This window comes from Pseudophryne corroboree, chromosome 6, assembly GCF_028390025.1.
Source record: "Pseudophryne corroboree isolate aPseCor3 chromosome 6, aPseCor3.hap2, whole genome shotgun sequence".
In the NCBI taxonomy this organism is placed as follows: Eukaryota; Metazoa; Chordata; class Amphibia; order Anura; family Myobatrachidae; genus Pseudophryne; species Pseudophryne corroboree.
Genome location: NC_086449.1, coordinates 30,399,641 through 30,471,729, shown reverse-complemented (window position 1 = coordinate 30,471,729; position 72,089 = coordinate 30,399,641). Strand labels below are relative to the sequence as shown.

General features: G+C 45.6%; 1 protein-coding gene across 4 annotated transcripts; it reads right to left on the bottom strand.

The window, feature by feature from the left end:
• Window positions 1–12,377: 12,377 nt before the first annotated feature.
• Window positions 12,378–63,783, bottom strand: LOC134934784 (extracellular calcium-sensing receptor-like). Of its 4 annotated transcripts, none has more exons than XM_063930141.1 (6): window positions 63,636–63,783; window positions 54,107–54,398; window positions 28,795–29,619; window positions 17,795–18,022; window positions 16,199–16,322; window positions 12,378–13,347 (listed from the first exon to the last, which is right to left on the bottom strand). In XM_063930141.1, the coding sequence occupies exons 1-6, from the start codon at window positions 63,701–63,703 to the stop codon at window positions 12,422–12,424; spliced, it is 2,463 nt and encodes an 820-aa protein (XP_063786211.1). In that variant the 5' UTR covers window positions 63,704–63,783; the 3' UTR covers window positions 12,378–12,421. The 4 variants fall into 4 exon arrangements, with proteins under 4 accessions (XP_063786211.1, XP_063786212.1, XP_063786213.1 ...); XM_063930142.1 differs by having other exon boundaries at window positions 63,674–63,755; XM_063930143.1 differs by lacking the exons at window positions 54,107–54,398; window positions 63,636–63,783 and adding an exon at window positions 52,488–52,576.
• Between the last annotated feature and the right edge of the window lie 8,306 nt (window positions 63,784–72,089).

Below are 72,089 nucleotides of genomic sequence, written 5' to 3'. Positions count from 1 at the left end.
AATCTTTTTTTTTTGGGGGGGGGGGAGGGGGGGGGGGGCTGTCTATTTTGTCAGTCCCGGGCCCCACAATTTCTGATGGCAGCCCTGGCCATTACTGTGGATAAAGAGGTTGTACAATGTTTCATTTAATTCTTCATAATTATGTGGTCATCTTGTGCTGCCCATTTTATTTTATTCATCTTAGATTACAGCCAGGGTTGGACTGGCCCACAGGGGTACAGGGGAAACCACCGGTGGGCCCTACTGCCTGGGGCCCCACCCTCTCCTCTATGGATCAGGTTCCAGACTGTGCTGTTACTAATCTAGTACATTATCATGCATGCACTACAGTATTTACTGTTTATATTTATGTAGGGGATCAACCCATGCAAAATGGTTAGGCAAACCAATGTGGCGTCTGGGCACACCACCTCTAGAGACTGGCCACACCCCGAAACATGGGCCTCTACGACTGTATTCCCCCGGTGGGCCCTACATGCCCCAGTCCGACCCTGATCACAGCATAAAACAACAAAAAGTTGTGGAACAAAAGTTCTGTGTTAATATGTTAAACAATATCAATTGTATCATGTATGTCGTCAGCGCCAACGTTACTACTGCACAGTACTGTATGTCCTTGTTTAAATGTTTGATATACAAAATACTTATGACAATGACACAAAATATCAGGGTCTCCTATCTGATCACAGGCAGAATAAATGCCACCTCAAAATGTATTTACATGGGATTCTACACAGTCGAGTCACATTATTATGACCACCTCCTACATTTGGCGTCGGCAACGCATAGCCCATGAAGAACGTCATGTGCTGTGCGCTGGCTTGGTGGGTATATGGTGTGATAGGCCACATGCACACATATCACTCGTTGCTGTCATGGGTAATAAGGGCCTATCTGAGTTGCAAAAAGGGATGATTATCGTCTTTCAGGCCCAGGGTGGCAGTATCTCTGACACAGCGCAGTGTGTGACCTGTCCGCGTGCTGCTGCGGTGACGGTGTATAGGGACTGGACAAATGGCACCATTGCCAATAACCGACGTGGAAACTGCGGAGCACCACGTGCCATTGATGTGAGAGTTGGACGTCGGCTACGAAGGTGCGTGAGGTCCGACCGACACGCTACAGTGAAGCAGCTCACCGGCACAATGAACCTGGGGGCTACCAGACGTGTGTCTAAAATGACAGTTCAGTGAACCCTGCTGTGTGTGGGACTCCGAAGCAAACAGGTGGTCACTGCACATATGCTAACCAAGACATGTAGACATAACATCCCCGGTGGCCCAGCGATAATTTACCTGGTCCTGGATGGAGGATCTGTGGCACGGTGGTAGAAGTGAGAGGGGCATTCCTGGACTGTGATTGGGAGATAATAAGACGCACAGATATGCTGCCCCTTATAGGAGTGTTAGAGACATGTCACGGGAGTGTCGTAGAATATGGTTCCGGACAGAGCCGGCGCAAGCCGCTCAGCAAAGGGATGCAGTGCAGGGAGGCGCCAGGAATGGAGAGGCGTTCTCCCTGCTCTGCATCCCTGTGCTGAGCTGATGTCCCCCTGCTGCTGCTGCTGCTGCTGTGTCTGTCACACTCTGTGACAGGCAGCAGGGCCAGCGCAAGCAGCAGCATGAAGCCTCCTCTCCCCCTCCCCTGTGTCAGTGCAGTGTGCTGACCTAAAAGGGGGCAGAGCTACACGGAACTGGGGGCGGAGCTACACAGGACCAGGCTGAACAGGAGGATGATCTGCTCCAGCTGCGGCCTGCCAGACTTCCTTAGGATTGAAAGAGAGTGAGTGAAAGTGTGTGTGTGTGTGTGTGTGTGTGTGTATGTATGTATGTGTGACTGTGTATGCGCGTAATGTATGTACAGTATGTATGTGTGTGTGACTGTGCGGCATATTGTGTGTAAGCGTCACTGGTAAAGGGGGCGTTGCATGTTTGTAAGCGTCACTGCTACAGGGGGCGTTACGTGTGTAAGCGTCACTGGTACAGGGGGAATTACGTGTGTAAGCGTTACTGGTACTGGGGCGTTACGTGTATAAGCGTTACTGGTACTGGGGCGTTACGTGTGTAAGCGTCACTGGTACAGGGGGAGTTACGTGTATAAGCGTTACTGGTACTGGGGCGTTACGTGTATAAGCGTCACTGGTACAGGGGGAGTTACGTGTATAAGCGTTACTGGTACTGGGGCGTTACGTGTGTAAGCGTCACTGGTACAGGGGGAGTTACGTGTGTAAGCATAACTAATACGGGGGGTGTTACGTGTGTAAGCGTTACTGGTACTCGAATGTTACGTGTGTAAGCGCCACTGGTACAGGGGGAGTTACGTGTGTAAGCGTCACTGGTACAGGGGGGCGTTATGTGTGTAAGCGTCACTGGTACAGGGGGCGTTACGTGTGTAAGCGTCACTGGTACAGGGGGCGTTACGCGTGTAAGCGTCACTGGTACAGGGGGCGTTACGCGTATAAGTGGCACTGGTACAGGGGGCGTTACGTGTGTAAGCGTCACTGGTACAGGGGGGCGTTATGTGTATAAGCGTCACTGGTACAGGGGGCATTACGTGTGTAAGCGTCACTGGTACAGGGGGAGTTACGTGTATAAGCGTTACTGGTACTGGGGCGTTACGTGTGTAAGCGTCACTGGTACAGGGGGAGTTACGTGTGTAAGCATAACTAATACGGGGGGTGTTACGTGTGTAAGCGTTACTGGTACTCGAATGTTACGTGTGTAAGCGCCACTGGTACAGGGGGAGTTACGTGTGTAAGCGTCACTGGTACAGGGGGGCGTTATGTGTGTAAGCGTCACTGGTACAGGGGGCGTTACGTGTGTAAGCGTCACTGGTACAGGGGGCGTTACGCGTGTAAGCGTCACTGGTACAGGGGGCGTTACGCGTATAAGTGGCACTGGTACAGGGGGCGTTACGTGTGTAAGCGTCACTGGTACAGGGGGGCGTTATGTGTATAAGCGTCACTGGTACAGGGGGCGTTACGTGTGTAAGCGTCACTGGTACAGGGGGCGTTACGCGTGTAAGCGTCACTGGTACAGGGTGCGTTACGCGTATAAGCGGCACTGGTACAGGGGGTGTTACGTGTGTAAGCGTCACTGGTACAGGGGGCGTTACGTGTGTAAGCGTCACTGGTACAGGGGGGCATTACGTGTGTAGGCATTACGTCATTGGTACAGTGGGCATTACGTGTGTAAGCATCACTGGTACAGGGGGTGTTATGCGTGTAAGCGTCACTGGGACAGGGGGGCGTTACGTGTGTAGGCGTTACGTCATTGGTACAGTGGGCGTTACGTGTGTAAGCGGCACTGGTACAGGGGGCGTTACGTTTGTAAGCATCACTGGTACAGCGGGTGTTACGTGTGTAAGCGTCTCTACTACAGGCGGCGTTACGTGTGTAAGCGTCACTGGTACAGGGGGAGTTACGTGTGTAAGCGTCTCTACTACAGGGGGCGTTACGTGTGTAAGCGTCACTGGGACAGGGGGTCGTTACGTGTGTAGGCGTTACGTCATTGGTACAGTGGGCGTTACGTGTGTAAGCGGCACTGGTACAGGGGGCGTTACGTTTGTAAGCATCACTGGTACAGCGGGTGTTACGTGTGTAAGCGTCTCTACTACAGGCGGCGTTACGTGTGTAAGCATCACTGGTACAGGGGGAGTTACGTGTGTAAGCGTCTCTACTACAGGGGGCGTTACGTGTGTAAGCGTCACTGGTACAGTGGGCGTTACGTGTGTAAGCGTTACTGGTACTGGGGCGTTACGTGTGTAAGCGTCACTGGTACAGGGGGAGTTACGTGTGTAAGCGTCAGTGGTACAGGGGACATTACGTGTGTATGCTGTGTTACGTGTGTAAGCATAACTAATACGGGGGGTGTTACGTGTGTAAGCGTTACTTGTACTCGGATGTTACGTGCGTAAGTGTTACTGGTACGGGGGCGTTACGTGTGTAAGCGTCACTGGTACAAGGGGGCGTTACGTGTGTAGGCGTTATGTCATTGGTACAATGGGCGTTACGCGTGTAAGCATCACTGGTACAGGGCGCGTTACGCATGTAAGCCTCACTGGTACAGGGAGCATTACGTGTGTAAGCATCACTGGTACAGGGGGCGTAACGCGTGTAAGCGCCACTGGTACAGGGGGGCGTTACGTGTGTAGACGCTACGTCATTATTACAGTGGGCGTTACATGTGTAAGCGGCACTGGTACAGGGGGGGCGTTACGTGTGTAAGCGTCACTGGTACAGGGGGCGTTACGTGTGTAAGCGTCTCTAGTACAGGGGGCGTTACGTGTGTAAGCGTCACTAGTACAGGGGGCGTTACATGTGTAAGCGTCTCTACTACAGGGGACGTTACGTGTGTAAGCGTCACTGGTACAGGGGGAGTTACGTGTGTAAGCGTCAGTGGTACAGGGGACATTACGTGTGTATGCTGCAGTGCCGTAACTAGCCATTTTAGCGCTGTGTGCAAGAAACGACAGTGTCGCCCCCCCCATGGAAGAGAGGGGCAGTGCGCGCCGCAGGCGCGCGAAAAATTTATAGGGGCGTGACTTCACGGGGAAGGGGCGTGGCCACAAAATAACAGCAATTCATACTACGGTGCACAGTAGTCTACATTATTCAAATTACGCTGCACAGTAGCGCCACTACACCAGGTAGAGCCCCTTTTATACATTACAGCAGACAGCATCCCCCTTTTTACACATTACGGCAGCCAGTCCCCCTCTTTACACATTGCGGCAGCCAGGCCCCCTCTTTACACATTGCGGCAGCCAGGCACCCTTTTTACACATTGCGGCAGCCAGACCCCCTTTTTACACATTGTGGCAGCCAGTCCCCCTTTTTACACATTGCGGCAGCCAGGACCCCATTTTACACATTGCGGCAGCCAGGACCCCCCCTTTTTACACATTACGGCAGCCAGTCCCCCTCTTTACACATTGCGGCAGCCAGGCTCCCTCTTTACACATTGCGGCAGCCAGGCACCCTTTTTACACATTGCGGCAGCCAGGACCCCATTTTACACATTGCGGCAGCCAGTCCCCCTTTTTACACATTGCGGCAGCCAGGACCCCATTTTACACATTGCGGCAGCCAGGACCCCATTTTACACATTGCGGCAGCCAGTCCCCCTTTTTACACATTGCGGCAGCCAGGACCCCATTTTACACATTGCGGCAGCCAGTCCCCCTTTTTACACATTGCGGCAGCCAGGACCCCATTTTACACATTGCGGCAGCCAGTCCCCCTTTTTACACATTGCGGCAGCCAGGACCCCATTTTACACATTGCGGCAGCCAGGCCCCCTTTTTACACATTGCGGCAGCCAGACCCCCTTTTTATACATTGCGGCAGCCAGGACCCCATTTTACACATTGCGGCAGCCAGGCCCCCTTTTTACACATTGCGGCAGCCAGACCCCCTTTTTATACATTGCGGCAGCCAGGCCCCCTTTTTATACATTGCGGCAGCCAGGGCCCCTTTTTACACATTGCGGCAGACGGTGTCCCCCTGAGAGAGAGAGAGAGAGAGAGAAAGAGAAAGAGAGAGAGAGAGAGAGAGAGAAAGGGAGAGAGAGAGAGAGAGAGAGAGAGAGAGACATACTTACCTTCTCCCCGCTGACAGGCTCCTCGTGCAGCTCCCTCTCGGTGCAGGCTGTGTGAGGTGAGAAGGAGGAGGAGGGAGGGGGAGCAGTGAGCCGCAGCAGCGCTATTTGATTGGTAGTAAGCGCCGCTGCAGCATCCCCCTCTCCTTCTGTTTTGGTTGCCTGGCGCTGCTGTGGATGCTGGGATGAAGGAACCGCATCCCAGCATCCATAGCAGCGCCGGGCAGCCAATACAGAAGGAGAGGGGGATGCTGCAGCGGCGCTTACTACCAATCAAATAGCGCTGCTGCGGCTCCCTGCTCCCCCTCCCTCCTCCTCCTTGAACCCGGCGCTGGTCTCTCTCCTCCAGCGCGGCGCACACAGAGGCGGCATGTAATGAGTCAATTTGACTCATTACATGCCGCTGGCCGTTGCGCCCCCAGGGCAACTGCGCTGTGTGCCAAGCCCCCTTGGCACACACGTAGTTACGGCCCTGGTATGCTGTGTTACGTGTGTAAGCATAACTAATACGGGGGGTGTTACGTGTGTAAGCGTTACTGGTACTCGGATGTTACTGGTACAGGGGGAGTTACGTGTGTATTGTAAGCGTCAGTGGTACAGGGGACATTACGTGTGTATGCTGTGTTACGTGTGTAAGCATAACTAATACGGGGGGTGTTACGTGTGTAAGCGTTACTGGTACTCGGATGTTACGTGTGTAAGTGTTACTGGTACAGGGGGCATTACGTGTGTAAGCATCACTGGTACAGGGGGCGTAACGCGTGTAAGCGCCACTGGTACAGGGGGGCGTTACGTGTGTAGACGCTACGTCATTATTACAGTGGGCGTTACATGTGTAAGCGGCACTGGTACAGGGGGGCGTTACATGTGTAAGCGTCACTGGTACAGGCCCAAATTAAGTGATTTCAGCTTTCTTTCTTTTTTAAATAAATAAAAAATCCGTATCCAAATTCAAAACCAGTCACGGCGGTTTGGCAAATCCAAATACATAACCGGACGACGAATCAGCGCCAAATCCAGCATAAATGGTCCAGCACACACAGTAATTATGTTGTTCTCTTGGTGGATAGGGTAAGAACAGCCCAGCCTCAAAATACCTACAAGTACCCAGTCACTCAGCTCCCAGCTTTGTCCCATGAGGATTCACTATTAGAGCAAATAAATCCCATTCTTTCTCCCATTCTGTCCTGCCCTGATTAATTCAATAGGCTGCTAAGCCTACTGCTGCAGGTATTGCGATGATGCCAGATTTCCAGCTTAAGGGGGAGATGTACTAAGCGGTGATAAAGATAGAGAAGTGAGCCAGTGGAGAAGTTGCCCATGGCAACCAATCAGCATTGACGTAACATTTATAATTTGCATACTATAAACATATACAGAGCAGATGATTGGTTGCCAGGTACAACTTCTCCACTGGCTCACTTCTCCACTTTTATCACTGCTTAGTACATGTCACCCTTAGAGACCTACAGTATTCTTTATAACATGACTGCCTATAATTTGTGGCCCAGATTCATCAAGCTTCGGAGAGTGATAAAGTGGAAGGTGATAAACTACCAACCAATCAGCTACTAACTGTCATTTTTCAAACACATCCTTTAACATGGCAGTTAGTCACTGATTGGTTGGTACATTATCACTGTGCAACTTATCACTCTCCAAGGCTTGATAAATCTGTACTTTAGAGCTGGGTTAACACTAGGTGATATTTTTAATGCTATCACTCATTTTCACCCTTCTGAGCGATATCGTTTGTAATATCATCCAGTGTGTATGCACTAAGGGGGTTATTCAGGTCTGTTAGCAAAACAAAAAAGCAAGCAACTGGGCAAAACCATGTGCACTGCAGGTGGGGCAGATATACTGTAACATGTGCAGAGAGAGTTAGATTTGGGTGGGTTATATTGTTTCTGTGCAGGGTAAATACTGGCTGCTTTATTTGTACACTGCAATTACGATTGCAGTTTGAACACACCCCACCCAAACCTAACTCTCTCTGCACATGTTACATCTGCCCCACCTGCAGTGCAGCATAGTTTTGCCCAGTTGCTTGCATTTTTGGTTTGCTAACAAAGCTGAATAAGGTCTATATTGTTAACGATGTGCGCTCCCGCGGGTTGCTTGTAAGGTCTTCTGTCAATTTTGACTATATCGTTGATGATAAGGTGAATATTGTTCAGTGTGTAATCTACGAATGATGAACAATAAACATCATCACAGCCACTCCCTGGACACTCCCAGTCCTCCATTTTCTGTTTTGTATGAAGAGTTGCAGAAGCTCAACTGTACGAAGCTCCTAACCCTCTGAAAATCTGTAAGTATAATGCTGGCACCCATGTATCTCACACCACTGAGCACCAATGTTTACAGGCACTACACTGGGGGCATTGTGTGTATATATGGCTCTATGCTGGGGGCATTGTGTGTATATATGGCTCTATGCTGGGGGAATTGTGTGTATATATGGCACTATACTGGGGGCAATGTGTGTATATATGGCTCTATGCTGGGGGCATTGTGTGTATATATGGCACTATACTGGGGGCATTGTGTGTATATATGGCACTATACTGGGAGCATTGTTTGTATATATGGCTCTCTGCTGGGGGCATTGTGTGTATAATTGGCACTATACTGGTGGCAATGTGTGTATATATGGCACTATACTGGTGGCAATGTGTGTATATATGGCACTATACTGGGGGCATTGTTTGTGTATATGGCACTATACTGGGAGCATTGTTTGTATATATGGCTCTATGCTGGGGGCATTGTGTGTATATATGGCACTATACTGGGGGCAATGTGTGTATATATGGCACTATACTGGGGGCATTGTTTGTATATATGGCACTATACTGGGAGCATTGTTTGTATATATGGCTCTATACTGGGGGCATTGTGTGTATATATGGCACTATACTGGGGGCATTGTGTGTATATATGGTACTATACTGGGGACATTGTTTATAAATATAGAACTATACTGGGGGCTTTGTGTGTATATATGGCACTATGCTTTCCTCTCTCCCATCGCTCTCCTCTCTCTCCCATCTATTCCCTCTCTCTCTCCCCTCCTCTCTCTCTCCCTTTCCTTTTTCCCATCTCTCTCTCTTTTTTTTCTCTCCTCTCTCCCATCTCTCGCCTTTCTCTCTCCATCTTCTCTCTGTCTCTCTCTCTCTCTCTCTCTCTCTCTCTCTCTCTCTCTCTCTCTCCATCCCTTTCCTCTCTCACATCTCTCCCTTCTCTCTCTCTCCCTTATTATTATTATTATCCTTTATTTATATGGCGCCACAAGGGTTCCGCAGCGCCCAATTACAGAGTACATAAACAAATATTCAAACAAGAAAACAGCAACTTATAGTTGATGACAGTATAGGACAAGTACAGGGTAAATAAACATAGTTACATCAGCAGATGACACTGGAATAAGTATCAGGTGGCAGAAGACTGCTGGATTTGGTGCAGTTGAAGATTATTAAAGTAAGAAAGGATAAGCACATGAGGGAAGAGGGCCCTGCTCGTGAGAGCTTACATTCTAAAGGGGAGGGGTAGACAGACATGGGTGACACAGATGGGGTACATAGAGAGCGTGGAACAGAGGGTTAGGATGAGATTTGGCTGGGTTTGGTGAAGAAGTGGGTCTTGAGAGCCCGTTTGAAGTTTTGTAGAGAGGTGGAGAGTCTGAGGGGGAGAGGTAGGGAATTCCAGAGAAGTGGTGCAGCACGTGAAAAATCTTGGAGGTAGGAGTGGGAGGAAGTAATCAGTAGGCAGGAGAGTCGGCGTGCATTAGCAGAGCGAAGAGGACGGGTGGGAGTGTAAAGGGAGATAAGGTCAGAGATGTAGATGGGAGAGTAGTGTGAGAGGGCTTTGTATGCGAGTGTGAGAAGCTTGAAATGAATTCTGAAAGGGAAGGGGAGCCAGTGAAGGTCTAGTAAGAGAGGAGAGGTGGACGTAGTGCGTTTGGTGAGGAAGATGAGCCGGGCAGCAGCATTGAGGATAGATTGGAGTGGAGAGAGGTATTTGTCAGGAATGCCAGTCAGGAGCAGATTACAGTAGTCCGGTCTGGAGATGACCAGTGAGTGGATAAGAATCTTAGTAGCATCCTGGGTCAGAAAGGGTCTGATCCTGGAAATATTTTTTAGATGAAATTGGCAGGTTTGTGAGAGGTGCTGAATGTGTGTTTTGAAGGAGAGGGAGGAGTCAAGGATTACTCCAAGACAGCGCACTTGGGGGATAGAGGAGATAGTAGTGCCATCAATAGATAATGAGATTGTATGAGGTGAGGTTATGCGGGACGGAGGGAAGATGATCAGCTCGGTCTTAGACATGTTAAGTTTAAGAAAGCGCTGGGACATCCAGGAAGAGGTAGCAGAGAGACAGTTGGAGATACGAGTGAGGGGAGGTCTGGAGAGGAAAGATAGATTTGGGTGTCATCAGCATAGAGATGATATTGGAAACCAAAAGAACTAATGAGCTTACCTTGTGAGGACGTATAGAGAGAGAAGAGAAGAGGACCAAGGACAGAACCTTGGGGTACCCCTACAGTTAGTGGAAGTGAGGGGGAGGTGGAGTCATGAGAGGAGACAGAGAAAGAACGGTCAGAAAGGTAGGAGGACAGCCAAGAGAGGGCAGTGCCACGCAGACCAATGGAGTGAAGAATTTGCAGTAGGAGAGGATGGTCCACAGTGTCAAAAGCAGCAGAGAGATCAAGTAGAATAAGTATAGAGTAGTGTCCCTTAGATTTAGCAGCATGGAGGTCATTGCATACTTTTGTAAGGGCAGTTTCAGTGGAGTGGAGAGGACGGAAGCCAGATTGGAATCGGTCAAGCAGTGAGTATGAGGAAAGAAAGGAAGTAAGGCAGTTGTAGACAATACGCTCAAGGAGTTTGGAGGCAAAAGGGAGGAGAGAGATGGGTCGGTAGTTGGAGAGAGTGTTTGGATCAAGTGTAGGTTTTTTAAGAATAGGAGAGATGAGTGCATGCTTGAAGGCAGAGGGGACAGTGCCTGATGAGAGGGATAGATTGAGAAGGTGGGAAAGATGGGAACAAGCAGAAGGAGAGAGGTAGCAGAGGAGGCGGGAGGTGATAGGGTCAAGTGGGGAGGTGGTGAGGGGACAGGAATGAATGAGGGCCATGACTTCCTCTCCAGATGCATGAGAGAAAGATGTCAGAGTAGGTGCGAGGAATGGGGAGGGTTGGTAAGGGATGGGAGAAAGCTGGTTATTGATGGTATGGTGTGATGTGATGTCTTGACGCATGGAGTCAATTTTGGATGTGAAGTAAGTGGCAAAGTCAAGACCAGAGAGTGAGGAAGGGAAACGAGGTGGAGGTGGGCAGAGGAGTGAGTTGAGGGTGGCAAAGAGGCGCCAGGGGTTGGAAGACTGGGAGGAGATGAGGTTCTTGAAGTACTGTACCTGTATGACTGTTTAGCAAGAGAAAGGGCAGCACTGAAGGATGAGAGCATAAGTTTGAAATGGAGGAAGTCTGCTTTACAGCGAGATTTCCTCCACTGTCGCTTGGCAGTACGTGAGCATTTTTGCAGATATCTGGTGCATTTGGTGTGCCAGGGTTGAGATGTTAATTTGCGAGGGTGAATAGTGGTTGGTGGAGCAACAGAGTCAAGAGCAGAAGTAAGGGATGCATTGTATATGGAAGTGGCTTGTTCAGGCCTCTCTCCCACCTCTCTCTCCTTTCTTTCTCATTCCTCTCTCCCCTCTCTCTTTTCTTCTCTTTCTCATTTATTTTCTCTTTCCCATCACTCCTATCTCTCTCCCTCTCCTCTCTTCCATCTCACTCTCTCTCCCTTCAATATGTTGCTATGGGGCCCACAAAGTTTGCACTTGCATATACACAAGACATTGTAGAAACTACCCCATATTTAATATCTGGACCTTAGGAGACATATGAGTATACTTTGAAATTTAGCTAGTAAAGCAGTTTACATTAAGCTCGCATTCACAGTTAGAATGAAGATAAACTGTTTATGTAGTACTTTAAACTTTTTCCATTTCATGTGATATGTTGTGTGTTGTTGCAATTTTTTTGTTTTTAAGATACCATTAAAAGTTCTATTTTAATAACAAATCACACGAGTGCCCCAAAAATGAGTCGTCTTTCTTTTCCGATCTTGTGTATAGCACAGGAATCACAACAGACACCTCATGCTATAGGGCACAAAAGGGAAAGGTGTACAAGGACACTGTATCTCCTTTTGAAGAGAGTAAGGCATTAATATCTTTTCCATACTTAATCTTTGTACAGTCAAGGGGCAGTTTATGAGAGCAGGGAGCTTGTGTTCGGTCTTCATGCGGGCCCACTCCTCTCTGCAGTGCAGTAGACTCTGGCAGAGTCTACTGCACATGTGCAGGTCTCCCGGAACATGGCAGACACCAGGTTTCCATTGAAAAATCTCTACTGTGCATGCGAAAAATCACTAGGAAAATGGTCGCAACACCATTTCCCAGGTGATTTCTGCTGCTGCTGTAGTGTCGGCACCGTATTCCGGGAAGGTAACCAATTAAACATGTGTGCAGGGTGTGCGGTTTGGGCCCCACTGAACCCATTATAGATATGTAAATGGTTCAGTATATAGATGCATGTTACTGTCTCACACGTGGTAGTGTCCCCCCAAAAAATAATTCCATGTACAGTAGTAATAACAAAAGCTGCTATATAACTGACTGGACTTCTCTGTGCCCTTTGAATTTAGCCATACACAGCTGAAAGCATAAAACATATTTTACAGAAACACCATGATTTTTATTACATTGAAGCTTAGTAAGAAATATTACATTATAAATATGATTTTTGCATATGCTTTTATTAATTTAGTTTTCTCCTAGACTGATCTCTGTCTCTTCTCATGAGATGTTCCCGGGAGTTCATGTCTGGTCTGAACACTATGATGAAACATTTAGGCAGGAACATACAGATCACCAGAGCCCAACTGGAAGCCAAGATGGCAAATATTTCCATGGCCACCGTGTATTTACCCTGAGCACTGATGGAGGCTGGGATAAAGGACACCCAGACACTGAGGAAGGCCAGCATGCTGAAGGTAATAAACTGGGCCTCATTAAAGCTGTCAGGGAGTCTCCGAGCCAGAAAGGCAACAATGAAACTAATGGTGGCCAGAAGAAACAGATAACCCAGCATGGTCCAGAAGGCAATTGGTGATCCCTCATTACACTCAACAATGATGAGTCCAGGTTTGGAGTGAGTGTTGTACTGAGGGAAGGGAGGGGCAAATGACAGCCAAGTGACACACAAGAGGAACTGTAACAGGAAACAAGCAAAAACGATCATGTAGGACACTTGAGGTGTGGTCCATCTCCTCAGGCTACTGCCTGGTCTGGTGGCCATGAAAGCAAAGACCACCATGATAGTTTTTGACAAAATACAAGATATACAAAGGGCAAAAACTAAACCAAATGCAGCTTGGCGTAGTACACAGTTCTCAGGGTGGGGATAACCAATGAAAACTAAAGAGCAGAGGAAGCACAAAGACAAGGACACCAGCAGAAGGCAGCTTAGGAAATAATTGTTCGCTTTCACTATGGGCGTGTCCTTAGAGTAGATGAAAAGCATTAAAATAGAAACAGGAATGGTTGAGGACAGTATGCTTGAAGTTGACAGTGCTGCTCCCAATGGATCTTCATAGTTCAGGTACTCTATAGTCTTCTGTAGACATTCAGTTTTCCCGAGATTCGGCCACTGATCCCACGGACACTTCAGGCAATCCACCGAATCTGAGAGAATAGCTAAATTATTAGATGTTGCTAATATTTTTGTAAATAAAGACATTAAAAATTATTATTTTAGCAAAATACTTAGTACTTGGAAACATCTACATCCAGTAATTTTGAGAATGAGTATATATGATATAATGCTCCGCTCACTAATAATCGTACAAACTGACGTGGATTATATTACTGTCCATCAACATCTTCACTTCAAGTACTGTCTAACCAATTTATTTCTGGTTGTTTTCCAATACCACGATGGACAAATGATATAAAATTATAGCAGACATGCCCTTTCATGGCGGCTGTTGGGATCCCAGCGCTCAGCATACCGCGCTGTAATCCCGACAGCAAGCATACGACAGCTATTTTCCCTCTTGGGGTCTCAACGACACCCCTGGAGAGAGAATAAATGCGCGCATAGCGTGCCACTGTGCCTGCAGCGTGGCAAGAGCAGGTAGCCCGCAAGGGGCTCTTTTGCGCTCGCACTGTTGCCGGCATACCGGCGGTCGGGATCCCGGCGACGGGATGCCGAGGGCCGGCATACCGTAGTAAACCCCTTTCCATGATGGCTGTACCCTACATCGTATAGAATTTGCTGCATCTCACTGGTATTCTTTCTATGATATGTTTTTCTCTTACTTATTCATATTGTTTTCCAGAAGAAAATCTCCTATGGACTCAATGTGGTAAATTTACTAAGATGGGAGTTCTATTTAAGATGGGATGTTGCCCATAGCAGCCAATCAGATTCTACTTCTCATTTATCTAGCACCTTCTAGAAGATAATACCTGGAATCTGATTGGTTGCTATGGGCAACATACCATATTAAATAGAACTCCCATCTTAGTAAATTTACCCCAATATCTAAAATCTTAAAATTTCCTCTTTACTTTATTTTCTCATGGAATTTTCTTGTCAGGGGTTTCATGATGCCATTGCTGCCCGGCACTCTTGCGCTGTTCATGCCTGATAGGGTTTTAAATGTCCCTCCAAAAATAGCCACCATCTCAGAGGAGACAGTTCTGTAAGATGCTAGAGGATGGCTGCCACCTCCTCTAGCAACCTTCATAAGTGTCTCCTCTGAGGTGGTGGCCATTTTGGGTGTGGGCCATTTTCAACAGTATTATATGCGAACGGCCAGACCGCATAGAATACTGTCTGAAGCAGACAGTGGTCATGGCTGCAAGCGCCCCATGCGATTTCACTGCTCGCCCGGCCCTAGAAAGGGCACTGCACATGCACATATTATTATTGTAGGCAACATATTAAGCTACAGATGTGTTATCATATATCCAGCCTCAATACGCCAAGCAGAGTGAGAAGCCTGGTGTGAGTCAGCCGCCAGATCCCGTGCTACTCTACTAATGTCGGGAATATTTTTTGATGAAAATGCATCTTAGTCACAACACAACTGGGTCTGTATATGAGGCACAACAGAACTTAAACATAGAAACATAGAATTTGACGACAGATAAGAACCACTTGGCCCATTTAGTCTGCAGCTTTTTTTTACCATATTTTTATCTCTAACCTTATTTGATCCTTATTTCTTTGTAAGGATATCCTTATGTCTATCCCATGCAAGTTTAAATTGTTCTACTGTCTTAGCCTCTACCACCTCTGATGGGAGGCTATTCCACTTGTCCACTACCCTTTCTGTGAAGTAATTTTTCCTCAAATTTCCCCTGAACCTCCCCCCTCCAGTCTCAGTGCATGTCCTCGTGTCCTATTGCTTCTCTTCATTTGGAGAATGTTTCCCTCCTGGACTTTGTTAAAACCCTTGATATATTTGAAAGTATCTATCATGTCCCCCCTTTCCCTTCTCTGCTCCAAACTATACATATTGAGATTTCTTAGTCTTTCTGGGTATGTATTGTGATGTAGGTCATGCACCATTTTAGTTGCCCTTCTTTGTACAGTCAACTTGACATGGAAAAATGGCACGGTCACTGCATCCTAACACTTTGTGTACAGATTCAGAAACTCAGACACACACATATACAGTACAAGTTTTGTATACACAATTAATTAGAAAGGTCTCCTGGTACATCCTATATACATTGTATAGCGACAAAGATGTATTTTCTGGGGGGGGGGATACAAAACAGACGCCATCAGTGTCTCATGACGTATGACGACACATCTGTATGAAAGTTTAAATTGTCATACAACCCACAAGAACAGTGTCACAAGTGGACAAACGATCATGGGAAATGGTGGATAAACTGTTGCATTTTATCACTTTCAAATCAATTTTGGTATAAATAGAAAAATACTAAAATATTTCAAACATATACAGTACTATACAATTTTTAAATCTACTATACAAGTTGGAATGGGTTTGCCAAGATAAATCTTTGGCTCTATTACAGACAACCACTCCCTTCCCAGAATATCATGTTGGGGGTTTGACTGTGCCCCTATGGCATGCCTGATGTGTTGAAGGTGAAAGGCCACCCCTACCAAATAAAAGTCATGAATGTCTACTTGCACCTTTAGCTCTCCCCAGCCACATCATGCCCTGATTACCCATATCACACCACAACTAGTCACCCCACATCATGCCACCCCCAGCCACATCATGCCTCCTGTTAAAAACCACTGGCTTTTCTACAGTGTCTAGGAGTTGTCCAGTCAACCTCTGTTAAAGTTCTAGCTAAACCAATTGACTAAAAATGAATTCTAGTCATGTTCTGATGCACTAAAATGGTTTCAGACTATTCTAGTGTTAATAATGCATGATTGAGTGCACACAGCTCATTAATTTATGAAGAGCAGAATAAGGTATCTCCAGCTTCAGAACAAGAATTTAACTTCTTCTAATGTCTCTAAAATCTCAAGTCCATCACTCACCTGTCTGGTTAGATATGTCTCCCTGTAGACAGGGGACACATTCAAAGCAACACACAGGTTGTCCTCTTATAGCCGCCTTCCTGCTCCCTGGGGGACAGCTCTCACTGCAGACAGAACGAGGGATCTGGTGATAGGACACAATGATTTAAATTTTTGTTTTTGAAAACAAAAACATCACATATTACTAAATCAACTGAGTGTGCCATGTAATTCTCCAGACCTAGCATAACAATAGTTTCATAATGCATAATGATGCCAAAACACATAGTTACCTGTGGAAAGGTCATCTTTTATCCTGCAAATACCAGACATGACTGCTCTTTCTCCTACCCTGAAGAGTTGGCTCCTGTGCACGTTTCCTCTGTAGAGTCTCAGTAGATTCACATTTTGGCTGTTCCAGTGCATCTAGTTGCCACTTGGTTATCAAGCTACAGGAATTGCTCCTCCTGTAGTTTGCCCTGCCATTGTGGACTGTTTTACCAGGCTGAGGCGATCTGCTTCCCTACAGTTACCTTGCATAAAGAAGTGTTTCATTGATAACAGGGCTTCTTACCTCTTCGTCCTATTCTGAGAAGTGGTTTACGTGGAGATGTCTAAGATTTCTCCAGCAGTTCCCCTGATTACAGTGAAATTAATTTTGCAATTCAGAGAAAAATGGAAACGTCCATTTTGTTTCTCAACTTCATTTCGCCATCAGATCCTAACAAAATAATCTGAAAAGTACTTCTCTCAAGGGAGAAGAGCAGTGAAGTTCACTTCTGCTGCCATTGTTGGCGTAATACTATTTTTTTAAGTAAATGAAAACTATCTCAACACAAGTTAAGACGTCACGTCTTTATATTTTTAAGGACCCGCTGAGAATTTATTTATTGAATTGATCCTGGTGCGGGAGGATGCCTACTGTGTGCTAGATTTTGGTTTATGCTTTTCTTCTTTCTATACTGTAGGTTATGAGTTTTGTATCCTACATCTCCCCTTTGCCTTTATGACTGTATTTCAGATCATCCAAAGTCTGATTACACCCTCATTAATGATAAAACACAATTTTATGTATGTCAGACCCAACTCTATCATGGACCTGGTTGTTTATAGGAGAAATGTCACATATATAGGAGGAGATAACGGAGTCATGGAAATTAAAATTACAAGTGATCACAGAAAATCAGATAATATTTATACACTGATAGTTCTTTAATATTTCAGAACCCGTCAGTGTGAGGTGACAGGGTTAACTAGTAGAGTTGTATCTACAGTAACTCAGATTAATATTGTGTTTTCTTTTATATATATATATATATATATATATATATATTATATATATGACAACAAGAACAGAGAGTGCAGTAGTCCTGATTTTTTTCTGCTCACAAAACGGGCTGGGTTTCAGAAAAAGTGGGGGTTTCTGGCAGGTTGAAGGCTGGGGTTATGTTTTCCTGGTTTGACATTTACCGTATTTTCAAATAGTCTACATTTTAGCAAAATGAAATGTTTTATTTAAAATCACATATATTTTAGAATAATTTCATATAGTACAATAGGTTGTATTTAACAAAAAAACTTGCACGCAACATCTCAATACACTTTAAAAGGTCCCACCTCTTTTTCCCCCATAGACCACAGCAGCCGGCTTGAGTTGATGTTGAGAAATTGACCAGAAGATGTGACGGTCTCATAACTTCCGACCTTTACCGGTCGCATAGTCCCTTCTAGGGTCAGCTGCCAGTTCACAATGTCGTAGACTGCAGGAATCGCTCCATTTTTATTAAAATAAATGTCACTTCCGCTGCTCAGTGTAACCCTTACATTCCTTATATAGTGCAGGAGCTGCAATGTAGATGTTCAGTTATTATTATTATTATTATTATTATTAGTAAGTAGTAGTAGTATTACTATTATTAGTATTATCACTAGTATTATTGATATTATTATTTGTAAACACATTGTTGAGAGCGTATGCTTGCAAGTGTGCATTGTTTTCATTGGGCCTAATTCAAGGTTAATTGCAAAACAACATTTTCCTCTAATGGACAAAACCATGTGCACTGCAGGTGGGGCAGATATAACATGTACAGAGAGAGTTAGATTTGGGTGGGGTGTGTACAAACTGAAATCTAAATTGCATTGTAAAAATAAAGCAGCCAGTACCCTGCACAGAAACAAAATAACCCACCCAAATCTAACTCTCTCTGCACATGTTATATCTGCCCCCCTGCAGTGCACATGGTTTTGCCCATTAAAGGAACATGTTGTTTTGCAACCAACCTTGAATTAGGCCCTTAGTCTAATAAACTTCCTTGTTAGGCAAATAAATGTAGCAATACATTTAGGAGAACCCACTTGTCTTGTTCAATAACATTGGATTTGAAACATTGGGGGCTAATCAAATGTTTATTTGGCATCCGTATTTGCATATGGCCCGCCACTTTAGATGGGTTAATATGCAAATGTTTGTTATGGAGCCGAGTAGAGGCGTCACCGGGTCTGGTGACACTCGGTGCGCACTCTGATACCTAGGTGCAGGCCACATCTCCCATTGTACTGTCATCCTGATTTTTAAAATGTATTATCCAAACAGATGCCTCAGAGGCGGGACTAGGGGTTTTTCAGTCACATATACATGGGAAGAACATCCAGTACTGTACCCAGGGGCTGGCTGGCAATTTTTCAGCCAGGGGCCCAAACACAAGTAAATGGCCCTAGCCTTTTTACCTTTCTACGGAAAAACAGGTGTAACAAAAACCCGTGTGTAATATGACTAATGTGGTTGTGGTTTAAATTGCCAATGTAAAAATTGTTATTTCAAAGCCGAGAGCATTACACAACAATATTAATTTACAAAAGATGGCCCTGATCAAAAAGCATTAAAACACTCATAAAAATGATGATTAATAAATGTACAGGAGTCAGTAAAGTTCCACACTATGGTCCTGATTCAGAAGTGGAGGAAGGAAAGACCAATGTTTTCCTCTGCCATGCATTCTCTGGGATGCACTGCACATGCATCCCAATGGTTAATGAAGTTGAACACAGATCTGAACTTTTTGGAGATCCATGCAGTTCTAATAGGCATTCCTGGCAGTGACAAGCCTCAGCAGGTGTGTCAGTGGGAGTCAGTGCCAGTGGGTGTTTTAATAAACAGCCCATTATATTCAGCATTAGCATAACTTTGCAGTAGCACATGGCGCAGTGTCCACCTCTGAATGAGTATGAAGAAGAAGAAGAAGAGGAAGTCGAAGAAGAGGAAGAAGAAGAAGAAGAAGAAGAGGAAGTTGAAGAAGAGGAAGATGAAAAGGAGGAAGTCAAAGAAGAGGAAGAAGAAAAGGAGAAAGTCTTAAAAGATGATGAAGAAGAAAAAGAAGAGGAAGCCTAAGAAGAGGAAGAAGAAGAAGACAAAAAAGAGAAGGAAAAAGAAAAAGTAGAAGAAAAGTAGAAGAAGAGCAAGACAAAGAAGAAGAGGTTGAAGAAAAAGAAGAGGAAGTCGAAGAAAAGAAGGAGGAAAAGGAAGAAGAAGAGAAGAAGAAGTGAAGCAAGTCTAAAAAGAGGAAGAAGAAAAAGAAGAGGAAGCCCAAGAAGAGGAAGAAAAGAAAGAGGAAGAAGAAGAAAAAGAAGTGGAGGAAATCAAAGAAGAGGATGAGGAGGATGAAGAAGAATAAGTCTAAGAAAAGGAAGAGGAAGAAGAGGAATAATAAAAAGAGCAAGTCTAAGAAGAGGAAGATGAAGAAGAAGAGGCAGAGGAAGACTAAGAAGAGGAAGAAGAAGAAGCATCAGAATATATCTAAGAAGAGGAAGAATTCCAAATGGTTTCTTTTATAAAAAGCAAAATAACATCCCCTCATTTAAAATTACAGCATAGGTTCTCAAACTTAGTCCTCAGGACCACAAACAAAGCATGTTTTCAAGGTCTCCTCAAAGAATCACAAGTAAAAATAGGATTTTAACTACCTACCGGTAAATTCTTTTCTCGTAGTCCGTACCATGGGGTATAGACGGGTCCACTTGGAGCCTTGGGCACTTTAAGAAATCAATAGTGTGCACTGGCTCCTCCCTCTATGCCCCTCCTACCAGACTCAGTCTAGAAACTGTGACCAAGGAGACAGACATATCCTGAGGAAAGATGTAACAGAACAGTGGTGAGAATCGATCCAGCACACACAAACAATAGGAAAGCCAAACTAACCAACCTTGAACAGGAACAGCAACAGCTGAACGAAGAACAATACTGAACAAGTAACAGTGCAGGAAAACACGAAGCCCAGTATCCTCTACGGACTACGAGAAAAGGTAGGCAACTAAAATCCTATTTTCTCTTACGTCCTAGAGGATACTGGGGTCCACATTAGTACCATGGGGATGTACCAAAGCTCCTAAACCGGGTGGGAGAGTGCTGAGGTTCCTGCAGATCTGATTGACTAAACTGAAAGTCCTCAGAGGCCAAAGTATCAAACTTGTAGAACTTAGCAAACATGTTCGACCCTGACCAAGTAGCTGCTCGGCAGAGCTGTAAAGCCGAGACACCCCGGGCAGCAGCCCAGGAAGAACCCACCGATCTAGTTGAGTGGGCCTGTACTCTAGGAACCGGCAATCCTGCCGTAGAATAAGCCTGCTGGATAGTACACCAGATCCAGCAGGCAATAGACTGGTTTGAAGCAGGACACCCAATTTTCTTGGGATCATAGAGAACAAATAGCGAGTCAGATTTTCTGTGATGGGCTGTCCGCTTCACATAGATCTTCAAACCCCTCACAACATCCAATGACTTTGAGGTAGCAGAGGTGTCTGTAAGCACCGGAACCACAATAGGTTGGTTGATATGAAACGCAGACACCACCTTAGGAAGAAATTGCTGATGCATTCTGAGTTCAGCTCTATCTTCATGAAAAATCAAATAGGGGCTCTTGTGAGACAACGCCTCCAGGTCCGACACACGCCTCGCTGAAGCTAAGGCCAACAGTGTAACGGTCTTCCATGTAAGAAACTTTACGTCAACCTCCTGTAAAGGCTCAAACCATTCCAATTGTAGAAACTGCAACACCACGTTGAGATCCCAAGGTGCCGTGGGAGGCACAAAGGGTGGTTGGATGTGCAGAATACCTTTAAAGAACATCTGAACCTCAGGGAGGGAAGCCAATTGTTTCTGTATGAAAATGGATAAGGCCAAAATCTGGACTTTCCAGGAGACCAAACATAGACCCACATCCACACCTGACTGTAGAAAAAAAAGGAAACGTCCCAGTTGAAATTCCAAAGTAGTGAATTTCCTGTGTTCACACCACGAGACGTATTTTTTCCCAATACGGTGGTAGTGTTTAGACATCACCCCTTTCCTTACTTGGATCAGGGTTGGAATAACCCTTTCCAGAATCCCCTTCTGGGCTAGAATATGACGTTCAACCTCCATGCCGTCAAACGTAGCAGTGTTAAGTCTTGAAAGACGAACGGCCCCTGTTGTAGAAGATCCTCTCGAAGAGGCAGAGGCCACAGGTCCTCTAGGAGCATCTCCAGTAGATCCACGTACCAGGCCCTTCTTGGCCAGTCCAGAGCAATGAGAATTGCTTGAACCTTCTCCCTTTTATTCTTTTGAGAACTCTTGGGATCAATGGAAGAGGTGGAAACACATAAACTGTCTGGTAAACCCATGGAGTCACCAGAGCATCCATCGCCACTGCTTGTGGGTACCTTGACCTGGAACAATACCGCTTGAGCTTCTCGTTGAGACAAGAGGTCATCATGTCGATTTGTGGGATTCCCCACCAACGTGTCAGAGACTCGAACACCTGCGGGTGAAGTCCCCACTCTCCTGGGTGTAGGTCGTGTCTGTTGTGGAAGTCTGCTTCCCAGTTGTCTACTCCCAGAATGAAGATTGCCGACAGCACCACCATGTGTCTTGCTGTCCAGAAGAGAATTCTTGTTACCTCTGACATTGCTGCTTTGCTCTTCGTTCAGCACTGTCGGTTTATGTATGATACTGCCGTCACATTGTCCGACTGAACTTGAATGGTATGATCTTGAAGAAGATGCGCTGCCTGAAGAAGGGCGTTGTATATGGCCCTTAGTTCCAGAACGTTGATCGGTAGAATGGTTTCCAGACTTTACCATTTTCCTTGGAACTGTTTCCTGGATGACTGCTCCCCAACCTCTGAAGCTTGCGTCTGTGGTTAGCAGAATCCAATTTTGAATCCCGAACCTTTGACCCTCGGTCAGGTGAGAAGTCTGAAGTCACCACAGAAGAGAAATCCTGGCTTTTGGCGACAGACATATCCTCTGGTGCATGTGAAGATGCGAACTGAACCATTTGTCCAACAGATCCATCTGGAAGGGCCTTGTGTGAAACCTTCCGTACTGCAGAGCCTCGTAAGAGGCTACCATCTTCCCCAGAAGGCGAATGCATAGGTGCACCGAAATCCGTGTTGTTTTCAGAGCAACCCGCACCATCAACTGGATTACCAATGCCTTGTCGAACGGAAGGAATACCTTCTGTGCCTCCGTATCCGGTATCATCCCCAGGAACGGAAGCCTTCTTGTTGGTTCCAGGTGGGATTTTGTCAGGTTCAGAATCCACCCGTGATCCTGGAGTAGTCGGGTTGATTGGGCAATGCTGTCCAACAACCTCTCCCTGGATGGTGCTTTTATCAGCAGGTCGTCCAGGTACAGTATTATGTTCACTCCCTACCTGCAGAGGAGAAACATCATTTTTGCCATTACCTTGATGAACACCCTCGGTGTCATTGAGAGGACAAATGGCAGGGCCCGGAACTGGTAGTGACAATCCTGAAGTGTAAACCGTAGGTAAGCCTGATGAAGCGGGCAAACGGGGATATGAAGGTACGCATCCTTGATGTCCAGAGACACCAGAAATTCTCCCTCCTCCAGACCTGAGATCACCGCTCTCAGAGACTCCATCTTGAACTTGAACACCCTTAAGTACGGGTTCAGTGACTTGAGGTTTAAAATGGGTCTTACCGAACCGTCCGGTTTCGGTACCACAAACAGGTTTGAGTAATAACCTTTGTTTTGTAGGTGAATTGGAACTGGTACAATGACCTGAGATTGTACCAGCTTCTGGATTGCTGCCTGCAAAATCATACCTGCTTCTGGAGAAGCTGGTAAGCCTGATTTGAAGAATCTGTGAGGTGGGAGTTCCTGAAACTCTAGTCTGTATCCCTGGGTGTTTAGATCTTTGACCCAGGGATCCTGGCAGGACATTGCCCAAATGTGACTAAAATAACGTAACCGGGTTCCCATCTGCCTGTCTTTCAGCCAGTGTGGTCCACCGTCATTCTGAAGGCATTGAGGAAGCAGAACCAGAGGTCTGTTCCTGAGAACCTGCAGCTGCTGGTTTTCTGGGTTTATTTCTATTACCCTTGAAGGCAGTAGAAGAACCTTTGGATTTGCCATTAAATTTCGCTGTCCGAAAGGACTGCAGGGTTGGAGCAGAATAGGTTTTCCTAGCTGGGGTTGCTGCAGAAGTAAGGTATGTAGACTTACCCGCCGTAGCCTTGGATATCCACGTATCCAGTTCATCTCCAAAAAGGGCCTCACCAGTGAACCATAGGTTTTCCGCGCCTTTCCTGGAATCTGCGTCCGCAGTCCATTGGCATAACCACAAACCCCTGCCTGCTGACACTGCCATGGCAGTGGTGCATGTGTTGAGCAAACCAATTTCCTTTAAAGCCTCCACTATAAAGGTAGCAGAGTCCTGAATATGTTGTAGGAATAAAATTATCTCCCCCCTGGGTAAGGTATCAAATCCGTCAATTAGGTTACCTGACCACTTAGCAATGGCCTTAGTGATCCATGCACAAGCAATAGTGGGTATCTGGGCCACATTAGCAGCAGTATATAAAGATTTGAGAGTGGTCTCAATCTTGCGGTCAGCCGAGTCCTTTAAGGATGCTGCCCCAGGAACAGGTAAGATTATCTAATGTGATAACCTAGATACCGATGCGTCCACAATCAGCGGGTTTTCCCATTTCTTTCTATCTTCCAGAGGAAAGGGAAAGGATGTAATTAACCTTTTAGGGATCTTAAACTTTTTGTCAGGATTAGCCCAAGTTTCTTCAAATAGGGCATTCAATTCCTTTGATGCAGGAAAAGTAGCTGAGGACTTCTTTTTTACATTAAAATAAGATTCCTCCTCTACCTCCGTCACCTTGTCAGGAATGTGCAGGACATTTCTGATAGCTTCTATCAGGGCCTGTATTCCTTGTGACAGGACAGCATCCCCCCCACTTGCATCCACTTCAATCTCCTCTGGGTCTGATGTATAACCATCAGTATCATCCTGCATGAGCTGGGCCAGAGTACGCTTTTGTGGGCAAATGGCAGGGGTCTGAGACGCTGGTATGGGAACTGAATCTCTAGTCATCAGGTCATCCATAGACTGTCTTAAGAATTGCATCTCTTCTCAGTATGGGATAATTTAGTAGAGATATTAGATATCATTCCCTTAATGGACTCTAACCATGAGGGTTCTGCCCCACTAGCCTGAGAATGTGCACTATTCTGGGTACACGGTAGAGAGTCCCCGGGGGAGGATAAACACTCTGCTTGCAGGAAACACAGTCCCTGGACATGGTAACATGAAGGGACACACAAACACCCACACTCAGAAGGTGAAAACACAGTTTTACCCACACAGTGCCCGCAGGGAGACACAGAAAATGGAGCCAGCCACACCGCGCCCTACTAGCCAAGTAACAACTCAGCTGGGTCGCCACACTAAGTCCCTTAATAGGGCTTAGTATAATACAACACTCCCCCCCCCCTTCTAAGACCCCCTGGTACCACTGAGGAGACATGGAGTCTTCATGGAGGAGCTACGCTTCCCTGTGATTCCTATCAGTGCAAGCTGCAGAGGAAAAATGGTGCTGGTGAGCTGCTGGATCTGCTCATAGTGAAGCACCGCCCCCATAATGGCGCGCGGCTTCCCGTTTTTTATACTGGCCTGAGGTGTTCATGTGTATAACAGAGGGTTAGAAGTTAGAACCCTTGTTAGGTATGGTGCCAGTGTGGGTATCATTGGTGGCTCAGTGCGCCCCTCACAGCGTGTCCTTCTGAGCCTCCCTGGAGTGCAGCCTGCATTCCAGTGCTGCGCTCCGACCCTTGTGCCGCCATTCCCGCTGGCAACCAGCTAACTGGGACACCGGCGTCCTACTCACCACTCTTCTTTCTTCTGGCTCTGTTAGGGGTGGCGATGTGCTGCGGGAGGGTACGCTTGCCGCGGTGGGGCTTGCAAATGACTCCCTCAGGAGCTCAGTGTCCTGTCAGCGGAGAAATGGGACCATTAACTCTTTAGGAAGTTGGGCCATTTTCCCCCCTAAGTCCCACGAAGCAGGAATGCTGGTGCCACCCAGCAATGCCCGTAAAATAATAAATAGAAAATAAATTGTAGAAAACTCTTCAGGAGCTTCCCTAAGCATGACCGGCTCCTCCGGGCACGTTTTCTAAACTGAGTCTGGTAGGAGGGGCATAGAGGGAGGAGCCAGTGCACACTATTGATTTCTTAAAGTGCCTAAGGTTTCAAGTGGACCCGTCTATGGTGGTCATTCCGAGTTGTTCGCTCGTTGCTGATTTTCGCTATGCTGTGATTTACCGCTAACTGCGCATGCACATGGCACACCGAGTGCATGCGCTTAGTTATTTTACTGAAAACTTAGTAGATTTACACAAGCTCGAGCGAAGTTTTTTCAACGCTCCAGTGATCGTAGTGTGATTGACAGGAAGTGCGTGTTTCTGGGCGGCAACTCAGCGTTTTCACATTTGCTAAAAAAACGCAGGCATGCCAGGGAAAAACGCGGGAGTGGCTGAAGAAACGGGAGGGTGGCTGGCCGAACGCAGGGCGTGTTTGTGACGTCAAAACAGGAACTAAACGGACCGAGGTGATCGCAATCTAGGAGTAGGTCTGGAGCTACTCAGAAACTGCAAGGAATTATTTAGTAGCAGTTCTGCTAATCTTTCGTTCGCTATTCTGCTAAACTAAGATTCACTCCCAGAAGGCGGCGGCCTAGCGTGTGCAATGCTGCTAAAAGCAGCTAGCGAGCGATCAACTCGGAATGAGGGCCTATACCCCATGGTACTAATGTGGACCCCAGTATCCTCTAGGATGTAAGATAAATAATAATCACCACCTTTGGATCTTTTAAAATGTGTCAGAGAGTAATGAATATACCTGTGCACCTGATGGGTGACCTGGAAAATGTGAATTGTGTGGGAACCAAGTTTGAGAACCACTGAATTACAGCATAGTTGAGTGAATTACTAAAATTTTAGCTGATAGAATGTAATTTCAGGTTGATCATGGAATACTACGGTATCATTTGGCCGATTCAAGACAAAGCAAGAAATTTCAGAGACATAAGATGATTTGTTACTTTGCGGAACTTCAGTCTTTCAGGAGAACACATTGCAAAACAATTGGGTAATGTTGATGCTCCCACTAGGGTACATTGCTTTTCAGTGAAAAGTGCTCAACCCTAAAGTTTGAATGATTCTGAGTTGGCAGAGTTTGCACGGTTAACCCATTTGTGAGTTTATGTAAATGCCCCTGCAAAGACCTTCCCTGGTGAACATACAGATGCAGCCATCTTTATCTTGGCCTTTAATAGGATTAATTGAGCCAGGGCAGTCAGACTTAATCCCCTGCTGTAATGACTTAATCCCCTGCTGTATTGTTCTCTCTGTATTGTATTGCAGCTGAGAACAATAGATGAAGGCCTTATGTTAATAATCCATGGTGTGCCTAGGTGCAGCAGAGAAGCCAAGATGATCGTGTCTCCATCTGTAGATGCATCTGTGCATATGAATGTGCATGGACTGAGACGCCCACTTTTAGTCTGTAGACATTGTAATAACCTTTTAACCATGTCGTCCTTTTTTCTATGTCATCTCATTGCATGTCGACCGTACGGGGTCAACCTACTGACTGTCCTCTAAGACACGGTCTATCCAGTTTTTAGAACCCACGCAAAATATGCCCATATCCTACACAAGACAATGCAAACCCTCTAAATCATGTCCCTCATTATCTCCCGCATTGATTTTTTCTGGTCTTCCCTTAAACAGACGTTGCCCCTACAATCTATTTTGAATGGAGCTGCTAGGCTGATCTTCCTTACAAAGCATTCATTATCTGCTGCTACACTCTGCCAGTCCTTACTTTGGTTGCCTGTTTCTACAGAATTCAATATAAAACACTTCTACTTATTATAAAGCTATTGGCCGAACTACACCAACTACATGTCTTCAGTTACAGTATCTCGAAATATCTTGCAGCTCGACTCCACCAATCTGCACAAGATCTGTGTCTCTCATTCACACGCATTACCTGCTCCTAGTCATGGTTACCCTACTATTTGTGGCCTGCACTCACTCTGTGGAATGTCCACCCATGCACAACAAGATTTTCTTCTAGCCTTCAAACCTTTCATCATTCACTGATAACTCAGCTTTTCAGGTAACTTATCTTATTCAAGTACCACCAGCAAAACCTCCTTAAGCTGTTCTACCCAATAACACCCTATCTATACAGTCCACATATAACCTTACATATGTTCTTATCATATAGCCATCAAAAACCAGGCAATCTAGCTAGACCAATATGGAATATGTTGTATCATACTCCTATTTCCCTATAGAATATAAGCTTGCGAGGTGGTCTTGTATTATTACTGTTTTTTTCCCATTTGCTAAGCACAACAGAATATGTTGGCACTTTGTAAGTAACTGTTATTATATTAGGTATTACACATTATATGTTTATATATACATGTGGTTCCCCTCAATTTCTGTTTGTACGTTCCTTAAAAATGTCAAAATTATCTGTTTAATGTGAGTGCAGAGGTGTAAATATGTGGTTAGGACCATTTTTGTAGTTTATTAAATTCTACACACTGGAGGTGCAATCCAAATTTTGATCCGATTGTCCGTTTGGGTGTTATCGTTCATGCAACGCAAGCCATGTATCAGTAATGACGTCATTATGTTAACCCTCTTTTCGTCACCTTAGGGGTGGTTAATTAAAATTCTAATTACGCAGTTTTCCTGTTTCCCATCGGAAGAATACCTATGTTACATTTCATCTTCCTAACATATCGGGAAGTAAGAGAATTAGTGGTGAGTCAATGGGGTAAATTTACTAAGGTGGGAGTTTTTTAGAACTGGTGATGTTGCCCATAGCAACCAATCAGATTCTACTTAACATTTGTCTAACTGCTTCTAGAAGATAATAGATACAATCACCAGTTCTAAAAATCTCCCACCTTATTAAATTTACCCGAGTGAGTGAGTGAGTGAGTGAGTGAGGGCTTTCGCATTTATATACAGTATATAAATTATGGTGGACAGTAACATCATGAAGTGTGAGGGATATTAACAATACCACTTTAAAATAGGTTGGTTCCAGTCGAAGAAAGTTGTGTGTTGCTGGAATTCTGTATGCATTGGACAGGTCCGGCCAAATCAAAGGATCACTACATCAAAGGTAAGAATTAAATCTTAGTAAACTGGACCAAAAGATAAATATAAAGTCTGGAGTAGAGTTACCTCTTAACACACTATTGTAGAGTATCTGTAATAGTACAGAACTAACGTTACAGTACCTGCCATGGCTTAAAATGTATATTGTCTTTACAGCCTATGTAAGAATAGGTTCCTTCTCTTGATTTGCAGTTCTTCAGGTCTTCCAAAGCTTTAGCCACAACATATACTGCAGCGTAGTAACCATGAGTAAATGTTAAGCTGTTGATGTAGCTGAAGCTGTTCTTGATGCTGTCAATACTCTCTGCTCCTGTACACTCTGTCACTGCCGGATCCAATGGACCAGTTGTGTTTTTCTCATACAGAAACTTACAGTTGAAGAGTTTCTCCCAGTATAAGTTCTCCCAGGACTCTACCATTGTTGGCTGGACGTCATTGAGGTAGGTACTGAATCCAGGAATCACTCTGTTGTTGATAAAAAAACCAATGGTCCCTGATAATATTGGAGAAAACCTTCCAGCTGAGAACAAATTAGTCATTGACCATGCCGCATTGGAGACAAAAATCTTCCCTTTGATTTGCTGTTTTAACATCTCACTCATGATTGGAACCAATTCTGGGTCAGTAGAGAAGATCATCACAACTTTAGCTGATGACTCCTTAATGACCTTGACTATGTGTGGAGCGTTGTGGTCTAGTTGAGATACACGGATATATTCAGTGAAGGCCACACATCCTCCAGCCCTTATTATCTCTTCCCTGATTGGTTGAATCCCCTGTAAGCCATAATCATTTTCCACAGCCAACAGACCGACCCAGGTCCAACCAAAGTGCAGAATAAGCTTAGCCAGTCCCTTAGACTGTTCCTTATCAATTGGAACAGTCCTGACAAAGGAGGGGAACATTATTTGATTGCTGAGAAGAGAGATACTTGATTGTGCACTGATCTGAAAATAGAAAGAAAATTATACTAATAATTACCTGTAACTAAATGTATTATTTTATATTTTTCTCATTACATTACTTATTTTATAACAAAGTACCAGTAAAAAAAAAAAAAATTATATTCATTTTTTTTAATTTTCAGAAAGCTTACTGCTAATTTGTGTACTAATACTAATACTTAATAATGTTATACCTTATACTAATTTATAAACAAAGTTTAAAGTAAAACAAGAATTTACAGAACTTCTTTATAAAAAAATATTGCAAGTTTTTTTTTAAAGGAGATTATACATAGAGTTGTATCTGTTCCTACTCTAGAGCATTCTACATACAGTAGACCATGGGAAAAGCAGTCCTCCTGTAGTTGAAGCCCAACAACTTTAAGTGTTTGTCCCTGGGATTTATTAGGGTCATTCAATGTCAAATCAACACATGGATTTTACCTCACCAGCTCAGATTTTGAAAAAAATTTGGTATCTAGAGAGTACATATGTATTCTAAGAAAAATAAAAAATATTATTTAAATATCTCATGACGTTTCCAAAATACGGCTATGTAAAGTTTTCAAAAATCTGTCAAAAATGCTAAACCAGCATATTGTCAAATAGCCATAACAGCTCTCCTAATTAAACTAGAGAGGTGGGAGTTGTGTCATTTTACTGTGTTTTTTTTATGCCATTTCCTATGATATACAAGGTGCAGGTCTAGCTGGATGAAGGTCAGTTTTAATTCGTCCTCATCTTCATTCATGTCCATCATATAAGCAAGCTACCATTTGTTGTTATACACAACGGATATATAGCTATTTATTAATCACAGATATTTTTTATGTACTTAAATCAACAGGTATAAAAGCATGATACTGGGGGTAATTCCAAGTTGATCGCACCAGGAAATTTTTTAGCAGTTGGGCAAAACCATGTGCACTACATGGGGGGGGGGGGCAGATATAACATGTGCAGAGAGAGTTAGATTTGGGTGGGTTATTTTGTTTCTGTGCAGGGTAAATACTGGCTGCTTTATTTTTACACTGCAATTTAAATTGCAAATTGAACTCACCCCACCCAAATCTCTCTCTCTCTGCACATGTCATATCTGCCCTCCCTGCAGTGCACATGGTTTTGCCCAACTGCTAAAAAATTTCCTGCTGCGATCAACTTGGAATTACCCCCACCGTTCCGTTCCCTGAATAGTTCCTAAGTGGCTGAAACGATGATTAAAAAAAAATTCAGACTCAACATAGTCTTCTTGTGTTGTGAACATCAAATTAATTTGAAATATATTTTCTGCTGCCCATTCATAAAGTTATTGTTATTCAGGAATGTTTAGAAAGAAAGAAGATTTTCCTCAGTTCCTTTCTGAAAAAATAGAGTATATATAATATAACAATGCCATGATACCAGGTTCACCCCCATTTCTGTCCCTGCCAGATGACCTGACCAGGAACAGATTTGCAGGGACAGGAGTGAGGAGTGAACCTGGTATCATGGCATCATTATATACTGTATGATGTTCTATTTTTTTGGAAAGGAACTTAGGAAGATTTTATTTCTTTCTAAACATCCCTGAATAACAATAAGCTCAACATCAAATTTACCTTTCAATATAAGTAGATAAGAAATTCACTTTTTGGACCTCAGTCTGTACGTAGCAAAGGGCACCCTACATACTAAGACCTAGCATAAGCCGACTGATACAAATAGTTATATCAATAAGAATAGAGAACATCTACAGAGATGGTTAGATGGGGTTCCAAAGAGTCAATTTCTTCGAGTCAAAAGAAACTTTACAGAGGAGGAAGTATGTACAGAACAAATGAATCAGATGTGGACGACCTTCAAAGCACAAGGCTACAACAGCAACCTGATTGAACAAACAAAAATGGAAGTTCTCAATACAACAAGAGAATCACTCCTTACAAAGAATACAAATAAAAAAAAAAGGATGAACAGTGAGTATGCCTTCATCACCAAGTATGGATCACACTATAAAAAGTTGGAGGGAATATTCAATCGGCATTAGCACCTCCTACACAAGGAGAACCTATGTTATCAAAAATTTTACCAACGAGACCAAAGTTCCTCTACAAAAAATCGGATAACTTACAAAAAACTGGCAAGGAGTGCACTGGAACCTAATCCAGTTAAAAGGATAAGCACCAAGGGATTCCATCATTGTGGTAGTTGTGCTATGTGTAAATGCGTGAGAAGCAAGGAAACAAAGTTCAGCAGCTTTTCTGTAAAATAAAAGAATATCAAATTGTGGACTTTATTATGTGCCATACTCCGAATGTGGTGTACCTCATAGAATGTTCTTGTGGACTAATTTACATGGGACGGACTTCAAGAGCTCTAAAAACAAGGACAGCGGAACATCTAAGAAATATAAAAAAAGGACTTGAGACACATTCAAATCTCAGAACATTTTAAAAATTGTCACTCATGCTCCACAGAACACATCACAAAGTTCCTAGGTATCCAGAACGTTAGAAATACATGAAGAAATAAAGATGGATATTCCAATCTAGCACGAAAAGAGATGGAGTGGATATTTAGGTTGAAATCCCTAAATCCAGGAGGACTTAATAAAGACATCGAGCTGAAATGGTTTTTATAACCCATATCCATCCCAATTCCAGCATATATACTGTATACTGTATATGACAACTATAATTATTGACACATAGTCCCTTCAAGTTACCACCCCTCTTTGTGTTCATGCCTATCTTTAGCATTGTTTATTTCTCCATTATGATCATCATTTCATTACCTGCAATATTATTGTCATTTCTCCTTTTCTTTCTTTTCATATGGAAAAACCCGGTTAAAAAGGAAGAACATTTACCTCCGTTTCACCATCCCAATTTACAATGACTTTGACCAATCAATATTTGTTATGCCAACCAACGTCGGAATACCGGAAGCAACATGCTAAGCGGTATTTGCCAACCAAGATGGGATATATAAATGAGCAGACGTCCGCCAACTACACAGAGGAAGTTTGGTAATTCCTCACTGACCGGAAGTGCAGTGTACACACACTTCTGCCAACCACTGAGCTGCTCCTGCCAACAACAGAGCCGCGCCCGGCAACTGGAAGTAGCGGGATGACGTACTTCTGCCAACCACTGAGCTGTTCTGCTAACCACGGAGCTGTGCCCAGTGACCGGAAGTAGCAGGATGATGCACTTCCGGTATACAGAAATGCAGCAAAATGGACCAGTTAAAAAGAGGATCATCACCTGCAGTCACCATACCTTGAAAAAGAGACTGTTAGGCTTGAAACCCATCGGTAGTGACTGTGATTGTTAAGGACCATCAGGATAAGGGATCTGTCTGCCTGGTTGAAAGTGTTGGAGCCCAGCAGGCTGCGTAGTCCGGACCGCATTCTGCTCTCTTACCACCAGTGGCTCCATCTCCAAATACTGGGTAAGACCAACTCCCCCCTGCTATACCGGGACTATTGAGAACTGTCTTCAGAGACACTGATACTTGCGTTACCAAGTGCTTTCGAATAACTACATTAATTGTTTGCTGTGCAAGACATGTGCATGATACACTTGCAGTACTTAATGTTGTAACATTGTGCCACTTGGTTAGCACTATTATTTTGTATCGTGTTTGCTGTCTATGACATCTGCTTTGTCTCTTTTATATTCATTTTTATATTTTTTTTGTCTTTTAACCATTACATTTGATGTGAAAATAAACACCTATCTTTAGAACACTCCAGCGCCCATTGTGAATTACCATACAATTCATATTGCTACCCATTGTGGTCATGGGGAGACTAGAGTACCTCACATAGACAGCAAAGGAGGGTTGCGCAATAGGGCCCTACCACACAATTTTTCTACGTTATGTCAGATGTTATTGGTAGAGATGAATGGGTCTGGATCTCCGAGAACCGGTCCCACTCAAACATATAGTTCCAAGCCGGGATCCGAGTCTGGCTTGTGTTTTCCCACCTGACTCGGATCCCAAAGCGAGGCAAAATGTCATCCTCTTGCTGAAGGATTCTCATGGGTTTTGAATTGTATAAAGGTCCCCCGTGATCGCAACTTCTTCACTTTGGCTGTGGTGCTTGTATAGTTCTGTTATGCACACCAGTGCCAGCAGGAATGTACTGGTGTCTGAACGGTGAGGGATGCAAAACAAATGAACTCACAGACAGACTGGGGAATATGACATTACATACACAGAAGGTGATAGGGTAACAAAATAAACACAAGGTGAACAGAGAAGCCCAAAGGCTAAGAAACTGGGTGTCTCCCTAGTATTAGGAATGCTCAGATGGAAAGAAGCGAGATGTAGTGATTTAATACGTAGAGAACCCGAAATGCTGTTGCTAAGGGCAACAGCAAAACCCTAAAGGGTTACCAACGGGTGTGGCAGTAAACTCCTTGGTCAGAGATGGAATAATAGACACAAGGAGAGTCTCCACAATCCTAGTCCTCACTTGCAGTGCACTGGTTCAGTTTACTGCCACTAAACTGACACCTGAACACCTTGCACAGTGAGAAAGGATTTTGGCAGGCAAGTCTGAGAATACAGCCGCAAACTTGCTAGGTTCACAGAGTAGCAAAAGAACCCCAGCAGGTTAAACAACTGACTCCAGTCTTACTGCTAGGTCTGGATTGGCAGAGTGTAATACCAAATCCAAAGGCCTATTTGCAGTAAGCAACAAACAAATACAAAGTTTACACAGTACTAGCTAGCTTTCAGGAACTGACTAACCAACAAAGATTCAGCAGCATCTGCCTAACCTGAGAAGAGGGTTTATATAGCAGGTGCTGTCCACGCCCCACTCAGACCTCACAGACTGTGAGCACAAAAACCAGCACCGGATCCCCTGCCGTGCACAGAGCCTGTAACCACTGCACAGCAAAAGACCCGAACCGGAGTATCAGCTACGCTCAGGTTACTCCGCTAGCACTTGTCTCCCGGTTGCCATGACGACGTGGCAGCACAGAGCAGGAGACCCTAACAGTACCCCCCCTCTGACGAGGGGTCAAAGAACCCCTACCACCGGGTTTATCGGGGAACTGCGAGAAGAAAGAGTGTAACAGTCTGGGGGCATGAAGATCACAACTGCGCACCCACGACCGCTCCTCCGGGCCATACCCCTTCCAGTGCACCAAAAATGACAGCCGACCCCGAACCATCTTGGAGTCAAGAATCCTTTCAACAACAAACTCCCTCTGGCCACGTATCAGAAGAGGGGAAGGTCTTCCACTGGAAGAAGGATTACTAATCGCCCGTTTTAAAAGGGAACAATGAAATGTTTTATTGATACCCAAAGAACGGGGTAGATCTAACTGAAATGCCGCCAGATTGATGACCCTAGTGATCTTATAAGGACCGATGAACCGGGGGCCTAACTTATGAGATGGCTGTCTCAACTTCAAATTCTTGGTAGACAACCAGACGAAGTCTCCTAATTTGAAGCTGCAGGGTCTTTTCCGCTTATCAAAAACCCTTTTGGTCACTAATGACACAGACACAAGGGCTTTCTTCACTTTCCTCCAAATACCTCTAAGGACCAAAACCACAGAGGAACCACCAGGCGTGGAGTCCAGGGGGTCAAAAGAATTGGCCTTAAGATGATGCCCATACACACAAAGGAAGGGAGAGATCCCTGTAGCAGAGTGAGCCGCGTTGTTATAGGCAAACTCCGCCATGGACAGATGAGCAACCCAGTCAGTCTGATACTTGGAGACATAACACCTGAGGAACTGCTCCAAGGACTGGTTCACCCTTTCAGTCTGCCCATTAGACTGCGGATGGTAGCCTGACGACAAGCTGACAGAAATCTGGAGATCGGAACAAAATGCCCTCCAGAATTTGGCCACAAACTGGGATCCGCGGTCAGAGATCACATCAAGTGGCAACCCGTGGAGGCGCACAACATGCAGCATAAATAATTCAGACAGGCGTCTGGCCGATGGCAGCCCAACTAATGGAACGAAGTGCGCCATCTTCGAAAACCTGTCAACGACAACCCAGATGGCTGTCATCCCCGAGGATTTGGGCAAGTCCACCACAAAATCCATTGAAATGTGGGTCCATGGCTTAGATGGAATAGAGAGTGGATGTAATGGGCCAACAGGAACCCCTCTAGGAGTCTTATTTCGGGCACAGATGTCACATGCCCGAACCCACTGATCCACATCCCTAGCCACCGAGGGCCACCACACCGCCCTAGATAGCAACTCCCGAGTTCTGGCAATACCCGGGTGACCTGCCGACTTCTTGGCATGGAATTCCAGGAACACTCGCTGTCTTAACCTAGGAGGCACAAACAAAAGACCTACCGGAAGGTCTGGAGGAGCCTGCTCCTGTGCTCTAAGGACTAATGACAAGAGGTCCTGGGTAATGCCCACTTTAATACATGATGGGGACACAATGGGCAATGGCTCCTCAGTGGTCTCCTGGATTGGAGCAAAACTCCGCGAGAGCGCATCAGCCTTGATGTTTTTTGACCCAGGGCGATATGTTATCAAAAAATTAAAGCGAGCAAAAAACAAAGCCCATCGTGCCTACCTGGCATTGAGGCGCTTTGCTGACTCTAAATATGCCAAATTCTTATGGTCGGTGAGAATTGAGACCACAAACTTAGCCCCCTCAAGCCAGTGTCTCCACTCCTCGAGTGCATCCTTAATAGCCAACAATTCCCGGTTACCCACGTCATAATTCATCTCGGCAAGCGAAAATTTACGGGAAAAGTAAGCACATGGATGAAGGCGATTATCAGACACCCCCATCTGAGAGAGCACTGCCCCAATACCCATCTCAGAGGCATCCACCTCCACCACAAAAGGACGCTCTGGATCTGGGTGTCGCAGCACCTTGGCCGAGACAAATGCCCTTTTGAGACGGGCAAAAGCCGCTTTGGCCTCACAAGACCAGTGAGCAACATCCGCCCCTTTCTTAGTGAGTGCCACCAAGGGCGCCACTATAGACGAAAATCCAGCGATAAATCGTCTATAAAAATTCGCAAAGCCCAGAAAACGCTGAAGCGCCTTCAAACTAGTGGGCTGCACCCAATCCAGGACTGCCTGTACCTTGGAACCCTCCATTTGGAAACCTTCTGGGGAGATAATATATCCTAGAAATGCGATTTGCTGAACTTCAAATTCACACTTCTCCAGCTTCGCCCCAAGCCGGTGGTCTCTGGAGGACTAAGCGTACATGCTTCCGATGTTCCTCCAGGGAATGGGAGAAGATTAGGATGTCATCTAAGTATACAACTAAGAATCTATCCAAATATTCCCTGAGCACATCGTTCATGAAGTCCTGGAAGACTGCCGGGGCATTACAGAGCCCAAAAGGCATCACCAAATATTCATAATGCCCTGAGTGGGTATTAAAGGCAGTCTTCCATTCATCCCCCTCTCTTATTCGGATTAGATTGTACGCACCGCGTAGGTCAATCTTAGAAAAAATGGTGGCAGTACGAAGCTGGTCAAACAAGACCGAAATGAGAGGCAGTGGGTATGAGTTTTTAATCGTGATACGGTTCAATTCCCTGAAGTCGACGCAGGGTCGCAACGAACCGTCCTTTTTACCCACGAAGAAGAACCCCGACCCAACTGGAGACTGTGAAGGTCTGATAAATCCCTTAGCCAAGTTCTCCTGAATGTACTCTGCCATAGCCTGAGTCTCAGGACGTGACAGGGAGTACAACCTGCTCTTGGGAAGCTTAGCATTCGGCAACAAATCAATGGCACAGTCATAGGGGCGATGGGGAGGTAGTACCTCTGCAACTTTTTTGGAGAACACGTCCGCAAAATCTGCATAACATCCTGGCAATCCTGGCAAACTTGGCTGCGAAAGCCTGACTGGAAGGCTCAAGCAACTCCTGAAACAATCAGTACCCCAACTAAGAATCTCCCCAGAGACCCAGTCAAATTGAGGATTGTGGGCCCTTAACCAGGGTAACCCCAACACCAATGGGGCAAAAGTACAGACAGTCACATAAAAGGACAATTTTTCAGAGTGTGTGGCTCCAATAAACAAAGAAATCTGGCTAGTGCAAGAGGTAATTTTTAGTGATGAGCGGATTCGGTTTTACTCGGTTTTACTCGGTTCTCAAAACGGCATCTTATTGGCTCACGGATGTCACGTGTTTTGGATAGCCAATAAGATGCCGTTTTGAGAACCGAGTAAAACCGAGTAAAACCGAACCTCGCTCATCACTAGTAATTTTACCCTGGGATAATGGTTCCCCGTTTAACCCACAAATCTCAATTTCCGATGCCAAGGGTACTAAGGGAACAGAGTGTTTCAGGGCGAATTGGCGGTCCATAAAAACCCCGTCGGCCCCACTGTCCACAAAGGCCTCAGTCTTGACAGTTTGACCGAGGATCTTCAAGGTCACCGGAATGATAAAAGTCTTCTTGGGAAATTTTGACTTCTGGCCTGACAGGATATTTCCCATCACCCTCAGGCCCTGAAGTTTTCCGGCTTTTCTGGGCATGATACTACCACATGACCTTTATTCCCACAGTACAAACATAACCCCTGCTGTCTCCTCCGCGTCTTCTCATGCGAGGAGAGGCGGGTAGCCCCAATCTGCATAGGCTCCTCGGAAAATTCCTCAGAGTCTGAGGTTCCCTTGGGAAAGAAGGAAACCTCGGTCTCCCTTTCAAGCCTGCGCTCTCTCAGCCGTCTATCCACCCGAATGGATAACTGCATGAGCTGATCCAAGCTATCAGGCAAGGGATATTGTACCAGTTGGTCTTTTAACTGGTTAGAAAGACCTCTTCGGTACTGGTGTCTCAGGGCTGGGTCATTCCACTGGGTATCATGGGCCAACCTCCGAAACTCCGTACAATAAACCTCAACTGGCCTTCGCCCTTGCTTAAGGATCGAAATCTGAGCCTCGGCTGAGGCCGTCTTGTCAGGGTCATCATACAACATGCCCAGTGCCGTAAAAAAAGCATCAACACTTTTAAGTGACGTACAGTCAGGCTGCAACCCATATGCCTAGACCTGTGGATCTCCTTGTAGCAAGGAAATCACTATGCCCACCCGCTGAATCTCCGACCCAGAAGACTGAGGCCTAAGCTGGAAATATAGCTTGCAGCTCTCCTTGAAACAAAAGAACTGCGAGCGATCTCCAGAAAAACGATCCGGGAGATTTACTTTCGGCTCTTTAACCCCTGAAGGTACTGCTGCTGCGGGAGCTCCGCCAGCGGCCTGTGAGGTGTGCATTTTAATGGACAAATCATTAAATTGTCGAGTCAGGACCTGCACCTGATCGACCACCTGTTGCAAAGTATTTTGAGGGGTATGCTCCATATTCCCACAAAATTTCAACAAGAGTATTGGGCTGCTGAATATGTTATGCACACCAGTGCCAGCAGGAATGTACTGGTGTCTGAACGGTGAGGGATGCAAAAGAAATGAACTCACAGACAGACTGGGGAATATGACATTACATACACAGAAGGTGATAGGGTAACAAAATAAACACAAGGTGAACAGAGAAGCCCAAAGGCTAAGAAACTGGGTGTCTCCCTAGTATTAGGAATGCTCAGATGGAAAGAAGCGAGATGTAGTGATTTAATACGTAGAGAACCCGAAATGCTGTTGCTAAGGGCAACAGCAAAACCCTAAAGGGTTACCAACGGGTGTGGCAGTAAACTCCTTGGTCAGAGATGGAATAATAGACACAAGGAGAGTCTCCACAATCCTAGTCCTCACTTGCAGTGCACTGGTTCAGTGAGAAAGGATTTTGGCAGGCAAGTCTGAGAATACAGCCGCAAACTTGCTAGGTTCACAGAGTAGCAAAAGAACTCCAGCAGGTTAAACGACTGACTCCAGTCTTACTGCTAGGTCTGGATTGGCAGAGTGTAATACCAAATCCCAAGGCCTATTTGCAGTAAGCAACAAACAAATACAAAGTTTACACAGTACTAGCTAGCTTTCAGGAACTGACTAACCAACAAAGATTCAGCAGCATCTGCCTAACCTGAGAAGAGGGTTTATATAGCAGGTGCTGTCCACGCCCCACTCAGACCTCACAGACTGTGAGCACAAAAACCAGCACCGGATCCCCTGCCGTGCACAGAGCCTGTAACCACTGCACAGCAAAAGACCCGAACCGGAGTATCAGCTACGCTCAGGTTACTCCGCTAGCACTTGTCTCCCGGTTGCCATGACGACGTGGCAGCACAGAGCAGGAGACCCTAACAAGTTCAGACTTGCTCGTGCTGTGTCCATCCAGGGTTGCTGAGTTGTCCCTTAAAGGGGTGCTGCTGTGTTGTCCATCGGGGGCTGGGGCTGCTATTTTCAAACCGGGTTATCTCTGTCTGTCCAGGGGTGCTGTGTTGTCTATCCAGTGGTGCTGTTGTGTTGTCCATCAAGGGGCTGGGGCTGTTGTGTCAGACCAGGGTCTCTTTGTCCATACGTAAAGGGACTGCCTTGTCCTCCAGGTGTGCTCTGTCCTTCAAGGGGCTTCTGTGTCCTTCAAGGGGCTGCTGTGTACATCCAGGGTATACAAAATAAAAGCTAAAACTATCATTGAAAAAAATCTCTCTATATATTTGTGTGCTTTACCTTAGTGTACTATATTATTACTTTTCTGTGACACTGCTGGTCAGACTGCAGTATATCCTTTATCTAGTTTGACACTATAGATGGTCCATCCCCAGCACTGCTTTGTTGTTCAAAAAGGTGTGCTATGTTGTCTATATAGGGGCTGCTGTGTTCATCTGTCAATCTTGGAGTGCTCTGCCCCAGTGTAACCAAAATAAAAGCTAAAAAATATAATTGAAAAAATATTTTTTTTTGTGATATACCACAGTGTACTATACTATTACTTTTCTGTGACACTGCTGGTCAGATAGGAGTATATCATACACATATTGTGTGACACTGTAGGTGGAAGTGAACTGCAGTGTTATATTATTATTTTTACTCATACATGTATTGTGTGACATGTAGATGAAAGTGAACTGCAGTGTTGCATTATTATTTCTGGCTCATACATGTATTATTTGACACTGTAGGTGGAAGTGAACTGCAGTGTAATATATATGCTGACTCATACATGCATTGTGTGACACTGTCGGTGAAACTGCAGTGTAATATATATTCTTTCTCATGCACATATTGTGACACTGTAGGTGAAACTGCAGTGTAATATTCTTTCTGACTCATACACGTATTGTGTGACATTGTAGGTGGAAGTAAACTGCAGTGTTATATTATTATTTCTGACTCATACACATTGTCACACTGTAGGTGGTACATATTTTGTACAAATTGTGGTTTATGCTGTACCCACTTTTTTCATGTTTGTTTACAGATATGGAGGATGAACAATTGAGAGGAGAGCAGGAAGCACATACTAGTGCTGCTGCAGCTGCTGCCACCAGTCATGAAGATACAAATCTGTCAACGTCATCTACTAATACCGATGCCCAAGGTCATAGAGGGATTAAGTCAGGGCATGTAAAATCAAAGAATAAATATTTTTTTACAGTAGTAAAGACAGAGCCATAAAAAGTCAAGATAGCTACAGAGAAACATAAAATTGGCAATATGCCAATCACCACACCAAGTGTCAAGTAAAGGCTAAGGCCTTGGCCTTAATTTACAACTGGTGGTTCTGCCTCTTATGACAATAAAAGCTCTTCTCCCTGTAGAAGTGTCAAAAAAATGAAACTCCTTAAGGTACAGGAACTAATTGTGTGCTCAGAAACATCCCAAATCCCTGAGGAGAGTCTAAGTGTGTCCGCGGGTGACATATGTGAGCCTGACCTTTCCAATACTGTACTCAAAGAGGAGGCTGCTTCCACCATTTGTGCGCCCTCTGCAAATGTGAGGATGAGCAGCACAAGTCAAAATGCTGACAGAGAAATTGAGGATGCTTCTGTGGAAGTGCACCAGGATGAGGAGTATAATTGTGTTTCTGGCATTAATAAGGATGTTGATGATGAGGATGTTGTTTGTGTAAATCAAGCACCAGTGGAAACAGTTGTTGCTCATGATATGAAAAAGTCCATTGTCAAGCCTGGTCAAAAGACAAAAAAAAATCAACTCTTACTGTATGTGTGGAATTATTTGTACCCAAATCCCGACAACTGTCAAGCCATCTGTACCCTTTGTAAAGCCATAGCAAGTAGAGCTAGGGACCTTAACGATCTAGAAACCTCTACCTGTTACATCACTTGTAGCGCATTCATCAAACGATTTTGGCAAATTCAGAAAAATTAGCTAAACACGTAATGACAACCAGTGATACTGGAAGTAGTCCTGCATCCAATTTCATAAGCATGACTGACCTCTCCTATCTGGGATTCCCCAGAAGGATCCTTGAGAGCTTTGCCTTCTGCTGCTGGTGTGAGTGGATCTTCATCACAGAAGGAGACCAGAAAGACTACTTGTTTAACAAAACAATTGACTGTTCAACAATTTTAGCAAGGGAGAGCAAGTATGACAGAAGTCACCCAGTTGCACAGCGGATTACTGATGCCATAACAACTATACTGGCATTAGATGTGCGTCCAGTATCCGCGATTAATGCTGTGGGTTTTAGACAGTTAATGGAGATTCTGTGTACCCGCTACCAAATCCCATCTGGATTCCACTTCACTAGAAAAGCAATTCCTAGTATGTACAAGGGCATTAAAAATAAACTTCATTAGTGTCCTCCGAAATGCCGTTGTACCCACTGTTACATAACCACAGATATGAGGACAAGTGAAAACAGGGCAAACTAAAAACTACATGACTGTGACAGCCCGCTGGGTAGGTGTTTTGCCTTCAGTAGCACCAATAGCAGCAGCAGCATCTAACAAATACCAGCTCACTCAGAGGCAGGCCACTCTGTGTATCACCGGTTTCACTAAGATGCACTACGCTGACAACCTCTTAGAAGAAATCAGTGAAATCATTGCAAAATGGCTCACCCTGTTTGGACTCTCCTCGGGATTTGTGCTTGCTGACATTTCCACTAATATTGTGAGAGCATTACAGCTGGGTAAATTCCAACACATACCCTGTTTTAAAATGTGACAGGGGCATACAGGAGATGCTCTCTGTGGCCCGAAAGATTTTGGTAAATTTTTGACATTCAGCAAGTACATTTTGAAGATTATAGCACCTGCAAGTACTGTTGAATTTGCCCTGTCATCAGCTGAAACAAGAGGTAGTCACTACAGATGTGTCCTCATACATCTTGACTCAATATGCCATGCAGCAGGAGATGCCTGACTTGAGTCAGCCGGCAGCTCCCGGCCACCTCTGCTAACAACAGGCTTTTTTTGGCCGAAAATGTGTCTTAGTCACATTAGTATGTGACTATGACGCACAAGCAGCTTACAATGATTAAAATCATATGCAGTGTTGCTATATTCTAATTGTGACTGTGGCTGTATCTGCATACGGAATGCTACATTAAAGTGATTTCCAGGAAAACACTGTAATGTAGCATTTCATATACAGATACGGCCACAGTTAAACACAGAATATAGGCATGCCACATATAATTTGAATCAATATAAGCTGCTTGTGCGTCCTATTTGCATATCAATGCAACTTAGATACATTTAAATGGAATAAGTAGCACATAAAGACACAGTGCTACCAAGTCACGCCATACAGTACATGGCGTGACTAGAAGGGCTGTTTAACGTGACTGCAGCAAGGATGTATTATGGCACATCTGTAGGTGGAATTCTACCCTTTATATGCTTCAGTAGATGGAGGAGCAGAAAAAGGCCAATCAAGGCTTCAGAACAACCTATGATATAGGAAAAGGAGTGGGGATGCACCTTAGTCAAGCACAGTGGTGAATGCTTTCCATGTTGTGTAAGATTCTCAATCCCTTTGAAGTTCCCACATGTAAAATTAGTTCAGACACTGCCATCTTAAGCCAGGTAATTCCCTGCATTAGACTTTTGGAAAATCAGCTGGAGAAACTGAAGCAAAAGCTGAAATGGAGCTATTCCGCTAAGAATGTAAGACTTGCACATCAAGCCCTTCATTCACTCTGCCAGGTTCCAAGGATCCTCAAGCTCTTGAAATCAGATCAGTTTATTTTGGAGACCATACTTGATCCTAGGATTAAGTCATACCTTGTGTCTTTCTTTCCAATGGACACAAATCTGATAAATCTGGACACAATTCTATCTTGCACCTCTCTTCTTTGCATAATGTGCTTTTTGGCGCATTGCTGGCTATCTTCTTGTGTAGACGACAAACATTTTCAGAGTTTATTAAACCGTCGCCCTGTCTTCCACTGCAGTGGCACTCCTAGATGTGCCATGTTGGAAGTTTAGGTGCAACGTTTGTGCCGGCCACTGCTGTCACTCAGTTTAGTAATCCAGCTACCTTGGTGCAACCTGTTGGGCTAAACTGGATGAAAACAATTTTATGAGGTAGTCAAAATTGACTGGAAATAAATGTCATTGAGGTTAATATCACTGTAGGAAGAAAAACACCCCCCAATTCTGTGATTTTAGCTGTTTCTGTGATTTTTGGAAAAAAATACAGATCCAAACCAAAACTTACAAGGGCGGTTTTAGCAAAACCAAATACAGATCCAAAACACAAAGGAGATACAGATCCAAAACCAAAACCCATGACAGAGGCCAGCACACATCTCTAGTTACTAGTGGTATTCTAGGAATAAAATTGTCAGTTCCTTTGCCACAATCAGTTTGTATTTGTGCTTCAATGACATGAGCCCGTAAAGCTTTTATGATTAGCCTTGAACCATTGCAGAGCTTAGGTGGATCTAAATTTCGTAGATGTGCTATAGGAGCTCCGATTTTAAGGTGCAGTTGGTGGGGTGGCAATCCTGGAGGTTTCAAGGAATTTATTGGTGCAAGATTTGTTGCTTTGTCACATTGACGAGATGTCGTGTTGTCACAAGGTTTCCTTCTGTCTGTCAAACAATTGTTTACATCCAAAAGTAAGTAGAATACATGCAGACTATAATTTTACAATGTCTTTGTAGGGATGTATTTAACTGTAATGCTTCATTTAATCTCTCCCTGCAAGTGAATAAAGCATGCACGGCCACAAAGCAGAAGAATACATTTTCAACATCTGACAACTTGACACACTGGACCTGCAGACTTATCCCTTGGGAATGGTTATTAAGTCTGCCATACGCTCATGTAGGGGGGGTTCTGAGTACCTAGAAACCCCCCCTGCCCACTGATTTATCGCCACAGCCCACTGATTTTTTTTGTTTGTTGTGGAAGACTGGACGGAGCTGAGCAGAGCGCATTGTCAATAGCGCAGCCAGGGCCGTCTTAACAGCAGTGTATGCCAATGGGCACAGCAATGCACTGGGGCCCCTACCAATCCTCCAGTGGTAGGGGTGGGGGGTGCTGTCAGCAGAAGCTTTGATGTCCTGTGGGTGGTAGGGGGTGTTCAATCTTCCGCTCAGCATGTAGGACGTGGATCAGTAATTTCTGCTAATTACTCCTTAACTGCACAGATGGTGGGAGATGGTGCAGGAGGGAGAACATTAAACTGTAGAAGGGGCATTGTGCTGAATGAAGGGGCCCCGGTACATGACTTCCAGGGTGGTAGGGGGTGTTTAGTACACAGGAGAGGGGTGGATTGTGGACTGGGCTTAATATTCATAATTTTCTGGTGGGAGGGCAGCTTGCTTGACTGCAGATATCTCCAGTTTACGGAAATAGATTTCTTAGCTTTGAATGGGATAAAAAAAACTAGCGTCCCACCTTCCATGACGTACTGGGGACTTGGGGATCAGAGTTCAGGAGCCAGAGCAATCCCCTTGTGGAAATATAAAACTGCATACCAGGCGTGTGGAGCTGGAGCAGGGACCGGCTGCTGGAAGGCTGATATCTGTGGTTCTGGGCATAGTAGAGACAAGCTGTTAGTGTCCACTGAGAGGGGAGAGTCTCAGCTCTAAGTAATACAGAACCCAAGATATCTGGCTGGGAAGAGCAATGAACAGGCTTGGATAGCGACTACTGCTTTGACATCGGATATCTCAGGTTCCCCAGGGCCGATTTTAAAAAATTTGGCACACCTGGAAAGAAGGGACCCTCAGCTATCGGGCTATACTCCTGGGGCCCTTCGGCAAGTGCCCATTGAGCCCATACAAATAGACAGCACTGATCGCGGCTGGCTGACTGCTATAGAGCTGCACAATGACAGCGCGCAGTTCCTCCCACTGGCAGTTCACGCTGGGTGACTCACTGGTTCCCTGGTGCTTTGTACCAGAGCCGCAGGTGTGCAGCTTTTGTGTGTGTGTGTGGGAGTGTCATGCCGGTGGGTCAGTGGTGGTGTAAGCTGTATTTATCTCCCTGCATATGTGTTTTTAAGTAAAAGATGTGTGGTATGCTACAGTATGCTATGTATTTATTTATGTATGTATGATGTGCTATGTGTGTATGATATGTTATGTACAGTATGCGTATGCAAGTGTATGTGTATATGGTGTGCTATGTATGTGCATACAAGTGTATGTGTGTACAGTGTGCTATTTATGTGTGTGAATGCATGTGTATGCAGGGGATTAACTCATTACAGCAGGGGATTAAGGTGGTGAATCTGAGTTGATCGCTAGCTGCTTTCATTCGCTGTGCAGCGATCAGGCAAATAAATAGGCACTTCTGCGCATGCGTATGTGGCGCAATGTGCACGCATGTCATACTATTACAAAGAACGATGTAGTTTCACACAAGGTCTAGCGAAGCTTTTCAGTTGCACTGCTGGCCGCAGAGTGATTGACAGGAAGAAGGCGTTTCTGGGTGTCAACTGACCGTTTTCAGGGAGTGTTCGGAAAAACGCAGGCGTGCCAGGAAAAACGCAGGCGTGGCTGGGCAAACACAGGGCGTGTTTGTGACATCAAAACAGGAACTGAACAGTCTGAAGTGATCGCAAGCGCTGAGTAGGTTTTGAGCTACTCTAAATCTGCACAAAAAAACTTTGTAGCCGCTCTGGGACATAGCTGGGACATAGCTATACCGGGATATACTTTATTTAGGAAGGACAGAATTGGAAAAATCGGAGGAGGGGTAGCAATGTATGTAAAAAAAGCATAAATACTACATTAATAAAAAGTATTGAAAAAAAACTGAGGCCCTTTGGGTGACCATAGAAACAGGGGAAAAGTCGATAATTCGTATTGGTGTGATATACAGGCCACTAGGTCAGGAAGAGGAACTCGACAAGAACCTATTGCAGGACATAACTAAAATGGCATTAAAAGGAGAGGTAATAATCATGGGAGACTTTAATCTTCCTGATGTAAACTGGGAGGTGTCTGTTGCTAGTTCCACTAGAAGTAGGGACATTTTGAATTCCCTTCAGGGAGCATCCCTCCACCAACTGGTGAGGGAGCCCACTCGGAAAGACGCAATATTAGACTTAATACTTACAAATGGACAGTGCCGTAACTAGGCATTTTAGCGCTGTGTGCAAGAAACGACAGTGGCGCCCCCCCACCCCCATGGAAGATAGGGGCAGTGCGCGCTGTAGGCGCGTGAAAAATGTATATTGGCGTGGCTTCACGGGGAAGGGGCGTGGCCACAAAATAATAGCAATTCATACTACGGTGCACAGTAGTCTACATTATTCAAATTACGCTGCACAGTAGCGCCACTACACCAGGTAGAGCCCCTTTTATACATTACAGCAGACAGCGTCCCCCTTTTTACACATTACAGCAGACAGTCCCCCTTTTTACACATTGCGGCAGCCAGTCCCCCTTTTTACACATTGCGGCAGCCAGGCCCCCTTTTTACACATTGCGGCAGACAGTCCCCCTTTTTACACATTGCGGCAGCCAGGCCCCCTCTTTACACATTGCGGCAGCCAGTCCCCTTTTTACACATGCGGCAGCCAGTCCCCCTTTTTACACATTGCGGCAGCCAGGCCCCCTCTTTACACATTGCGGCAGCCAGTCCCCCTTTTTACACATTGCGGCAGCCAGGCCCCCTTTTTACACATTGCGGCAGCCAGGCCCCCTTTTTACACATTGCGGCAGCCAGTCCCCCTTTTTACACATTGCGGCAGCCAGGCCCCCTCTTTACACATTGCGGCAGCCAGTCCCCCTTTTTACACATTGCGGCAGCCAGGCCCCCTTTTTACACATTGCGGCAGCCAGGCCCCCTTTTTACACATTGCGGCAGATGGTGTCCCCCTGAGAGAGAGAGAGAGAGAGAGAGAGACATACTTACCATCTCCCTGCTGGCAGTCAGGCTCCTCGTGCAGCTCCCTCGGTGCAGGCAGTGAGGTGAGAAGGAGGAGGAGGGAGGTGGAGCAGGGAGCCGCAGCAGCGCTATGTCATTGGTAGTAAGCGCCGCTGCAGCATCCCCCTCTCCTTCCGTATTGGCTGCCCAGCGCTGCTGTAGATGCTGGGATGGAGGAACCGCATCCCAGCATCCACAGCAGCACCGGGCAGCCAATACAGAAGGAGAGGGGGATGCTGCAGCGGCGCTTACTACCAATGAAATAGCGCTGCTGCGGCTCCCTGCTCCCCCTCCCTCCTTCTCTGCTGCCCGGCGCTGGTCTCTTATCCCTCCACAGCGCGGCGCACACAGCAGAGGCGGCATGTAATGAGTCAATTTGACTCATTACATGCCGCTGGCCGTGCGCCCTCAGGGCAACTGCGCTGTGTGCCAAGCCCACTTGGCACACACGTAGTTACGGCCCTGCAAATGGAGACAGAATATCGAACATAAATCTTGGTGAAAACCTGGGATCCAGTGATCATCAAGCAGTATGGTTCTGCATAAAGACAGAGACTGACTCATCCCATACAAAAACAAAGGTGTTGGATTTTAGGAAGGCTGATTTTGTAGGGATGGGAAAATGTATAAGCGATTCTTTGGCAGTGTGGAAGAACTTGGAAGCAGTGCAGGAGAGGTGGGAAACATTAAAATGTGCAATATTAAAGGCAACAGACCTTTGTATCAAAAGTGTTAGGAAAAACACAAGGAAAAGGAAGTCAGTGTAGTTTGCCAAAGAAGTAGCAAATATTGTGAAAGCAAAAAAGATGGCTTTTAGGAAATATAAGCAGACACAAAATAATGAAGACAAAGAGTTATATCTTCTTAGACAGAAGGAGACTAAGAAGGTAATCAGATGTGCAAAGGCACAAGCTGAGGAGAAAATGGCCCAGTCCGTGGGTAAAGGAGGCAAAAAATTTTTTAGGTATATAAGCGAAAGGAGAAAAACAAAAGGCGGAATAATAAAACTAAAGACAGACACTGGGAGTCTTGTTGAGGGAGACAATTTAATAGTAGATCATCGTAATAATTATTTTTGCTCAGTATTTACTACTGAAAGAGAGGGGAAGGGGCCACAGTTAAGTTGCAGGGATATTCAGGAAAATGAAACAAGTACATTTACAGAGGAGAAGGTCCTAGCAGAACTCTCAAAGATGAAAGTGGACAAATCTATGGGGCCAGATGGGATATATCCAAGGATACTAAAAGAACTTAAAGAGGTGCTGGTAGCACCATTGACAGAATTATTCAACCAGTCATTAGCTACAGGAGTAATTCCAGAAGACTGGAAAAGAGTAAACGTAGTCCCACTGCACAAAAGTGGAAGCAAGGAAGAGGCAAACAACTACAGACCAGTGAGTCTTACATCAGTAGTAGTGAAATTGATGGAAACACTCTTAAAAGAAAGAGTTGTAGATTATCTCAAATCTGGCAATTTACAGGATCCCAAACAGCATGGGGGGAGATCATGTCAAACAAATCGTATTGACTTTTTTGACTGTGTGATTAAAGTGATGGATAAAGGTGGAGCCATGGATATAGCTTATCTAGACTTTAGTAAGGCTTTTGACACTGTTCCACATCGCAGACTGCTAAATAAACTTGAAAGTTTGGAATTGGATATTAGGATTATTAATGGATAAGATCTTGGTTGAATGATAGAAAACAGAGAGTTGTGGTAAATGGAGTGCATTCATATGAAGGAAATGTTACCAGTGGAGTACCCCAGGGATCTGTACTTGTACCAGTGCTTTTTATTATCTTTATTGGTGACATTGCAAATGGCATTAAAGGGAAAGTATGCCTTTTTGCAGATGACACAAAGGTATGCAACAGAGTAGACACAACAGATGGGGTAAAACAAATGATTGAGGATCTAGGTAGACTAGAGGAATGGTCAAGAGTGTGGCAATTACAGTTTAATGCCAAAAAATGCAAAATCATGCAATTGGGTCTCAAAAATCCAAAGGCTAAATATAGTATTAATGGCACTATACTGGAAACTACTGAGGAGGAAAGGGATCTAGGAGTCACTATTTCAGGTGACTTAAAGGCAGGTAAGCAATGTAACAAGGCAATGAGGAAGGCTAGTCAGATGCTTGGCTGCATTGGGAGAGGAATCAGCAGCAGAAAGAAAGAAGTAATAATGCCACTGTATAGGTCATTGGTACGGCCTCATCTAGAATACTGTGTTCATTTCTGGAGGCCATATCTTCAAAAGGATATTAATACATTAGAGACTGTACAAAGAAGGGCAACTAAAATGGTGCATGACCTACATCACAAAACATACCCAGAAAGACTAAGAAATCTCAATATGTATAGAATGGAGCAGAGTAGGGAAAGGGGGGGACATGATAGAAACTTTCAAATATATCAAGGGTTTTAACAAAGTCCAGGAGGGAAACATTCTCCAAATGAAGAGAAGCAATAGGACATGCACTGTGACTGGAGGGGGGGAGGTTCAGGGGAAATTTGCGGAAAAATTACTTCACAGAAAGGGTAGTGGACAAGTGGAATAGCCTCCCATCAGAGGTGGTAGAGGCTAAGACAGTAGAGCAATTTAAACATGCATGGGATAGACATAAGGATTTCCTTACACAGAAATGAGGATCAAATAAGGTTAGAGATAAAAATAATGTAAAAAAAAAAGGAGCAGACTAGATGGGCCAAGCAGTTCTTATCTGCCGACAAATTCTATGTTTCTATGCTCTGCGATCCTTTCGTTCGCACTTCTGCTAAGCTAAAATACACTCCCAGAGGGTGGCGGCTCAAAGCGTTAGCACGACTGCTAAAAACTGCGAGTGAGCGATCAACTCGGAATAACCACCTAAATCTGACTGGCCAGTCTCAGTTAATCCTATTAAAGGTCAAGATAAACATGAACCCATCTGTATTTACTATATGTATGATGTGCTATGTGTAAATGTGCAATGTGTATTTGTGTTGTATGCTACAGTATGTATAGGTTTTTTAATGCGGACCCCCCCTTCCCCGACCCCCCCCCCCGGTAAATCCAGCATTTTCCCTTGGCAATGTGTATGTATAATGTATATGGGTGCTATTTATAATTATATGTGTGCAATGTGTGTGTATGTATGTATGTATGTATGTATGTATGTATGTATGTATGCATGTATGTGTGTGCATGGTGTGCTATTTATCTGTGTGCAATATGTACGTATTTATGTATGTATGAATGTGTGTGCATGGTGTGCTATCTATCTGTGTGTGTATGTTTGTATGTATGTATATATGTATGTATGTATGTATGTATGTGTGTGTGTGCAATGATTATGTATGTATGTGTGTGCACGGTGTGCTATTTATCTGTGTGCAATATGTACGTATTTATGTATGTATGAATGTGTGTGCATGGTGTGCTATTTATCTGTGTGTGTGTGTGTGTGTGTGTGTGTGTGTGTGTGTGTGTATGTATGTATGTATGTGTGTGCAATGATTATGTATGTATGGTGCGCTATGTATGTGTGTGCAATCTGTATGTATGTATGGTGTTCTATGTATGTGTGTGCAATTATTATGTATGTACGGTGTGCTCTGAATGTGTGTGCAATGTGTATATGCAATTTGTACAGTATGTGCACAGTACGCCACAGTTCATATAGGTGTTCAATACGGACCCCCCCCCCCCCCCCCAGTAAATCCTGCGTTTGCCCCTGTCTGCAAGGACTGACACAAAAGAAAGTTTATTATATGAGGTACAGCTGATCTTGTTTGGACCGTTGCGATGGTTTCCTCACTGTGAGCAATAACTTTTCAGTGTAACAATCTTTCCTAGCCTAAGCAACAACTATACTTCACTGTCTGTGCAGCTTTCCGTCAGAACCCTGTATAGATTAGATTCAGATCTTATAACTGCCAGCTGAGAGTTTTACTGAGTCTCCGTGGTAATTTACTATGTTTCCCACTATAGTTGGAGAGAGAGACGCTAATTAATGCTGCAGCCTTGATGTGTGCTGTAATGTCGAAGGATTCAGTATGACTTCCAGTCATTCATAATCCCGACAGCCACCCATTAAGGCTACTAACACTCACCTTTTCCCTACACCAACCCTTCCTTGTGGGTGCCTAACCGTCCCCAGTGGTGCCTAACCCTAACCCTCCCTTCCCCGCTAGGTGCCTAATCTTAACCTCTCCATCTATGTGCCTAACCCTAACCCTCAGTCCCCGGTCCCTCTCCTTAACTTTCCCGTGCCTACACCCTAAGACTAACCCCCCTTCTGCTTTCTAAACCTACCTCCACCCCTCCCCCCGCGCACGGCACAATCGGGAGGCCAGCTGTCTGTATTTTGATGCCGGCATACTGTTTGGCGTCGGTATTTCGATGCCGGGATTGTGTCCTCCCTCGAGTTCCCAGCGTCGGTATTTCAATCGCCGGTATCCTGTTTGTCGGGAGTATAACTGCTTCCCAATGTTTGGCTCCGCAATGTCACTCACTATAGACCTACACAGTGGACGGTTCAGCCATCTGGTTGCACTGGCTGCTTTTACTCCACTTCTCCCTACACTGCTCAGTAGAGGAGTAAAAGATCCGCCCTTCAGGTAGGCATGGAGTCGCGTTACTACTCCCCACCAGCCACCTCCAGAACACGAGCTACCAGGCTGATGAGGGACACTGACACTGCTTGCACTGCTTCCGGTCACCGGGAACAGTCCTCCTGCACAGCGCTCCAGCACACTGCCATCCACCATTTCCCCTCCAAGATGGCTGCTCAACCACCACCAACTGTCACACCGCCCACCATGAGCCGGCCTCTCCCTGAAGCAAAAATAATAAATATAGAGAAGCCCTGGTAAATAGTATTAAGAAACTTTTTATTATTCTCAGAAAACGTTTTTAGGCATAGATTTGTTATATCGCATATATAAAAAACATGTATTTTGTTATATAACATAAAAAGAAAAACGACAATAAAATATCATTATAAAAAACAGCCAGTTTGATTGGTCCTTATTTTGTGGTAAAGGTGAACCATTTATTTTTATAGACAACAAATTTCAATTGCTGAATATAAAGTGCACAAAGGTAAATTGTGAATTACTGGGTATTTAATTGGGTGTTTTATTTATCCTTTTTTTCTCCTTGAAGCTGCAATGTGACATCTGTATAGCCAGCGCACAGGTGAGAGTTCCCATTCACCACGCGTTAGCCCTGTCATAAATGATGCTTTGGCTCTATTAAACGTATATAAAGGCGGTATTTACAAATAAACAGTAAATGTTCTCACTAGGAGTGGGGTATCATATATATATATATATATATATATATATATATACACATATATATACTAGGAAATAAATGAATCTGGCCCTACACACTTGACGATAACAGATGTGAACAATATCATTCAAAAATGAACAATAAATCGTTCATATCGTTCAGTTGGGGTCATTCCGAGTTGATCGCTAGCTGCATTTGTTTGCAGCGCAGCGATCAGGCTAAAAAAACGGCAGTTCTGCGCATACGAATGCGGCGCAATGCGCACGCGCGACGTACGGGCACAACGAACGATGTAATTTTGCACAGGGTCTAGTAATGCATTTCAGTCGCACTGCTGGCCGCAGAGTGATTGACATGAAGTGGGCGTTTCTGGGTGGAAACTGACCGTTTTCAGGGAGTGTGAGGAAAAACGCAGGCCTGCCAGGGAAAACGGAGGCGTGGCTGGGCGAACGCTGGGCGGGCGTGTGACGTCAAAACCGCAACTGAATAGTCTGAAGTGATCGCAAGCGCTGAGTAGGTTTTGAGCTACTCTGAAACTACACAAAAAAATTTTGTAGCCGCTCTGCGATACAACCGTTCGCACTTCTGCTAAGCTAAAATACACTCCCAGTGGGCGGCGGCATAGCGTTTGCACGGCTGCTGAAAATTGCTAGCGAGCGATCAACTTGGAATGACCCCCAGTGTGTATGCATTAACGATGAACAATGCGCAGCCCCGCAGTCGCTCACCGTTGATCTATCCTCGTTTATACATGCAAGCCAATTTGGACAACATAGATGTATGTAGTGTACTGTCATATCGTCCAAATCGGCCATCAATATTGTCCAGTGTGTAGGCAAAAATGGTTGATGAAAAAAATCGACCAATGATAATATCGTTGGTTGTTAAAATACATTGACCAATAACAAATATTAAATTTTTAAAAAAAAAACTTGATTGAAGATAATGAAAGTTACATAAAGCACTTCGCTGAATTAAAAGTATGCTACTACAGGAAAGGTAAATAAAATATTCTTACCTGAGGGTACCGGAAGACCCCCAAAATATTTGCCACTATAATAGAGTTTATGGAATATAAAGATCCTATAACCGCACTGTAGTCTGATCGTCCATGACACCTATAGTTGGGGATGGCCGTGCCGGATTCAGATAATAGGTGTAAGGCTCCTTGTACCTCATAGTGAGGCACATTACACGTCTTATATACCTGCAGCCCTAGCGTCCTGTTGTCGAGAACTTTGGGGTTCATGTTAATCTCTTCTACAGCAAACTTTATGGCTAGAGTTTGTTGGTAGGAATCCAACCTGAACCTTCAGGACAGAAATAAATAGAAGACATTGTCGGTAAAATAAAGTTCACTACACATAACAAAGTTATAAAACACCAAAAAATCAATTTAGTAAGTAGAAACAGTGTAAATAAAGTTAGAAAAGCACATGGAACAGTAAACAGCGAACCTGATGGAATCAGACATTTTTACTGGTAGAGAGAGAGGACAGACTGAAACTCTATCCTCTATATTTACTTCATTGCAGTGGCTTCATTGGTGGTTCCAGGTGCAACAAAATACTTTGCCCCCCCCCCCCTCCCCTTCCCAACACGAACAACCCCTTCATCCCACCACCTTCACCCAAATATCAATACCCACTTTCCACCCTCTCAAGGGAAGGTGTGGAGGTGGCATCTTAGAAGTTCTACAGCCACCACCTGCTTTAAGTTCAACAAGGATGCCTCTCTCGGAGACATCCTTAATTTTGGGATAGGCAGAGGCAGGGACAACCCAGATCACTAGAGCTACATCATGGTAGAGCCAGCCCTGACAGTAAGTGTGGAGCATGTGGGCAGCTTCTGGACCTATAAAAGTCCAGGTCTGTGTCTAGTAGTCCTAGATGAAGGCTAGCCAGTGGAAGAACCAAATAATCTCAAGACCCTCGGGCATTCTGACAGATCCACTTCTCAGGGGACCATCAGTAACAATACACACTACTTCCATATGCATACAGACAGTATATGGAAATAATAATGGTAGTATTTCACTCTCAAAAGTGCAGTTACTAAGATGTCTATTCATGAAGCAGTGAAAAGCGTGGAGAAGTGAGCCTGTGAAGAAGTTGACCATGGCAACCAATCAGCTGCTCCGTACAGTTGTATAGTATGCAAATTATAAATGTTACTTCAATGCTGATTGGATGCCATGGGCAACTTCTCCACTGGCTGACTTCTCCACACTTTTCACTGCTTCATGAATAGACCCATAAATGCGGCAAAAAAAAAGCTGTGGAACTTTCAGCGGACCCAAAAAATACAGTTTTGTATCCTTTATACAGTGTGTGGTTATTTAGGAAAATAGCATAAACATATTGGGCACATACTGTAATAAAGACAACTTCATACAACTGTATAGAAAACCAGAAAAAAAAGTGTTTTATAAGCAGTGATTCAATTCCTTTATACAACAGCAACTGTAGGACACACATCACCTCTATCAGAAAAAAGTTAAAAAGTGGCGTCCAAACCATGGAACATTTCCCTGAGCCAATAAACCCAACCAGATTGCAACATGTCTTAGCAGGTGGCACACAGCAGTTCGATGGCCCTGCCAGGCTGTTATGGCACAATCCCTAACACATGCCCCATGCATTATAAACACAACCCTTTAAGTTTCAACCAGCTATTGGGAACCGACCAGAGACCAGTAATCATCCCTGCACATTGCCAGAAGGTAGGGCAGATGCAGTGCCAGATTAAGGTCCATATGGGCCTGGAGCTGAAATTTAGGAAGGGCCTATTGTGTGCCTCGGCAGGAGGTGTAACAAGCGCTGCGGTGGTGTGACTAGTGATGTGGGGGTGTGATCAGTGTGGTGTGGGTGTGGTCTAAATAGGAGGTGTGGCCTATGCCATGTGAGTGACACAGTCACCACTTACTGACAGACACTACTTACTGACACACACACACACACACAACACAATGCTTACTGACACAATCACCACTTACTGACAGACACTATTTACTAACACACACACTCACAACACAAAACTTACCGACACAGACACTTACTGATAGATATTACTGACTGACACACACGCACAACACAGATAAACTTACTGACACAGACATTACTTACTGACACGCACACAACACAATACTTATACCGCTCTCACATCACAATGCCGGGTCCCACCTGGGAATTGGAAATGGGTCCATTCCTGGGTGGGACCCGGCATTTGACCCTACACACCGCCAACCCGACCCGGCAATTTGCCGGTTCGGGTTGCCATCTGTGGGCGGAGATGGAGTCGGCATCAGGCGCCGAGGCGGTGCTGGGAGATGAGATCATCCCTATGCAGTGAACGGGTCCCGGGTTGCATCGACCTGGGTGACCCGTTCACACTGCACCGGACCAGGTATTTAACCCGAGAATAACGCTTCTTTATTCCCGAGTTGAATTACTGGGTCAGGCAATCCGGAATTCGCCCATGACCCCTTTCACAACACACATCGGAACGTGTCGACCCAGCAATATACCCAGTCTATACCAGGTTATTTTTGCGGTGTGAAAGGGGTATTACTGACACAGACACCCACCACTTACTGACAGACACTACTTACTGACACACACACACACAGTAAAAAACCTACTGACAGACACTACTTACTGACACATACACACAACACAAAACTTACTGACACAGACACCATGCAAAATGTACTGACACAAACACTACTTACTGACAGACACTTCTTACTGACACCTGTGGTGCACACAGCATTTTTTTCTCAGTGGTACTGTGCCTTCGTGCCGTGGTCACATGTCATTAAGGGATGTAACCATGTGACACTAGGTGAAGTGGTTATATATTATGTGAATCCATGGCACAGACACCCCCTGTCCCTGCGGACTACAGAGACAAGGACAGCAGGATGTGACACTTGTTATAGAATAAAAAATAAGATTTTACTTACCGATAAATCTATTTCTCATAGTCCGTAGTGGATGCTGGGGACTCCGTCAGGACCATGGGGAATAGCGGCTCCGCAGGAGACAGGGCACAAAAGCAAGCTTTTAGGATCACATGGTGTGTACTGGCTCCTCCCCCTATGACCCTCCTCCAAGCCTCAGTTAGGTACTGTGCCCGGACGAGCGTACACAATAAGGAAGGATCTTGAATCCCGGGTAAGACTCATACCAGCCACACCAATCACACCGTACAACTTGTGATTTGAACCCAGTTAACAGTATGATAACAATGAAGTAGCCTCTAAAAAAGATGGCTCACAACAATAATAACCCGATTTTTTGTAACAATAACTATGTACAAGTAATGCAGACAATCCGCACTTGGGATGGGCGCCCAGCATCCACTACGGACTATGAGAAATAGATTTATCGGTAAGTAAAATCTTATTTTCTCTAACGTCCTAGTGGATGCTGGGGACTCCGTCAGGACCATGGGGATTATACCAAAGCTCCCAAACGGGCGGGAGAGTGCGGATGACTCTGCAGCACCGAATGAGAGAACTCCAGGTCCTCCTCAGCCAGGGTATCAAATTTGTAGAATTTTGCAAACGTGTTTGCCCCTGACCAAGTAGCTGCTCGGCAAAGTTGTAAAGCCGAGACCCCTCGGGCAGCCGCCCAAGATGAGCCCACCTTCCTTGTGGAATGGGCATTTACAGATTTTGGCTGTGGCAGGCCTGCCACAGAATGTGCAAGCTGAATTGTACTACAAATCCAACGAGCAATAGTCTGCTTAGAAGCAGGAGCACCAAGCTTTTTGGGTGCCTACAATATAAACAGCAAGTCAGACTTTCTGACTCCAGCCGTCCTGGAATTATATATATATATATATATATATATATATATATATTTTCAGGGCCCTGACAACGTCTAGCAACTTGGAGTCCTCCAAGTCCCTAGTAGCCGCAGGCACCACAATAGGTTGTTTCAGGTGAAACGCTGACACCACCTTAGGAAGAAACTGGGGACGAGTCCGCAGTTCTGCCCTGTCCGAATGGAAAATCAAATATGGGCTTTTGTAAGACAAAGCCGCCAATTTTGACAATCGCCTGGCCGAGGCCAGAGCCAACAGCATGGTCACTTTCCATGTGAGATATTTCAAATCCACAGATTTGAGTGGTTCAAACCAATATGATTTGAGGAATCCCAACACTACGTTGAGATCCCACGGTGCCACTGGAGGCACACAAGGGCTGTATATGCAATACTCCCTTGACAAACGTCTGGACTTCAGGAACTGAAGCCAATTCTTTCTGGAAGAAAATCTATAGGGCCGAAACTTGAACCTTAATGGACCCCAATTTGAGGCTCATAGACACTCCTGTTTGCAGGAAGTGCAGAAATCGACCTAGTTGAAATTTTTTCGTGGGGACTTCCTGGCCTCACCCACGCAACATATTTTTACCACATGTGGTGATAACGTTGTGCGGTCACCTCCTTCCTGGCTTTGACCAGGGTAGGTATGACCTCTTCCGGAATGCCTTTTCCCTTAGGATCCGGCGTTCAAACCGCCATGCCGTCAAACGCAGTCGCGGTAAGTCTTGGAACAGACAAGGTCCCTGCTGGAGCAGGTCCTTTCTTAAAGGCCGATGCCACGGTTCCTCTTGGAACAGACATGGTACTTGCTGAAAGCAAATCCCTTCTTAGCTCCCGAGGCCATTAGTCCTCTGTGAGCATCTCTTGAAGTTCCGGTTACCAAGTCCCTCTTGGCCAATCCGGAGCCACGAGTATAGTTCTTACTCCTCTATGTCTTATAATTCTCAATACCTTGGTTATGAGAAGCAGAGGAGGGAACACATACACCGACTGTTACACCCACGGTGTTACCAGGACGTCCACAGCTATCGCCTGAAGGTCTCGTGACCTGGCGCAATACCTGTCCCATTTTTTGTTCGGGCGGGACGCCATCATGTCCACCTTTGGTCTTTCCCAACGGTTCACAATCATGCGGAAAACTTCCCGATGAAGTTCCCACTCTCCCGGGTGGAGGTCGTGCCTGCTGAGGAAGTCTGCTTCCCAGTCGTCCACTCCCGGAATGAACACTGCTGACAGTGCTATCACATGATTTTCCGCCTAGCGAAAAATCCTTGCAGTTTTGCCACTGCCCTCCTGCTTCTTGTGCCGCCCTTTCTGTTTACGTGGGCGACTGCCGTGATGTTATCCCACTGGATCAATACCGGCTGACCTTGAAGCAGAGGTCTTGCTAAGCTTAGAGCATTATAAATTTGCTCTTAGCTCCAGTATATTTATGTGGAGAGAATTCTCCAGACTTGATCACACTCCTTGTGTGACTGCTCCCCAGCCTCTCAGGCTGGCCTCCGTGGTCACCAGCATCCAATCCTGAATGCCGAATCTGCGGCCCTCTAGAAGATGAGCACTCTGTAATCACCACAGGAGAGACACCCTTGTCCTTGGATATAGGGTTATCCGCTGATGCATCTGAAGATGCGATCCGGACCATTTGTCCAGCAGATCCCACTGAAGAGTTCTTGCGTGAAATCTGCCGAATGGAAGCGCTTCGTAATAAGCCACCATTTTTACCAGGACTCTTGTGCAATGATGCACTGACACTTTTCCTGGTTTTAGGAGGATCCCGATTAGCTCGGATAACTCCCTGGCTTTCTCCTCTGGGAGAAACACCTTTTCCTGGACTGTGTCCAGAATCATCCCTAGGACCAGCAGACGTGTCGTCGGAACAACTGCGGTTTTGGAATATTTAGAATCCACCCGTGCTGTCGTAGAACTACTTGAGATAGTGCTACTCCGACCTCCAACTGTTCTCTGGACCTTGTTCTTATCAGGAGGTCGTCCATTTTCTTTGAAGACGAATCCTCCTTTCGGTCATTACCTTGGTAAGGACCCGGGGTGCCTTGGACAATCCAACGGCATCGTCTTGAAACTGATAGTGACAGTTCTGTACCACGAACCTGAGGTACCCTTGGTGAGAAAAGGCAAATTTTGGGACATGGAGGTAAGCATCCCTGATGTCCCGGGACACCATATAGTCCCCTTGTTCTTTGCTATCACTGCTCTGAGTGACTCCATCTGGATTTGAACCCTTGCAAGTGTTCAAATTTTTCAGATTTAGAATAGGTCTCACCTAGCCTTCAGTACCACCATATAGTGTGGAGTAATACCCCTTTCCTTGTTGTCGGAGGGGTAATTTTATTATCACCTGCTGGGAATACAGCTTGTGAATTGTTTTCAATACTGCCTCCCTGTCGGAGGGAGACATTGGTATAGCAGACTACAGGAACCTGCGAGGGGGGAAACCTCTCGACATTCCAATCTGTACCCCTTGGATACTACTTGTAGGATCCAGGGGTCCTGTACGGTCCCAGCGTCATGCTGAGAACTTGGTAGAAGCGGTGGAGGGCTTCTGTTCCTGGGAATGGGCTGCCTGCTGCAGTCTTCTTCCCTTTCCTCTATCCCTGGGCAGATATGACTCTTATAGGGACGAAAGGACTGAGGCTGAAAAGACGGTGTCTTTTTCTGCAGAGATGTGACTTAGGGTAAAAAACGGTGGATTTTCCAGCAGTTGCCCTGGCCACCAGGTCCCATGGACCGACCCCAAATAACTCCTCCCCTTTATACGGCAATACATCTTTGTGCCGTTTGGAATCTGCATCACCTGACCACTGTCGTGTCCATAAACATCTTCTTGCAGATATGGACATCGCATTTACTCTTGATGCCAGAGTGCAAATATCCCTCTGCGCATCTCGCATATATAGAAATGCATCCTTTAAATGCTCTATAGTCAATAAAATACTGTCCCTGTCAAAGGTATCAATATTTTTAGTCAGGGAATCCGACCAAGCCACCTCAGCTCTGCACATCCAGGCTGAGGCGATCGCTGGTCGCAGTATAACACCAGCATGTGTGTGTATACTTTTTAGGATATTTTTCAGCCTCCTATCAGCTGGCTCCTTAAGTACGGCCCTATCCGTAGATGGTACCGCCACTTGTTCTGATAAGCGTGTGAGCGCCTTATCCACCCTGAGGGGTGTTTCCCACCGCGCCTTAACTTCTGGCGGGAAAGGGTATACCGCCAATAATTTTCTATCGGGGGAAACCCACGCATCATCACACACTTCATTTAATTTATCTGATTCAGGAAAAACTACAGGAAGTTTTTTCACCTCACACATAATACCCTTTTTTGTGGTACTTGGAGTATCAGAAATATGTAACACCTCCTTCATTGCCCTTAACGTGTGGCCCTAAAAGAAAATACGTTTGTTTCTTCACCGTCGACACTGAAATCAGTGTCCGTGTCTGGGTCTGTGTCAACCGACTGAGGTAAATGGGCATTTTACAGCCCCTGACGGTGTTTGAGACGCCTGGACAGATACTAATTTGTTCGCCGGCCCTCTCATGTCGTCAACCGGCTTGCAGCGTGTTGACATTGTCACGTAATTTCCATAAATAAGCCATCCATTCCGGTGTCGACTCCCTAGAGAGTGACATCACCATTACAGGCAATTTGCTCCGCCTCCTCACCAATATTTTCCTCATACATGTCGACACACACGTACCGACATACAGCACACACATAGGGAATGCTCTGATAGAGGACAGGACCCACTAGCCCTTTGGGGAGACAGAGGGAGAGTTTGCCAGCACACACCAAAACGCTATAATTATCCAGGGACAACCTTTATATAAGTGTTCCTTTTATAGCATTTTAATATATATACATATCGCCAAATCAGTGCCCCCCCTCTCTGTTTTAACCCTGTTTCTGTAGTGCAGTGCAGGGGAGATCATGGGAGCCTTCCCACCAGCCTTTCTGTGAGGGAAAATGGCGCTGTGTGCTGAGGAGAATAGGCCCCGCCCCCTTTTCGGCGGGCTTCTTCTCCGGAGTTTTAGATATCTGGCAGGGGTTAAATACATCCATATAGCCTCAAGGGCTATATGTGATGTATTTTTCGCCATACAGGTATTATACATTGCTGCCCAGGGCGCCCCCCCCCAGCGCCCTGCACCCTCCGTGACCGCTGTGTGAAGTGTGCTGACAACAATGGCGCACAGCTGCAGTGCTGTGCGCTACCTGATGAAGACTGAGAGTCTTCTGCCGCCTGGTTCCGGACCTCTTCATCTTCAGCATCTGCAAGGGGGGTCGGCGGCGCGGCTCCGGGACGAACCCCAGGGCGAGCCCTGTGTTCCGACTCCCTCTGGAGCTATGTCCAGTAGCCTAAGAATCCAATCCATCCTGCACGCAGGTGAGTTGAAAATCTCTCCCCTAAGTCCCTCGATGCAGTGAGCCTGTTGCCAGCAGGACTCACTGAAAATAAAGAACCTAAAAACTTTTTCTAAGCAACTCTTTAAGAGAGCCACCTAGATTGCACCCTTCTCGGCCGGGCACAAAAACCTAACTGAGGCTTGGAGGAGGGTCATAGGGGGAGGAGCCAGTACACACCATGTGATCCTAAAAGCTTGCTTTTGTGCCCTGTCTCCTGCGGAGCCGCTATTCCCCATGGTCCTGACGGAGTCCCCAGCATCCACTAGGACGTTAGAGAAAATATTATATGTAAGCTGTGTACCCAGCACTCATCCTGTTATGATGTGAATATTTGCTCCAGTGCCCTCCTTCGGTTTTTCAAGCTGTGGACAGAGTACAATGAGGCAGCACTCTCGAGTCTTGCTGGTGCAGTAAGATTTATTTAGTAAGATTCTGGATCAATAAATCTTACTGCACCAGCAAAACTTGGTAGTGCCGCCTCATTGTACTTGTGGGGAGGGGCCCCGACCATTAGTTACTCACCGGGGTGTAGTATGAGTTGCCGGCGGCTGGGTCCCCGGCGGCCAGCATACCGGCGCCGGGATCCAGACTGCCGGCTTCCCGACAGCAAAGTGAGCGCAAATGAGCCCCTTGCGGGCTCAGTGGCGCGCGTAAGCGCCACGCTATCCTCCCTCCAGGGAGAAAAGGTGTCGGTATGCCGGTTGTCGGGATTCCGGCGCCGGTATACTGTGCGCTGGGATCCCAACAACAGGTATACTGAATACCACCCACACAGCGGTGGCCCGGCACCCCATCGTCACTTTTTCTCTGCCAGTGTGCCAGGTGTGGGAGGGTGATGACATCACCTTCATGCTTCCAGCAGTCCTTTTCCTGGAAAAGGAAGAAGGTGCTGGCGGCGCCTCCGAGCAAGATCTAGGAGCTTGGTGGTGGTGTTTTACAGTGTGGCGGGGGTATGGCGTACTGGCGGACACATTCTTAATGGTACGCCATACCGGAGCGTACTGCCACACTTGCAGGACTGACTAACACACACACACAACGCAAAACATATTGACACACACGACACAACACAAAACTTACACAGACACACACAAAATGCAAAACTTACAGACACAGACACAATGCAAAACTTACTGACACTACTTACTGACACACACACACACACACACACACACACGCAAAACCTACTGACACTGACACTACTTACTGACAGACACTACTTACTTAGCGACACACACACATCCCTCCCCCCCCCTTCAAAACTTACTGACATAGACACCACTTACGTAGCAGACCTCGGGGCCTGGTGTGGGCTGCTACTCACATGGTTTGCATGCCCCCTCAGCTCTGACATCCAGGGACCCAGCTCTCCTAAAAGACAGCAGCCTCCTGTCAAGACCCTTCCCCTCTTTCAACGTTATTGTTGGGAAGCTGCAGCAGGAAAGGTATGCTGCAGCAAAAACATTTACGTTTGAATGAACAAGGGGGCGGGGCTTCTGATGGGTTCGGGGGCGGAGCCTCTGTGATATATCCGAGGCTCCGCCCCCATGCCCATCCGAAGCCCCGCCCCTCGCCCATCAAAACATAATTGTATTTGCTGCAGCATACCTTTCCTGCTGCAGCTTTCCAACAATAACATGCCTCATGAAAGAGGAGCAGGGTCACTCTTGACAGGAGGCTGCTGTCTCGTAACTATTTACGTGGCTCCGCCCCCTTGCCCGTCCGAAATCCCGCCCCCTTGCCCGTCCGAAGCCCCGCCCCTTGCAACACAAAGCGGTCAGGACACAAGCTGACCAGTTTGGGGTGGGGGTGAATGGGCAGCCGGAGGTGAGTGAGCTGATGTATGTGCTGACAGGAAATGTTTTTTTTCCTGGCAGCACTGGCTACTGCCTGCACTGCAGGGAGGTCTGTGGGCCTATTTTCAATGGGGGGCTTGGAGCTGCAGCTCCATCCGCCCCATTGTTAATCCGGCCATGGGCAGATGGACACTTCAGAAGTTTCAAACCTACACAATACTTATTTTGTATATTATATTTATCAAAGAATGGAGAGAGATAAAGTGGAGAGAAATAAAGTACCAACGAATCAGCTTCTAACTCCCATGCTACAGGCTGTGTTTAAAAAATGACAGCTAGGAGTTGATTGGTTAGTATGGTAAGTCCCCCCCTGGACCCAGGAACCCATATGCCTTTCACACATTGCACCCATTATCGAAAACGTCAATGTGTATTTATCATACTTAGCGACTTGGCTGCCCCTCCTAAAGGAGGGGGCAGCCCGGTCTGCGCATAGGGGGTGTGGCCGGCATGCAAGTGGGCTGTCCGGGGGCGCGGCAGCACGATCACATCACCATGGTCCCGGCCCCCCGTTCTACAGTGCAGAGAAAACAGGGACTGTGTAGCAGTGGGCGGGGCTATTATGATGCGATTCACCATGAGAGAGGGGCTGTAGGGGTATGCGGGAGCCTTGCTTGCCTTTCCGGGGGGGCCGGGAGCACCACCCTATTTTAGGAAGCATCCTAGAATGGACTGCATAGGCTGTAGCCCATAGAAGCCGGCTAGGGCTGAAAATCAGGCAAGGAGTAGCTTCCTACAGGAAGCCAGCGCTCTGTTAATCGCAGCCCGGTCTGGCAGTCCCGGAGGGAGGACACTCCTCCCAATGTGACTGCCTTTCCTGCTGGTGACTGGCAGGTAGCAATCCCAATAGGAAATCACTTCCAGTCACAGTGAAGCCACTGAGCCAGCGCAGCCACACAAACTGCAACTGGCTCAGCTGAGCTCACTGAGGTAGAGGGTTTTACTAGGGGGCTGCAGTCCTGTGTGTACTGTGTTTATTGTAATATTTATTTTACAGGCGGACTACAGGTACCAGCGTGCCCTTGAATGCCCTGCATGTTGCTACTTGTGGTTCTCCAAGTAACAGCATGAAGGGGAGGCTTCCTGGGACCTGTAGTTTCACCTATAAACGAAAATATTAACTCTTATTTTTACACATGAAAGCTATAAACTCAGCACCCACAGCTCAGGGGTGCCGACCATTTTCCTGGGCTTCAGCCCTGCCCTTGGGTGCCCTGGAGGGGGAGGACCCCTTTATTGGCGGGGTCCCTACTTCCACAGGTTGCTCCGGCCAAGATGTCTAAAAGCACGCTGCTGGTTCTTTGCAGGGAGAGTCTTTCAGGAATGAGTGGGACATTGCTAGACTACAATGGAGGGGCAAATTATGTTAAATACTGGAGGCATATTTGTTTCACAGTGATCACTATGGGGCACATGGTACCAAAAAATAGCAATAATATGGTATTTCCATATTCATTAATGACATTTGTATGCTGATAATTCACTCACAATTCCATTAGGCTGAGACTGACTTAACTATTTATGGATTTAGAATGCTTTTAATGAGGACTGCAACACAAATACAATAATTCATTTACACAACCAACACAATCACTGTAGCAGCCACACAACATTATTCATCACTTACTGATCACATTTGATTATAGGCGGTCGATCGGTGAAAACTATTTTTTTGTAAACTTTATCCATGAAAAGAGGCATCAAAACTCCAATCATGATATCTCCAGGTTGTGTTAACCCCTCGAGGCCGTGTAAATCCAGTCTGCATCTCTGATACAAGGAATAGATCACTTGCAGAGGAATAAACATTGCCACGGACCATGTTATAGTAGAGAAACTGATCATTTTATACAATTTATATGAAGTTCATCTGCAGACAAAGATACAGAATAACACAACTTTATTGTCATTGCACAAAACAAAAAGAATTTAATAACAATGTAAAACACCTGGCAAAAATAAAATAACAAACAGATGAAACAAACAGAATTACTCCTTCTATCACAATGGGTGTGATGCATGATGAATCACATGCACATCAGCATTTATTAACGCTGTATCCATAAATATTTCAGGGAAGTACAGCTCTCCCAAATAGAGCCGTCCTTTGCGATGTGGTGACTTCCTAGATTAGGACCCAGGAAACCGTCTGCGCTTGCGTCTTATGATGCAAAACGGTGGGGGGTCCTGGGAGAAGTCTGACTGGAACTCTCTCCGAGAAATGCAAATAGAAGCCTAAATATTTCAATAGGGTGTTGCAGTTTAAAAACTGCATTTTCGGATGATTGACAACAAAATACAGACTTATATAAACTGCCCATAAACCAAGATTAGGGCATCATGACAAAATGACATCTATGTAGGAATCAGAAAAAAATTATTACATAAGTGCATTGTACATGTAGAGATGAGGGTGTGTGATGGAGGTGCAGTGACAGTGATGTGTATAGATGAGGGTGTGTGATGGAGGTGCAGTGACAGTGATGTGTATAGATGAGGGTGTATGATGGAGGTGCAGTGACAGTGATGTATATAGATGAGGGTGTGTGATGGAGGTATAGTGACAGTGATGTGTATAGATGAGGGTGTGTGATGGAGGTGCAGTGACAGTGATGTGTATAGATGAGGGTGTGTGATGGAGGTGCAGTGACAGTGATGTGTACATATGAGGGTGTGTGATGGAGGTGCAGTGACAGTGATGTGTACAGATGAGGTGTATGATGGAGGTGCAGTGACAGTGATGTGTATAGATGAAGGTGTGTGATGGAGTTGCAGTGACAGTGATGTGTATAGATGAGGGTCTGTGATGGAGGTGCAGTGACAGTGATGTGTATAGATGAGGGTGTATGATGGAGGTGCAGTGATAGTGATGTATATAGATGAGGGTGTGTGATGGAGGTATTGTGACAGTGATGTGTATAGATGAAGGTGTGTGATGGAGTTGCAGTGACAGTGATGTGTATAGATGAGGGTCTGTGATGGAGTTGCAGTGACAGTGATGTGTATAGATGAGGGTCTGTGATGGAGTTGCAGTGACAGTGATGTGTATAGATGAGGGTGTGTGATGGAGGTGCAGTGACAGAGATGTGTATAGATGAGGGTGTGTGATGGAGGTGCAGTGACAGTGATGTGTATAGATGAGGGTGTGTGATGGAGGTGCAGTGACAGTGATGTGTATAGATGAGGGTGTGTGATGGAGGTGCAGTGACAGTGATGTGTATAGATGAGGGTGTGTGATGGAGGTGCAGTGACAGTGATGTGTATAGATGAGGGTGTGTGATGGAGGTGCAGTGACAGTGATGTGTATAGATGAGGGTGTGTGATGGAGGTGCAGTGACAGTGATGTGTATAGATTAGGGTGTGTGATGGAGGTGCAGTGACAGTGATGTGTACAGATGAGGGTGTGTGATGGAGGTGCAGTGACAGTGATGTGTATAGATGAGGGTGTATGATGGAGGTGCAGTGACAGTGATGTGTATAGATGAAGGTGTGTGATGGAGGTGCAGTGACAGTGATGTGTATAGATGAGGGTGTGTGATGGAGGTGCAGTGACAGTGATGTGTATAGATGAGGGTGTGTGATGGAGGTGCAGTGACAGTGATGTGTATAGATGAGGGTGTGTGATGGAGGTGCAGTGACAGTGATGTGTATAGATGAGGGTGTATGATGGAGGTGCAGTGACAGTGATGTGTATAGATGAGGGTGTGTGATGGAGGTACAGTGACAGTGATGTGTATAGATGAGGGTGTGTGATGGAGGTGCAGTGACAGTGATGTGTATAGATGAGGGTATGTGATGGAGGTGCAGTGACAGTGATGTGTATAGATGAGGGTGTATGATGGAGGTGCAGTGACAGTGATGTGTATAGATGAGGGTGTGTGATGGAGGTGCAGTGACAGTGATGTGTATAGATGAGGGTGTGTGATGGAGGTGCAGTGATAGTGATGTGTATAGATGAGGGTGTGTGATGGAGGTGCAGTGACAGTGATGTGTATAGATGAGGGTGTATGATGGAGGTGCAGTGACAGTGATGTGTATAGATGAGGGTGTGTGATGGAGGTGTAGTGACAGTGATGTGTATAGATGAGGGTGTATGATGGAGGTGCAGTGACAGTGATGTGTATAGATGAGGGTATGTGATGGAGGTGCAGTGACAGTGATGTGTGGAGATGAGGGTGTGTGATGGAGGTGTAGTGACAGTGATGTGTATAGATGAGGGTGTATGATGGAGGTGCAGTGACAGTGATGTGTATAGATGAGGGTATGTGATGGAGGTGCAGTGACAGTGATGTGTATAGATGAGGGTGTGTGATGGAGGTGCAGTGACAGTGATGTGTATAGATGAGGGTGTGTGATGGAGGTGCAGTGACAGTGATGTGTATAGATGAGGGTCTGTGATGGAGGTGCAGTGACAGTGATGTGTATAGATGAGGGTGTGTGATGGAGGTGCAGTGACAGTGATGTGTATAGATGAGGGTGTGTGATGGAGGTGCAGTGACAGTGATGTGTGTAGATGAGGGTGTGTGATGGAGGTGCAGTGACAGTGATGTGTATAGATGAGGGTGTGTGACAGAGGTGCAGTGACAGTGATGTGTATAGATGAGGGTGTGTGATGGAGGTGCAGTGACAGTGATGTGTATAGATGAGGGTGTGTGACAGAGGTGCAGTGACAGTGATGTGTATAGATGAGGGTGTGTGATGGAGGTGCAGTGACAGTGATGTGTATAGATGAGGGTGTGTGATGGAGGTGCAGTGACAGTGATGTGTATAGATGAGGGTGTGTGACAGAGGTGCAGTGACAGTGATGTGTATAGATGAGGGTGTGTGATGGAGGTGCAGTGACAGTGATGTGTATAGATGAGGGTGTGTGATGGAGGTGCAGTGACAGTGATGTGTATAGATGAGGGTGTGTGATGGAGGTGCAGTGACAGTGATGTGTATAGATGAGGGTGTGTGACAGAGGTGCAGTGACAGTGATGTGTATAGATGAGGGTGTGTGATGGAGGTGCAGTGACAGTGATGTGTATAGATGAGGTGTGTGATGGAGGTGCAGTGACAGTGATGTGTATAGATGAGGGTGTATGATGGAGGTGCAGTGACAGTGATGTGTATAGATGAGGGTGTGTGATGGAGGTGCAGTGACAGTGATGTGTATAGATGAGGGTGTGTGATGGAGGTGCAGTGACAGTGATGTGTATAGATGAGGGTGTGTGATGGAGGTGTAGTGACAGAGATGTGTATAGATGAGGGTGTGTGATGGAGGTGCAGTGACAGTGATGTGTATAGATGAGGGTGTGTGATGGAGGTGCAGTGACAGTGATGTGTATATAGATGAGGGTGTATGATGGAGGTGCAGTGACAGTGATGTGTATAGATGAGGGTGTGTGATGGAGGTGCAGTGACAGTGATGTGTACAGATGAGGGTGTGTGATGGAGGTGCAGTGACAGTGATGTGTATAGATGAGGGTGTGTGATGTAGGTGCAGTGACAGTGATGTGTATAGATGAGGGTGTGTGATGGAGGTGCAGTGACAGTGATGTGTATAGATGAGGGTGTGTGATGAGGTGCAGTGACAGTGATGTGTATAGATGAGGGTGTGTGATGGAGGTGCAGTGACAGTGATGTGTACAGATGAGGGTGTGTGATGGAGGTGCAGTGACAGTGATGTGTATAGATGAGGGTGTGTGACAGAGGTGCAGTGACAGTGATGTGTATAGATGAGGGTGTGTGACAGAGGTGCAGTGACAGTGATGTGTATATAGATGAGGGTGTGTGACAGAGGTGCAGTGACAGTGATGTGTATAGATGAGGGTGTGTGACAGAGGTGCAGTGACAGTGATGTGTATAGATGAGGGTGTATGATGGAGGTGCAGTGACAGTGATGTGTACAGATGAGGGTGTGTGATGGAGGTGCAGTGACAGTGATGTGTATATATGAGGGTGTGTGATGGAGGTGCAGTGACAGGGATGTGTATAGATGAGGGTGTGTGATGGAGGTGCAGTGACAGGGATGTGTATAGATGAGGGTGTGTGATGGAGATGCAGTGACAGTGATGTGTATAGATGAGGGTGTGTGATGGAGGTGCAGTGACAGTGATGTGTGTAGATGAAGGTGTGTGATGGAGGTGCAGTGACAGTGATGTGTATAGATGAGGGTGTGTGATGGAGGTGCAGTGACAGTGATGTGTATAGATGAGGGTGTGTGATGGAGGTGCAGTGACAGTGATGTGTATAGATGAAGGTGTGTGATGGAGGTGCAGTGACAGTGATGTGTATAGATGAGGGTGTGTGATGGAGGTGCAGTGACAGTGATGTGTATAGATGAGGGTGTGTGATGGAGGTGCAGTGACAGTGATGTGTATAGATGAGGGTGTGTGATGGAGGTGCAGTGACAGTGATGTGTATAGATGAAGGTGTGTGATGGAGGTGCAGTGACAGTGATGTGTATAGATGAAGGTGTGTGATGGAGGTGCAGTGACAGTGATGTGTATAGATGAGGTGTGTGATGTAGATGCAGTGACAGTGATGTGTATAGATGAGGGTGTATGATGGAGGTGCAGTGACAGTGATGTGTATAGATGAGGGTGTGTGTTGGAAGTGCAGTGACAGTGATGTGTATAGTAGAGATGAGCGGGTTCGGTTTCTCTGAAACCGAACCCGCACGAACTTCATGTTTTTTTCACGGGTCCGAGCAGACTCGGATCCTCCCGCCTTGCTCGGTTAACCCGAGCGCGCCCGAACGTCATCATGACGCTGTCGGATTCTCGCGAGACTCGGATTCTATATAAGGAGCCGCGCGTCGCCGCCATTTTCACACGTGCATTGAGATTGATAGGGAGAGGACGTGGCTGGCGTCCTCTCCATTAGAAATTAGATTAGAAGAGAGAGAGAGATTGTGCAGAGTCAGACAGAGTTTACCACAGTGACCAGTGCAGTTGTTGTTAGTTAACTTTTATTTATTTTAATATAATATATCCGTTCTCTGCTATATCCGTTCTCTGCCTGAAAAAAAACGATACACAGCAGCAGCCAGTCACACAGTGTGACTCAGTCTGTGTGCACTCAGCTCAGCCCAGTGTGCTGCACATCAATGTATAAAAGGCAAAGCTTATAATAATTGTGGGGGAGACTGGGGAGCACTGCAGGTTGTTATAGCAGGAGCCCCCAGGAGTACATAATATTATATTAATTTAAAATTAAACAGTGCACACTTTTGCTGCAGGAGTGCCACTGCCAGTGTGACTAGTGGTGACCAGTGCCTGACCACCAGTATAGTAGTATATTGTTGTATGTATTGTATACTATCTCTTTATCAACCAGTCTATATTAGCAGCAGACACAGTACAGTGCGGTAGTTCACGGCTGTGGCTACCTCTGTGTCGGCAGTCGGAACTCGGCAGGCAGTCCATCCATCCATAATTGTATTACAATATATACCACCTAACCGTGGTATTTTTTTTTCTTTCTTTATACCGTCGTCATAGTGTCATACTAGTTGTTACGAGTATACTACTATCTCTTTATCAACCAGTGTACAGTGCGGTAGTTCACGGCTGTGGCTACCTCTGTGTCGGCAGTCGGCAGGCAGTCCGTCCATCCATAATTGTATTATTATTATAATATATACCACCTAACCGTGGTTTTTTTTTCATTCTTTATACCGTCGTCATAGTGTCATACTAGTTGTTACGAGTATACTACTATCTCTTTATCAACCAGTGTACAGTGCGGTAGTTCACGGCTGTGGCTACCTCTGTGTCGGCAGTCGGCAGGCAGTCCGTCCATCCATAATTGTATTATTATTATAATATATACCACCTAACCGTGGTTTTTTTTTCATTCTTTATACCGTCGTCATAGTGTCATACTAGTTGTTACGAGTAT

Excerpts from the sequence above, each read along its gene's own strand:
- LOC134934784 (XM_063930141.1), bottom strand. The coding sequence starts at position 63,703 with ATGTCAGAGCTGAGGGGGCATGCAAACCATGTGAGTAGCAGCCCACAC. Across the intron at positions 29,620-54,106 it reads GGGTCTTCCGGTACCCTCAG|ATCAGTGCACAATCAAGTAT; the intron begins GTAAGAATATTT and ends TTCTATTTTCAG. Across the intron at positions 18,023-28,794 it reads TACATTTTAAGCCATGGCAG|CTCCTGCACTATATAAGGAA; the intron begins GTACTGTAACGT and ends TCTACATTGCAG.